Raw genomic sequence first — 60,948 nt, forward strand, 5'->3', positions numbered from 1 at the left:
AGGATTCCACAGGTAGTGAAGTCTTTTGTTCACCATGTCTTTGAGAATGGGGGAAGTGGCAGAGTGGCAAAGAGCTGGGTTGACCCTGTAAAGAGGTGATTAGGGTAAACTCTTTCCGTGGAGGAAATCATAGGTGTAAACAATAGCTGTGTAATACCTTCTGTTCTCTTGACTGTATTTAAACTCAGGGCTGTGCAGGGAAGGACAGAGAGAGACTGCTGTCAGTGCAGTGATGGCCTCTCTTTCACTCAAGCTTGGTTTTTATTAAAATATGTTAGCTACTCCTCATTGTATCTCTGCAGGCTTTGTTAATTAAATGTCCAGAACTTCTTTAAACACCTCGCACGTGTTTGGAGTAAGCTCCACACCACGTGCTTGATAGTTATACATAATATCACACAGATGGTACTCAAATTATTTGCTGTGGACATCCACATATGGCTGAGATATTTCATCGGCACTCCTCCATACTGCACTGGAACTCTGCTGGAGTCAAAGGTGTAATAAAGGATGTTAGTGATCTGCTACTCTCCTCCAGAAAACCATAATGATACGTCCAACACTGAGAAGCAGTGCACTGCAGTCGCACACAGACTGTGGTTGATGAGTATGGGGACCATGATTTCTGAATTCATCCTCTTCTTCAGCAGGTCCTCCAAATACTTCTTTAGCTACTTGTGGAGTGGCTTGGGTAATGAGGTGTATGTGCACTTTACTAGGGTTGTGTCACTCCACGTAAACTTTCCTCCGCCTCAACTCTCTGTGATTTTAGTGTAGCTTTATTGTTTGACTGAGTTTGTTTCTTTGTATTGTTACGACCCCACGTAGAGGTCTAGGTGGGTGTGTGGGGACTGGTAACAAATGGGTCAGGAACTGAATGAAAGGAAACCATACAGACTGTTCAGTATATCAAATTCAAAATTCAAATTCAAATTCAAATTTTATTTGTCACGTACACAGTCATACACAGTACGATATGTAGTGAAATGCTTGGACAACTGCTCGTGACCTAAAGAAAACAAAAAAGAAAAGGCTATGAATAAGATAGGAAATAAATATGAAAAATTAAAAAGGGTAAATTTAACTAGGAAGGAATAAAATATAAATTAAGGTTAAAAATGAAATAACTGTACAACACAAATTAGAATGAAGGGTAAATTTAACTGGGAAGAATAAGATAAAATATATAAATTAAAGTTGAAATAAAATAACTGTACAACAAAATACACAATACACAATATATTACAGCTTCATTACAAATAATCTTTACTGAAAGAGCCGGCAACACCACCAACATTTTTCCAATAACACTAGAAAAAGAAAAATGTCGCAACAACCAAACAACAAACTCCACACTACAAAGAGGCACTTCTGGGGACCCACAAGTCCGCTCTGTCACTAGCAGCAGCAAGCTTCACTGCTGCTGCTGTTGAGGCCCACAAGCCCACACCACTCACATGCTACTCTTCCTACTGATCCTACAACTCCACACCACAGACAGGACAATCACATAATAGGACCTCTTTCGCCACCTTCACACACAACTTGGGGACACCAGAGAAAACCACCCTCACACATCCAGTTCATCCCCAGCTTATATGACCTCACGGAGGTGATTGCTGACTGGGCCCAGGTGGTAAACGAGGCCAGTGAACAGCAGCTGTGTCCTGGGGAGAGGGAAGACTGAGAGAGAGACAGAGGGGTGGAGCAAGAGAGGAGGAGGTGGTACAAGGGCAGTTTCAGGAGGCCCTGCTAGGGCCTGTTAAGTCATAAATGGGCTTTATATTGTAAGGTAAAGACCCTTTACCTTAAAAGTAAAATGAGGGAATTTCTAATCATATTTTTCTCACATTTAATTTTCAGTAATGATCTGAATTAAAGATGTTTTTTCTACAATTTTACTAATTTTACCAGATTTTTAATCATAAAACAAGTACAGTGGAGTATACAGTACCACGAGCTACATTTGAGGTGAGATCCGTGCATTTATTGATGTGATGGACATTATTTCTTGTATTTTATTTGCCTGCTATTGTGGTTGAACTTGTCTGCAGCCACAGCAAAGACAGGAGGACACCAACCATGAAACATGAAATCATTTATCAGCTTAATTCTACAGGAAACAATAAAGTTAATCAAACTTTTACATGTAATGGCTTTAAACACTCGTGTTTTATTCTATATCCCTTCAAGCCAATATAAGAGTGCCATTTATATAACTTTGGTTCTGCTTCGTGTTATGTATGACTTATGTGTTAATGGTCCAGGTAAAAATGTAATGTCGAATACAGACATTTAACAAGTTGAAAAAACATGATTACAGCAACGTTCTGTTATCAAAATACCTTCATCACAGTTCAGTGTTTCACATGTCAGTTCTGCATTTCTCTGCATTTTTCTCACCAAGCATGCTGTGATCTTATCTCACAGCAAATGAAGAATGATGAATGTGTTAAACAGAGGTACTATTTTTTCAGTGACTTCTCTCTCAGAAAGGCTTCTCTTATGTTTATCCTCTTCAGTTCAGCTACCTCATACTTCAGTCCACCTTCAGTCTAGAGTCTGTGGTTCCCCTGGAGTCTGTCACTGGTTTGCTCTTTATGTTAAAACATTTGAGGTGTTTTTGAAAGTTAAAAAGGTCCTCTGATAATTTTACACATCACCACAAATGTCCCATCCCCATTTAAAGGGTTAAATGCTATGTCAGGGTTTTATGGCAGATTTTGTGCATGTACCTTTTTGTACAATAGGTGTTGACTCATTTTTGAGTCAAACTTCTATTAAAGGTCAGATTGTGGAATCTATTCAGTAAATATCTGGGAACAGTTGTTGATACAAAGTTTAATTTCACTTTAATTAAATTTTAGGCTGTGTGCAAAAAGGGCCACCGGTGATTCCCATGTTTGTTTCCACAGTGATTAAACCATGATGATTCTCTTTTATTGCATTTTAATGAATCTGTTTCATGTTTTTCTTTATCATTATGGTTTGGATATCTGTAAAGAACAGAAGTTTAGTCAAATTGTTAAGTGGTCTAACTGGCTGATTGGCGAACCAAGCACCCCTCGAAACGAGTCGGTTACAGCAGTTGGTCGATGTTTCTTGAGGATTTATAACCTTTACAAAGTAAATTTCTGGTCCCACAACATAAAACAACACTGAATTAGCTTTGCTGTAGCAGCAACTTACTTTAATACAGTCATTGGTTGCACATGCAGAAATAAAATGATGAAATTGCAGCACTTTTAGTTGTCAGAAAGAGGAAGGAAACAGCAGGTTAAACTAAGAAGTTTGTGTCTCAAACACAGTGAGATTGCAAAGCAGGTTTTCTGCACTCCAATCACATTTTAGGCATTTACAGTAACTGTGCACACTAACTATAGTGGACAGCACCATCAGATACACATCAGAAATCATTTCTTGTATATATCATTTACCTGCTGATGTGTTTGAACTTGTCTGCAGCCACAGCAAAGAGAGGAGGACACCAACCATGAGACTGAAAGGAGCACAAGCTGCAATCATCTGTCTTCTCACTTTGTCAGGTATTTTATATTTACATTTTCATATTTTATAGATAACTGACTCTTGATCAACTATAAGAAAATACACAGAAATATAGAACATTTGTAGTTGATGGTTTTCTAAACATTTTAAACTCCAGCTCTGTTTATGCAAAAGTTGAAGAGAAAATAGTTTCTGTTAAACTTCTTTAACAGTCAATTTCTTTTTCAAGTGTATTTTTTTCTGTTTGACAAGTCTTTCTTCAAGTACATCATAAATAACTGTTCAGATGCAGACATAGGCTGAGCACTATTGTGTCATGGTCCGTGGTCAGTAAACCAGTGTACTGAGTGTTGTGCTTTTAATTTCTTAGGATGGTTGTGTTTCAGGTTTCAGCTCTTCTGTTCTCCTTGGTTTGAGATTTCTACTGCTTAGCTTTTGGACCCTGTACCCCCATGTTCTGTGTTGGTTTACTTCTGTTCAGTGTCTATTCTGGGTCGGTGTGTCTGTTGTGTACTTCCTGTTTTACTTTAACAGTCTCTCGTCAGTGTACATCATATTGTGTTTGGTCTTTCCCCGTCTCATCAATATTATTAGTGTCAGCTGTGTCCCCTGTGCTGTTCCTTGTTAGCTTTCTGTGTATTTATGTCTCACTCAGTTCCGTATCATGTCATCCCTGGTTTTGTGGAATTTTCCATGTGTTTCCTGAGTGGTCAGCTAACTAGCTTTTCCCAGTTTAGGTTTGTATTGTTTATTTCCCCAGTCTGTAAATAAAGCCATTTTTTGAGTTACGCTCCACTTCCGAGTCTGCATCTGGGTCTTTTCCTGCCTGCACACAGTTGCTACCTGAGATGATGTAAGAAACTTTCCCATCAGCTGGAAAGTTCCACACATCAGTTTCTGCTTTTCTCATTTATTTCTGTCACATCTCTTTTCTCACAGAAACTTTTCTCTTCAGTTCAGCCTCCTCGTGGCTCACAGGTGAAATTCCTTCGCTGCACCTTCAGAGTGTGTGTCCTCCTGCCTCAGCTCACATACAGATTAACTGCAGAGAGCGTGGACACACCTTTAAAAGCAGAAGAATTCATTGTTTTGTTTCTGATGTGTTTCAGCTGTTCAGGGTGAGGATGGTTGGTCAGTGACTTACACCTCTACACAGATTTGTGCCTTAAAAGGATCAACAGTGGACATACGCTGCACCTACACGTACCCATCCAGACTGAATGGGTACGTGACTGTAGTTGAAAAAGCTGTGTGGTTTACTAAAATGAAAGGTGATGAATTTGTGGATGTGAGGACAGAGGCAGAGTTTGCAGGTCGTGTTCAGTATCACTGTGATAACAAAGACTGCACTCTGAGAATCACAGACCTGAGAGAGAGCGACTCAGCTGAGTACAAGTTCAGATTTGTGACAAATCAACGAGGAGGGAAATATACTGGATCACCTGGAGTCACTCTGTCTGTCACAGGTCAGCTTTTTATATTTAAATGTTTTCAAAATAAAAAGTTTTGCTTAAACTTTGGGACACTACAAGCTATGAATGTTGTGTATATTTTATATTTTGCTGTGTATAATGTTTAGTTCTCCAGGCACAAGTGATAAAAACTTGGCCAACCTTGTATCCTACTTGGAAGAAGGTGACGTGTCAGAGCAGCTGTCGTCTACCTGATCCTCTTTCCTATGTCTGGTACCAGAACGAAGTGAATATTGACAGAAAGGAGTCTTCTATTGAAAAATACTTTGATGATACAGACAGCATTTCCTGTGCTGTAAAAGGATACGAGAAGCTTCCCTCTCCTTCAGTGTGTGAGTTTACTTCAGTCTTACACTGACAAAACATCATTAATTTCTGTTTCTAATAAAAAAGATGTAAGATAAGATAAGATAAGATAAGATAAGATAGAACTTTATTAATCCCTCGGGTGGGTTCCTCTGGGAAATTCGGTTTCCAAAAAGCACAGCACCGACAGAAGTTACAGTTACAGAATATTATATATATATACACACACACACACACACACACACACACACACACACACACACACACACACACACACACACACACACACACACACACACACACACATATATAAATACAGAGACAAATATAAATAAAATATACGAAGGGGATAAATAGAATAAATAGGAATAAAAATAAAAATACAAGTGAATTGCACATTTCAAGTATTGAGTCTATTGCACCATTGACTATTAACAAAAGTATTGCACAAGTTATTGTACAGTGAGGTGAAGAGGCACTACAGCTTAGTTGTTCCCCCCGCCTTTGTCCTTCTGTCTCCCCTCCCTCTCCCCTCCAGAGAGGAGTTAAACAGTCTGATGGCGTGTGGGACAAAGGAGTTTTTAAGTCTGTTAGTTCTTGTCTTGGGGAGAAGCAACCTGTCACTGAACAGACTCTTCTGGTTGTTAATGGCCATGTGCAGAGGATGCCCAGCATTGTTCATAATGTCCAGCAGCTTTTTTAGTGTCCTTTTCTCTGCCACTGTCACCAGAGTGTCCAGCTTCATGCCGACCACAGAGCTAGCCTTCCTGATTAGTTTTTCCAGCCTGGATGAGTCCTTCTTTGCTGTGCTGCATCTTCATGTTTATTTTAAATCTCAGTGAAGCCAATAAATCAACAATAAGTCCCAACAGCCTCCTGCTCTGTGGTGCTGCAGTCAAATCTTCCTCTAACAAATCTGTTTCATATATTTTAGGTGTTGGTGATCAAACCTGTAACAGAGTGACTTACACCAGCAGAAGCATCTGTGCCCTCAAAGGTTCATCAGTGGACATTTCTTGCATCTACAGTCATACACATCCTGCTGTGTCCAAATTCTGGTTCAGTCCTGAACGTAGTCATCAGTGGCAGCATCGCTCACACCCCGAGGACCTCAGAACAGACTCCCACTATGCAGGTCGTGTTGAGGTCATTGAAACAGGGAGAGGAAGCTCCACTCTGAGAATCAGAGACCTGACAGAGAGGGATTCAGCCGAGTATCACTTTAAATTCAAAACACAAAGCTTTGAATGGAAGAGTAGTTTACCTGGAACAACTCTGAGTGTCACAGGTACTGAAGAACACACACTGTTAGCAGGTTTTTGTTTTTGTGATCTCAGATATCAAAGGTAGACTTACATATCCACACATAAAGCCTCTCTCTACATGATGTCACTGCCGTGCTGTCATATTCAGCTCTGCAGGTGAAGGTGAGCAGAATAATATCAGTCCAGCAGACTCAGACTGAGGCAGAGCTGAAGTGTCAAAGCAGCTGCAGTCCAGCTGGTCGTCTTTCTTACGTCTGGTTCAAGAACGGACAGAAAAAGACGACACAGCAAACTTCTGCTTATACAGACTACTTTAATCCTGGAGACAACATCTCCTGTGCTTTCTCTGGATACGAGGATTACCGCTCTCCATCAGTGTGTGAGTTTTATTCACTGTGTCACCAACAACATATCACAGCTCCAAGCCAGCTACAGTTTATCATGCTGTAATGTTACATGAGTTTAAACGCCAACTTTAATAAAGAAATCTTTTATCTGCAGATCCTTTAAAGCTTCCCTCTGTGTCAGTGAGTCCCTCTGGTGAGATAGTGGAGGGCAGTTCAGTCACTCTGACCTGTCGCACACATGCTAATCCAGCAGCTAAGAACACTTTGTACAAAGGCAACCAAATCTTGCCTCTAACACCAGAAGGTATTTATAATTTCACCTCCATCAGCTCTGAGGACAGAGGCATCTACGACTGCAAGACTGAGGATCAGCTCTCTGTGTCTTTATTCATAGATGTCCAGTGTAAGTAAACAGCAGCAGATTGATCTGTCTTGATAACAGTTTCCTGTAATGTTTTCATTCTTGGTGGAAATTTTCTCACACTGAATGTAAATATTTTTTCTCGGTTTCCTCCAGATGCTCCAAAGAATCCCTCTGTGTCAGTCAGTCCCTCTGGTGAGTTAGTGGAGGGCAGTTCAGTGACTCTGACCTGTAGCAGTGATGCTAACCCAGCAGCTAACTACACCTGGTACAAGGAGGATGATGACTCAGCAAAAGCATCTGGACAGAACTTCATCATCACTGACTTCAGACCTGAACACAGTGGGAGTTATTACTGTGAAGCCCAGAACACACGAGGACGTCGCAGCTCCACCTCCCATCATCTCACTGTTGTGACAGGTAAGTTACTGATGCACCTGATGTTGAAACTGATAATATTATGGTTTGGTTTTCACCTCACAATAAAAACTACTGTGAGGGGACTGTTGTAATTTTTCACAAATAAAATTTAGCTGAAAAAATAAAAAACATCCTGGAATCCTCGATTATCCAGTTTTGGTTTTAGTTCACAGCATTAAGTCCTGATATTCTAACATTTTTAGAGAAAATTGTATTATTTAATGATCAATCACTGATTAACCCATCAAGTTCAATGTTTTTGTTTCACTTACTTCCAGGCTCATGGGAACTTCCTATAATCCTCTCAGTCTCTGTTCCTGCTCTGGTCATCATACTCCTCTTTCTCCTGCTCTGGATTAGGTGGGATGTTTTAATAACTGATTTGGATTTTAAAGGTGTTTTTTGTTCAAGTCAATCTTAAGACAATAGTCAGAAATATTCAACTTTGATATGTTAGTCTCATAACCTAGTTTTTCTCAGGTTTGTGTGATTTCATGGCATCTTTAACAAAAACATGTGATGTAATCCTTCAGCGTTGTCGGGGTTTTGCAAAATGTAATCACAATTGTTGCAACCTTTTGGGAATGAACAAAACATTGAAATGACTTCATCTGACAGATATTAATTCTGTAGATGTACAGGTTCACACTGAGAGCACAGAAAAGACCAAAAACTAAGAGATCATTTTATTAGTCAACTCCAGAAACTTAAAGTCCTCTGAGACTTTGTTGACAATGTCATTGACAAGTTTAAAAGTTATGGTACATGGTGTGAAGCTGATCAGTTAGTACAGATTATAAGAACATCGCTAAACAAGCAAGCAAGCAATAAGTGCTGGAAAAACATACAGCAAAGGGTTTGTGTAGCATTAAAACTTATGACTAACCATCTCAGTCCATGGATTTCACTCGTTTTGAAAATTGCAGAATAATTGTGAGCCAAAACCTTTTATACTGGCAACAATTTTAAAAGAGAGCTGCATAGAGATATGGCCTTATATCTAATTTTGACTTCCTTTGAATGTTTATCCAGACTTTTCTGCACTTTTCTGATATATTTACATTACAACTTATGCTCATAACATCACTTTCCTGCAGGTTAGGTTGGCTGAAGACTGCTTCTGTTAGCTGTGATAATTTATCTTGTTCATAGTTTGGGAATTTATTCCACTGGACATTTGTATCATTAAAACATGAATCCATCCTGTTTGCTGAAATGTGTATGTTATTGTCTTATCAGAAGATCATTGAAACACCAATCAGAGGCTGCAGAGAGGCCAGACAACGGAGCACAGGTGAGTGATGAGACTTCAGATATTCCAGTGAAAACATCCTAAAACATAATGTTCAGACTTCAGAGTCACCAATTAGCTCAACCCATCACACAGACTGATTACATCCATTGTATCAATGTTCACCCATATTATTCATCTCGTCCTTCCACATTCATGCTTTTCTGCATTAACTTGTTAGCAAAATCAAGACACCTTGAGGTAGTAACAGATATTTAACTGTAAGAGGGGAGGAAGGAAGAAAGTGTTATGATATTAACGGTTTTAGTTTATTAGTTCCGTATGCAAAAAGTCAAAAAGCCCTAAAAAATGTTCATCCATGTGTTTGACAGACGGATGAAATTCAATATGCTGCTGTACAATTTAGTACAAACCGGCCAGACTTTGCTAACTCCAACTCCAGCTCAGCTCAGCGTGACAGATACCAGGAAGAGAGTGTTACATACTCCACCATGAATGTCAGAAGTGCTAGAAGGTGAGCACAGGATAACTGCACCTCAAGTTTATTGTTTTAATACTTTGCATACAATAGTAGTATCATTTTATTGTTTACTTCACAGATCAAAACACCAAGCTGCTGTGGAGGATGCCTCTGCACTGTACAGCACCGTTAACAAACATCCCAGAGTATGAACACAGCCTGGAGCTGCTGTGTGTTTCATCAGGCTCCTCTGTTTCTGGGGGTAATAAGTGACTTGCCATGAATATAAATCATCAACACAAACCTCCAAAAGGACCATAAAGTACAACCAGCATCTCTTAAATCTAATGTGAACAAACTTCTCATTTTATGTTTGTGTATTTTTATTTCTTCGTCATCACAGCTCATAACCGAGTACTTTGCTGTATGTATGATCAATTTTGAAATGTCTCTTTCTGTTGCTTTATCTCACCAGTAGTTAGTAGGAACAAAGATGTTATTTCCCACACTAACTGTATCACAGTTTAGGTTAACTGTTGTTTAAATATCTTGTTTAAAGTTCAAAGAGACAGATTAGTGATCTCTGGTGCCACCTTCTGACAAAAAAAAGTAAAGTTGTGGCTGTCTCAGTTTTTCCAGATAATAAAGAAATGGTAATTTATTTAATTGGTACTTTATTGCCCAACCTGTCCTCTATTTATAAAATTTCTGTTTACAGTAATGTTGGCAAAAAATAGCTTTTGTTATGAACCCATTGTAAAGGCTTTATTTTTTATGGTCAGGAATTTTTTCTATTATTTAATATTTTATATATTATTTAATAACTACTTAGTTGTAGTATGAATAGTAATGAAGTGGTATTTATCAATAGGGAAAAAAAGAGGGCATGTCATGATGTGCATGAATAGTTGTTGCAGTTCATGTGGAAGCCAGAGGGGGGAGGTGTTATGCGAATAATAAAAGTTATGGCAGAAACCTGAGAACACGAGGTCACGTCTGCTCCATAAAGCCATATTGTAACATCAGTAAAGAGTGACTTGCACTTTTGGCCCATGTGTAATAAACCAAATGCTGGGGTTGTTGATTTTGCACTTTAGGGAAACACTCAAGCAAATGACCAACGACTCTCAGAATTGCTGCTTCCAACAGGTTTTACTGTCAGCAAGGACTGAACCATGCAAATTCGTTGCCTCCTGAGTTACACAATCAGAGTTGGAATATCCCAGTGCATGTGTATTCACAATGGACACTACATGGTCTTGTTTTTATTAGCCCTAAATGCAGCAGTGACCTGCTTTCAATAAGTTACAGGGTCGGTTTCCTTTTCATCAAGTCTTCTTACAAGTACGTCAGAATTATCTCCTCTCATGCAGACATACGTTGAGCAATGGTTTAACACAATTTTCCACAAACCATAAAGGGAAGCTGGATTTAAACTGAACATAGTCGTGTTGGATGCAAGTTAAGGAAATACAAGTATTAAGTGTGACTGTGGAGGACATCTCCATCAATGTTCACAATTACCAAAGTGAATGACTACAGGCATTTCTCTCAGTCACCTGATTGTTTGGTGCAGAGATGTCAAACCAACCAAAAGTAAGCACAAAGCCCTTCACACCAGCTTCTTTTTCTCTCCTCTTTGGATAGCTTCCCCAGAAGCATAGGCTCCTTGATGGAAATATTTTTGGCATTAGCAGCTGCTCTTTCAGAGGATGGAGGATGTGGTGGAGCTGTAGCTGTAGCATGAAGAAACCATGACACAATTTGTTGGTCTACCTGCAGAACAAGATCTACAGTCTCACCCAGAGTCTTGGGCGCCTCACGTAGTGCCATTTCATCTTGGATGTAATCGGCCAACCTCTCCATAAAAAATGACCGGGGCGCCGTATCTCCCCAGGTCAATTTTGTAGCAGGATCACAGAACTCTGAGATAAAGTGGCACATGGACTGATTACCCTGAATTACAACTATAATGAAGTAACTTTGACTCCACCTATACTTCCTGAAAAGGGGGATCAAAGCTTTTCTTTAACTCCTCCACAAACAAGGCTTAATTATTGCAGGCATGAAACCTGCCATCGTAAAGGGCTGTTGTCCACTCCTGGGCACGGCCAGACAAAATTAAGTCAACCCTGCTGGTAAACAGAAGCTGTTACTGAAAGCAACCACACAGACACTAGTGTACTTTTTACTTGCTAGGGGAGCGTTGGAGAGCAGTGTTGTCACTCGCCTGTCCAAGCAACTCGAACTCCTCTGCGTCCACCTCACTCTTTTATTGACAACAGAGGTTACACATAATTCAGTTAACCATGTGACAGTTTTATACGCCTGTCTGTGTGTTTGTGTTTCCAGCTATACATACATAGACATACGACCTTTCAATGAACTTAAACTGTGTGTATGAGGTATGCAGAAAAGCAGAAGTAAGCATCAGGAATTTGCAATGGGTCATGTCTCAAATGCACATTTAAAGGTATGAAGTCTTGCACTTGAACAGTCTGGTTTCTAAATCTATAATGGAAATTATAACGTCAAGGCTGCTTCTAACCTAAGAAAGTTCAATTGCAGAAATCAGTAAATGCATTTTTATTTTTTATAAGTCATATATATAAAGCATTCATATTAAATATTGTACTCTGAATTACAACTATAATTTATCTGCAGACAATACTGCTTGCCATAGCCATTACTGGGCTCTCCCGGGCGCCAGTGTGTATAGCGGAAATGGCTCCCATCATTCCACAACCAAACATTTTCCTAGAAGACAGGAGTTGATAGCATTATTTCAGGCAGGCCAAAAGATTTTGCCTAACCAAAGTCTTGTGAAACAGGAAAAAAAATGTAACGATTGAATAAAAGTATAAGTATAAAAGTAGGGCAGCACGGTGGCACGGTGGTTAGCACTGTTGCCTCACAGCAAGAAGGTTCTGAGTTCAATCCCACCATCAGGCCAGGGTCTTTCTGTGTGGAGTTTGCATGTTCTCCCCGTGTTTGCGTGGGTTCTCTCCGGGTACTCCGGCTTCCTCCCACCGTCCAAAGACATGCAGCTTGTGGGGATAGGTTAATTGGATAATCCAAATTGCCACTAGGTGTGAATGTGCGAGTGAATGTGAGTGTGAATGGTTGTCTGTCCCTGTGTGTTAGCCCTGCGACAGACTGGCGACCTGTCCAGGGTGTACCCCGCCTTTCGCCCTATGACAGCTGGGATAGGCTCCAGCGCCCCCCGCGACCCTGAAAAGGATAAGCGGAAGCGAATGGATGGATGAATAAAAGTACCCCAGATGCATCAGTTCCTCCAATCCAAGTAGTTTTGAAGCCATGAGGCTTCTGAATCAGAAGGTACTCGCTGCTGCTGTGCACAGATGCAAGGTGGCCCCCCATGGACAAGCTGTTTCTCTTCACTTGCAAGAGACAGAGAGAGCAAATGTGTTTTAAGATATTTTTCTCAAGTACTGAAGGCAATACAATTAGAAGGAACTTACATCACCGTGAGCCCAACTCATGGCTCTTGGAATATAGACAAAGCAGCGACGATAGAACCAAGTCCAACCACGAGGATAACTAGAGGACATGTTGACCTGGTAACTACTTCCTGGGGAAAATAGTTTTATACGTGACTCCAGCTGATATTTATTCTACATTATTTTAGATAATGACAAATACAATGAAAGAAGAAAACAGGGCACTTTTACTCCTTCACAGTTATAAAGTGTAATTATATGTATGCAAGTGTAATTTTTTTCATAATTATTAATCATATAATTCTAGTTATTACAGTAATACCTAATCTGTTTATACCCCTATTTTGAATAAAGTTTAGAAAGTCCTTTTACAAACATTCAAAATCAAAATCATATTAACTTATGGTCGATAGAAAGTTTCCAAAGAGTCCAGCGACAGAACACCTTATAAAACTTTCTTGTAAAAGTTACGGTGTTAAAGAGAAACTCTGTTGAAGGAGAATAAAACGCATACAAAAATGTATTGCCACCCCTTGATGTCATCATTGTGACTGAAAATATTGTTGCTTTTATATATAAATTGGCAAATGAAAGTTCATCATGTTCAACTAATTCCCTGCTCTACATGGTGTTCTTCACCTTTTGGAGCCATCATCTAAACATAACCTTGACTTCCTCTGCTGCAATCTTTCACTGCAGTCTTTCAGGGTTCAAAACTTCCCTGGATGTCAGCCACGGCATGTACCTGGGCAGGAAGCTGAGGTTGTAGTGTAATTTGTACAGCATCACCTGTGATATGGCCAGAGGATATGGAAGCAAACCAAGTGGGCCCTCTGCTGCACATTGGAACAAAGTTGTTGCTCTGCTGAGTGGAGGAGGTCTCTGGTCCCGCAGTACACTGAAGGTCAAAGGGTTTGATTATCATACCTCAAGTGCATGTCTAACGAAATATCATAATAACGTTATCTACCAGAAGCATCTTGGCACAGTGATTTGCACTACTGCCTTATGTACCTGTGGGATAAAAAACGATCAAGAGCAAATCATAGGTTCTGATATGCTTTTCTTGGCAAACTGTATGGCGAAGAAAATAGATCTCCTTAGGAAAATAATTTTTTTTTCTACATAGCTCTGTCAGTTTTGGCCGGCGGTCATAGGTTCTTTCCAATAATATGACACGAGACTGGAATAAAATATATCCATGGACTGGCACTTTATTAAAGGAGGCACACTAACAACAATTTTTAAAACAAAATGTATTCCTTTTATACTCTACCTATTCAGGTGAGCATCCGGACTAGCCCAAGTATAGGGGTTAACTAATCAAAATGAAAACATAACCCTCCACAGAAACAAACATACAATAACATTAAAGCACATAACAAACATGTACATATTTCCAACACGTACTATAAACAAACCAATAACATAAGCTTCAACCATTTCTATCTAAATTAAAACCCTCTTTAACCACACTCCCTAACTTGGCACACTGGTCTGCTCCAGGAGCTCTTAAGCAGGTGATTGAGCTGCTTTCACTCTTTTGCTCCAAATCCTGCAAGAAGCAACCAGGACAGGTGAGTACTTTTACAAATTCTCATTTTACACATATTTAGGTTACTGACAAATGATTAACTGTAAGCAGCTCTAACTTGGGCTCTTTTCTGACACAGGGAGGATGGCCAGTCCCCCTGTCTCTTCACTAGTGATGGTGAGATGAAGCCTCGTGATGAACTGAAGCTTTCCATCCAACTGATCGACTAATGGTTCTGAGCATTGTGATGATTCGTTTGCTCTACTGCGCCATCAAGTGGACAATTCCAAGGAAACAGGCTCTGTGATTTTAATGATGTGACGTGTAAACCTCTAAACTGAATAAATAAATTGTTTTCATGGTTATTTATCCCGAATATTGTCTCAGTATGTCTGATTCAAAATAGAAAGTGGAAACTATCAAGACAGAGTTTTGGTATGATTGTGTTACTGTGTAATCATGCTTATGTACATCTGGATAATGACACAAACTAGTGTGTGGCGCTTCACTTTTTAATAAACTAAAAGACAGAAATCAGATTATAGCATCTGTAGTGTTTATTTATATTATGTTACTTATCATTTGTGATATTTATTACTGTGTGCATGGCTACTTTAATAGGAGAGATGAAATGAAAAAATCTCTTCCTTGCTGGTTCCATCGAAGAAGAAATGCTCAAGTAACTATGTAGCACGTACATAATCCAATTCCACAACACAATGTGATGGGAAATCAGCTGTGTTTTGCTGTCCATTTTATTTCGAATCTGGTGCGAACCGGTGAGCCAGGTCCTGAATCAGTCACGTGGTACGGACTGCCCGCGAGGCCTCGAACGTCACTGCATACGTAATCAAAGCAAGCCTCGATACGCGCTTCACAAAAACTCCCCCGAGATTACCCGACACACAGGATACATCACTACTCTTCACTTTTACAAGCTGTCAATTTAATCCTACGTCAAGTGAACCTAATAAAGAATTCATAAGAACTAATGTGTGTTTTCTTTATACTATTTTAAATTCTCAATCCATCTATTAATTACTAACAGTGCCAACAAGGTAATGGTTTCCATTACAAGCTCCCTATCAATAGCCACAAAACTTTATTTACATTGACAATAAGTCACTGTGCTGTGTGGGAGGCTTGACTTTTGACTCTTACAAATTTGCCAAACTAACAAATATTACAACTAAGCATATTTTTTCTTTATGTAGGACCCTGCTAATGTTTAAGTAAAAGACATATTTTTAGCCACTGTACATCACCGCAGTGCATTGTAAATCAAACAATCAATATGTGACTGAAGTGCAGACTTTCAACTTTAACTAAAGGGGTTATCCATAAATTTTGCATGACCTACTTAACAATCAGGACCATTTTTATACACAGTTCACCATTTCCAATGGGACAGTTGACTGATAAGCATGGCCAGATGAGGCCTACTCCCTTATTCTTTCATGACAAATGAACTAGACATAATATCTGAAGTTGATTCAACTGTTACTTGTTACTTCAGTTTTATTGTTATTTCAATTAGAATAATATCATAAATACGAGAAATAAATTTCTCAGGCAATTTTAAGTCTTTGTCTTATAAATGAATTAATAAAACTATCAAGTAAAAAGGGGAACTGTTGTGTACATAAAAGCGATGATGAAATAAATTTTTCTTCCAAAACGGAAGTTACAAAACACCATATTGTCTAGACAGAAATTGTAGAACACCAGTTCCAAAGAAGTTTCAATGCGGAATAAAATATGAGTAAATAAATAAATAAGAAAATGAAATAACTCATTGATGTTTCAAACTGACAAGCCTAGATTTTATCCATAACTGAGCACAGAAAACATACAAACATGGGGCCAAAGCTGATTTAAAATGACAGGCAAAATTGCAAAATTACTGTTTTGTAGTCAGACAAATTCAAATTATTTTTGGAAAACAATGAAAGATGTCTAGGACATTATGTTTCAGTCCATCCAACGCCACTAGATTGCTCCGGGTCAAAGAGATCAGTGATGCCTTGAGTTGTACAGTACATCATGGTACCCCTTTTGTAACAGGTTCAACACGGACAGCCAAACAAACATTTGCACTCACATCCATTCCTATGGCCAATTTAAATTTATCCTAACACGGATGTCTTTGAACTGTGGAAAGAAGCCATGGTACCCAGAATGAGCATAGATAAAGAAAGAACATGCCAAATCCACACAGAAATGCCCCAGTTATATGTTGGATTCTTCCTGCTGTGAGGCAACAATGCTCACCACCAACACAATACTGTACTGTGCAGTTATAAACGCCATGCAATTCTGTTCTTAAAAATTAATTTAGATCAAAGTATTGATAAAAAATGTCTATTTCTTACTCAAAAATTCAGCCAATTAAATCATGACTTCCTTTTTTCAAAATGACTTGTGTCACTACTAAACCAGTCATTCTCTGATAACCCTCAAATGAATTACTTAGGAACCAAAATATGCAATTTCCTGTTTTTTTAAGCAGTTTCATCCAGTTTAATGAAATGGTTCCTGCTTCTCATTATCAGCGACATCAAAAATTGTTATTTCAAATTACACATTTATTTTTAACATCAGGGGTTTTTAGTTTTGTTCTTTCCCTATCCAATTGGACAGGTATGACCGTATGTTGATGTTGCATGGGATGGCCAAAATAAGTATCTGGACTAATGCAATGAAAAAAAAGAGAGAACAAAACATGCAACTCTTGAGAGAAAATATAGATGTCATGTTTTCCCTACGGAGAAAGGACATTTGGGAGATGGAGTCCAATGTCTCTGAAATCCAGGGGGGTTGCCTCTACTTCTTGAAGAACAAGTAAGACAGACTTTTACAAATGTATTGTATTTATTTAGTGATCTGGATTGACCCCAGCATTTTCTATAACAGAAACTGCTTCCCAAGGCCTTCCTGGAGGTCTTTCAAGCGGCTAACCCCTTTTATTCTGGGCTTTCTCCACAGGTCCCAGCCATTATAGACACCACAGCCAGCTCACCGGGGGCTGCACAGGCACCGGGGCAGAAGTGCCAAAAACAGAAGGTGCAGGGTCAAGTACCAAGGTCCCCATCACTAAATGTTATCTGTAGATGGGCCATCTTTGATTAACCCTTTGTTTTGCCTTATCACAACAGGTCATAACACGGTAAAAAGTTGCACATTAATCCTAATTATTAAATCTTAAAACAAGGAGTATGTATAAATACTCCAGTGTAGGTTTTTAGTGTGTGTGTGTGTGTGTGTGTGTGTGTGTGTGTGTGTGTGTGTGTGTGTGTGTGTGTGTGTGTGTGTGCATACATGATTATTTAATTCTTAAGGTGATTTTCCTTGTAATGTATTGTCTGTGAAGGTTCTCAGTCATCCAGGTCATCGTAATCTAAGGAGCTTGCAAAGAAAAGCGTCTGGACTTCTTTGAGTTGCTTGAAGACGTTTCACCTCTCATCCGAGAAGCTTCTTCAGTTCTAAGGTCAAATGGTGGAGAGTCCTAGATTTAAACCCAGTGGGAGTTTCCCCCCAAAGAGGGACAAAGGACCCACTGATGATCCTCTACCTAATCACATGAGCCAAGGTGTGAAAACAGGTGTGGGTCACAATCAGCCAGAGTTTCGGGTGAGCTCATTGTGAAACCTGGCCCCACCCTATCATGTGATTTCCTGGGGTCAGATGGCCCAGGATGTGAGTGGGCGTTAAGGCGTCTGGGAAGGGATCTCAAAACTGGATTATAGATGGCAGAGAGTTGGTGTTGTAAACAAACGCCTCTGTTCAAAGATGGTCGCTCACAGTGGACATAGATGGCTTCTTTCACTCCTCTTTCAAACCATCTGTCCTCTCTGTCCAAAATGTGAACATTGGCATCCTCGAAAGAGTGTCCTTTATCCTTAAGATGCAGATGGACTGCTGAGTCTTGTCCCGTGGAGGTGGCTCTTCTGTGTTGTGCCATGCGCTTGTGAAGTGGCTGTTTGGTCTCTCTGATGTAGAGGTCTGGGTTACCCTATCCTAACCCCCTAACCCTAACCCTAAGGTTAACTAAACTTGAAATATGCCCATTTCTATCAAGACCTAACCATTCTAATATAAACAGAGCTAGTGCTTCTATCTGAATACCTCCCCGATCGGAATATGGCTTCGGGGGGTGGGGTGGCTAACAGCTATTAGCAGCTAGCATCGCATCGAGCATCGACAGTAAAACATCTTTAGCTCAAAGCATTCAACACTTATAACACACTGTAAAGAACAACAAGAGAAGTAAAACAACACACCAGATTCTCAAAGCTCCCGATTGTTTTTCGTTCAAAGGTTTCTGAGCTGAATCAGCTAGTGAAATACATTATCTAACTTAACAGGTACCTAACAAAAGCATATGACTCACCGGGATTTTCCAACACAAATAACTTGACAGACATTATTCCCTTTGTGGTCAGAGTTCGGGGCCTAATAAAACAGTAACTTTTTAGCATTTATACGTAACACAATCTGGTCTCATTAACGGGGTTGCAGCATTGCATACCAAGATATTTTTTCCATGCGCTCCGACACACACTTGACCACCATCAGAGGGAAGATCTCACAGGAAGAGACAGGTAATGCTTCCTGCGCACTGGACGCAAGGTTGTCAGAACACAAGACTGCATTACAGCACTTGTGACAATAACAGGCTAAAGCCTTAGATAACAAAAAGGGATTTTGCAGCCCTGTATTTCACATGGGTTACACCAGGAAACTCACCGTGTCTGCGGGGATATATACAGTTAACGTGGCGGGGCTTGGGTGTGTCGCATTGCCAAGACAGGGCGCCGGTCTCGCTGGTTGCCAGAGGGAGCGTTGAGTGCTGCACCACAGGCCTAGCTCTGTTAACAACTTGTGTGTTTCCGTGTCTGAGAGGCAAACATTTTTCTGTCCTGCCACGGGAGCATGTTGTAAACGGTAATCATCCAATTCTGAGATGTCTAAACAGTTTGAAAAATATAAGATGGTTAATGTTATTGTGTACAATTAACTGTTAATCGGGAGAGCAAGAATGAAAAAACTTAACAATATCATTGAGAGAAAGGGGGATAGAACCCAGCTGGCTTAATTCAGAGTCTAAAAAAGATAAAGAAAAACAAAGAGCTTTCAAAAAGTAAGCACAAGTTTAACTGAGTACTCTGCTATGGTTTAACACATTTTCGCACACACACAGGCCCATAAACAGATGGCATTTTTGGCCATAAAAAAGTTAACTTATTTTTTGGCTTAAAATGAGAAAAATGCTCTTGATGATAAATAACTCTATATTTTTCATGATCATATTTTTCAGTTATTGAAAAATCTTTTTTGAAAAAGTTTTTCTTAGATATAGTGCAGTCTCTCATCGACCTGTACTGCTTGCCTGAAAGCATTAAACTGAAAAGCTGATGAGCTGGGTGGAAGAAGTGTCTTAATAACTGTAGATATATCTAATCAACAGTTATTTGTGATCCTAAATTTTGATTAAACTTTGATATTTAATGCCCTTTAACACAACAGCAAAGCAACGAAGCTCATGGCTGCAGCAAGAAAACTGAACCTGACCGGAAGCCTGTGCAGAAACTTTAACGAGTTTGTATGAGAAGATCCGTGAGGCTGAGTTCAATGTTTTAAAAGCAAATTTCAAAAAAAAGAATTACACACGACAAGAAGAAAGTTAAACAGTAAAAGATGAAGAAAAGAGGACAAAATGAACAGTAAATGCCTTTTACTTGGAGGGAAATTGCATAATTCGCATGATTAATTTTCAAGGTTGACTTTAATGTCTTTTCTTTTTCTAAGATTTCCAAAATGCATCTGTGGAGGTGTCAATAATCCTTTAGAGGTTACAGAACCATGATTTTACAGCACATAATTGTCTGCCTTCTCTGATACCCAGAGGTGAGTTCATAGTTTTATTAACGTGTTGTCTTTGCACATCAGATTGCACACGCTGCCTCTTAACTACGTGCTAAACAGTTGTGGCTTTATGAGATCAGTAACTTCCTCCTAGAGAAGCAAACAACCAACCCACAAAGCACTTCACACAACAACCCCCATCAAGCATTTCTTTGTGTAGTATTTTGTATACTTTGTTCTACTGAACGCTCCTTTGATGTCGCCATTAGATGCATATTAATTTTTTTAGTGCGTAATTGTTAAGTGCTGTATGTTTTATTAAACAACCTTTTGTGTTTCCCCTGCTTAAACTATTACTAAGAAAAAAAAGTAAAAATGACATTTTGAAGAAATCGTTTGGTTTTTGTTGCCTGAACAGATCATGATTGTTGTCACATATTGTATTTTTGTCTTTAGAATGGAGACACTGTCTTGTTGTTCTCATGGAAACATCACAAAGTAGTTCAGATCAAGTTATCCTTTAGTGCCATGAAGTAGAGGAATTTTTCATTCACAGATAGCGACTAAGGTAAACATGTCTCTCTTTTTAAAATAGTGTTTTTTGTCATTAGATAAACATGAAATTGTCTATACTGATATCTGTGAAACCATCGCAAACATGTCCCTAAACTTCTTTTTTTCAATTATGAAGAATCAAAATAAGTCAATTCCAAATTTTCAGAAACATACTTTAAAAAGTGGGATAAACTGAACCATTAAAGAAACAAAAGTGAATTCTCTCCTCTGTGAATTGTATACATTGTTTTATGTAATCACAAAGAACACAAAATGACAAGGTAACATTGTATTTTTTTACTAGGATTACTGAACATGCTGAAAAAGAGGTGATGCTCAAGAATCCAGATGTGTAAACACCACAAGGAACAGCTTTGATAAAAAAAAACAACACACACACACACACACACACACAAATCCAGAGTGGCGAGAACTTCAGATCAAGTAAGATCAGGAAGTGGAGCTTCTGAAATATCTGGAGGAAGCAGGAGAGCAGCTGAAGAAGCTACACATTTCAATGACAGGAAAACAGGCTTTGAGAAAGAGTTTATATGAATACAGTGACTGTCATTGTCAATATCCCTGAACAAAGCACCTGTGCTTAAACAGTCTTCAGTGTGGCTTTAGTCTCTCAGTCTGGACTTCTGCATGCATTTATGAATGGCAATAACTCAAACAAGCCCTGAGTTCATCTGTGCAAATTAGTTGTTACATTTCTTACTTTGTTAGAGGGCTTCTAGCATCTGTAGTGTCCATGACTGTTCCACAACTTTAAATGTGTATTTATTATTGAACCAATGATGAAAAAGGCCCTTTGACCTCCATGGAGTACGTATTAAAGGAATCTTTACCCAACTTAAACCACATAAATTGTAGTTGTGAATGTTCACTATAATAGATGGGAAAGTTTCAGATAATGGGATCATGTAAACTTTGTAAGCCGAACGCTTCATAATGCTCTAGACATTCACATTTATTCGGTTATATCTTCAATATTTTCATCTGAGACACGCAGTTCTGACCATGAGCACAAAAGGTCCCCTTACAATTCAAATCTTCTTTCTATGAGGGAAACCAATCAGATGAAAGATGGCTTATAGGGAGAGAAGCCAAGAAAAGACAGAAGATGAACTGAAGTGTCAAACTGAGGCTAAAATCAAAGTATTTTGAACTCTGAACCATCCAAAGCTGCTTAGGAATCCAAGAATAAAATATATTGTGTTGGAAACAAGGAGAATATGCTCCATTTCCCATTTCAGTGCATTACTGTAACTTTGTAACTACTTCTCTGGTTTGAGGTGCACCATTTCAGTAAAAAGCGGCCACAGTAATGTGGACGCAGTACCGGTCTGTTGTGGTGAAGAGAAAGCTGAGTGTAAAAGCGAAGCCCTCATTTTACCAATCGATCTACGTCCCTACCCTCAGCTATGGTCACGAGCTGTGGGTAGTGACCGAAAGAACGAGATCGCAAATACAAGCGGCAGAAATGGGCTTCCTCCGAAGGGTGGCTGGCATCTCCCTTAGGGATAGGGTGAGAAGTTCGGCCATTCGGTAGGGACTCAGAGTAGAGCCGCTGCTCCTCCACATCAAAAAGAGCCAGTTGAGGTAGTTCGGGCATCTGACAAGGATGCCCCCTGGGTGAGATTTTCAAAGCATGTCACACCCGGAGGAAGCCCCGGGGCAGAAATATATATATATATATATATATATATATATATATATATATATATATATATATATATATATGTATATATATATATTTACAAGTGGTCTTAACAAAAATGCTTTTGAAATGTCACATAGAGATCTTTTGTTTTTTGACATTGGCCTCAAATACAACATATCAAAGATTGAATAATAACTGCTATGAAATTTTATTTCAACTTAAGTTTTAAAGAGAATTTTCAAAAGTTGAAGCTTTTTAAGAATTTTATGAGGGTTGTTGTTTAAGCCCTTCGTTGATTGTGATTTCTACAGGGCTAATTTGATATTGTAATTTTGTCTGTAAATTAAAACATAATATAATACACATCTTTCATCAACGATTTGTATATTCTCTCTAGTGAAAAATGGTTGATGAGTATGATAATGTGAAGAGCACATGGTAAAATCGAGATGGACAGAATATCCACATGAAGCTGGCCTCCTTTTTTTCTGAAACCATTAACTCTATCTCTAACTTTCATCTAATATGGTGGAAAGTATATGATGAAAAGCTATCGCATTGGAAAGTTGTAAAGACAAAATAGGCTCAGACGGGAAAATTAATTTGTCGCGGGCCTGGGTCTGAGGGACCCAGGGTTTTTGAATAAGTATGGACATGTGTATTTTTGTTGCTGCTGTCCTTTGTTTTCCATGTGTTTGTGTGTAGGTGGGTTTGTGTGGGTGTGACAGAGCACCTGTGGAGGAGGATCACACACACCTGGAGCTGATCATGCCTCGTCAGGGAGCTTAACAGTGTGGCTGAGCGCTCCTTGATGCTGGATTGTTGCGAGAGACTCCCCTAAAAGATCCCTCACCAACAGTTGTTGGTGGCAGCGAGTGACAGCAGCAGCACAGCAGCTGGCCCTGGCTTCCAAACCTTGTGTTATTTGTGTGTGGTTCCTGAGATTTACTGAGCGTTGTATATAGTGTGTAAATTAGTCTTCACTTGTAAATAGTACATTGTAAATAGACACTGAAACAGAAGGGGTGAGCTGCCTTATTATTTTCTTGTACCGTTTTCTCCTGTTTGTTTCAGTTAGTGAGTTAGGTGTAGCATGTGTCTTTTGTTTGGTTTTTGTTTCACAGGGTTTTAGATAGCACCTCCTTTCCTAACTTAGCTTGTTTTGTTTGTTATTTTGGCCTTTGTTCACCCTGGACTTAAGCTTTTCAGTGTAGAGACAAATAAACCACCGTTCCCTTCAAAGATTAGTTTAGGGTTTTGGGGACCAGGGCAGGGTCACGTCCTTTCTAACCCTTATGTTATGTTCCTGTACCCCTAGACTGGGGCGTAACATTGTGTGCAGTATGAATCTGTGTTATTATACAGTACCTACCTCAATTAGATGTAACTTACTGTGATGCCAACAAAGAAAGTTCATATGGTTTAGATTCTGTCTTCATGATTCTCTGAGTGATTAATGTGATTAATGGAGCCACTTGTGTTGCTTCTTGTGCGACAATATGGACAGTATCCTTTGGACAAATTCATGGATTTTGCTGTTGCTGGTATTTAATAAACTCTCTACTTGAACTTTGAAAAAGAAATCTACAGTAATAAGGCAGAGGGAAATATCAGAATGCCTGCATGTCCTTTCTAAAATGCATTCATGCATAAACAAGCTGACATTAATAAAACTTAATTAATGTTTCAGAAATTTATTTAGAATGAAACTAACACTTATGTTGTTGTATTCTAGAACGAAGGCAAGGAACCCAAAAAGAGCAGAGGAAGAAGAAGAACATGCAAGGCCTGACTGGCTGCTGGATTCTTCTTGCTGTGAAACAGTGCCAACTACTGCACAAAGCATTGATAATGAACACAAAGCTTTTAATCATAACTGGTTTTTAACACATGCCTTCTATTACTACAACCAGTCACCCTCTGAAATCCCCCTGATGTATTTCTTAACCTAAATGTGGAATATCCTGTTTTTAAAGCACTTTTGTTCAATTTAGGAAATGTTAACAGTTTTCTGTTAACATTTGTCTAAAGAAACCTCTGTTTTATAAATACAGGACAAGTTGGGCAATGAACTTCCAATTAAAGAAATTACAATTTGTTTATCATCTGGAAAAACTGAGACAGAGCAACAACTTTACATTTTTATTTTTGGAGTACAAAACATTTTGGTCAGAAGGTGGCACCAGAAATCACTAATCTCTCTCTTTGAACTTTAAACAAGATATTTAAACAACAGTTAATTCAATTTCAATTCAATTCAATTTTAACAACATTGGGAAGGAAAAACTCGCTTTTTACAGGAAGAAACCTCCGGCAGAACCAGACTCAGGGAGGGGAGGGGCCATCTGCTGCGACCGGTTGGGGTGAGAGAAGGAAGAGAGACAGAGAGACAGTTATTTTTTTAATACAAGTATAACAGAATAGCTTTAGTGTTTTGTTTTTTAAAACTTGAGTATGAACTTATACAAAGTGCACCAAGATATTAAAAACAGTTTTATTTATTTAAAATTACACTATATCGGAAACGTATCGGTATCGGCAGATATCCAAATTTATGATATTGGTATTGGACATAAAAAAGTGGTATTGTGTCATCTCTTGTTGAGAAAGAGGGTGGTTTCCGGTTTTGCAACTATGTAAATATATGAAACAGTATATAACCAATAATCTTAGAGCTGTTATCACCTCCATGCTGAAGCTACTGACTGAAAAGGTGAAAAGAGAGCAGACCTTTCTGTAGAAGGAGACCCATAAATTATCGTCTCTCTTTTCTTATTGAACCATCACTTATTTTAACATTTCTGTTTTTTTACACAGATGAAAATGAAGCTATTCAGTGTGTCTACACTTCTTTGTGTAATGACTGCTCTGACCACTGCTGCTGGTGAGTACTGCAGGACAAGTTGCAATATGCAAGTGTGTGTAAGTATTTCAATAATCAGTCAACAATTGCTGTTTTAATTTGTTCAGCTCTGCCAGATAAAGAGGTCAGCAGTGGTGCAAAGGGATTCATCCCAAGAGGTTAGTGGACATTTTCCTGACTAAAAGTAATCACATCTCTAAAGAAAAGAAAAGCACCTTTCTCATGGAAGATGTGCACCTCAGTTTATAGTACAAAGGACACACTATAAGAAGAGAAAAGAATACATTTTATTTCTAAAAAATAGCTGAATATAAAAGAGCGTGTAGCACTAGAGAATATGGGAAAGTTAGATAGAGAGAGAGTGAGAGAAAATGAAACGCAGAGCAGTTTCTGCATTTCACAAGCACAGTCAAAGTTTTGTGGGTTTTTTTTTATTTAATTCACATTTTCTTGATACTGTACTTAGTTTGGTTTAAACTCACATTTTAACTCTCTGTTTGAATTTACCTTCTTCCTTGATTGTGTTTGTCAACTTTGCAAATCCTTTTTAAAGGTACTGTATAAATAATCTATCATTTTAATACCTAGAAAGGCATTATTAATAATCACTAGTGGTGTGCGGATCGATACTGAATTATCGATTCTTCCGATACAAGTCGTTTATGTTCTAGAATTGATTCTCATATTAAAATATCGATATTCTAGCACTTTGCGATAAATTTGTAGTTTATCATTAACAGGAACAGAGTGGAAAGAAACCATATCATTCGGATTGTCTAAATTGGAAGGAACTACTTCCTCTTACGCCTTTCATAGTCAAATGCAAAATACAACTGTATAAATGTCTTGCAGCACCTCGTGCGCACTCACAACAATGGCTGAGCGTAAATGGAGTCATGTGTGGACGTATTTTACCTCCACAAACAGCCAAGACGTGGTTTGCAATATATGTGGCGAGACAGTGAGATGTTGTGGCAGCACCACTAACCTCGTATAGGACATCAGTTATCTGATGTCCTATAATCATTATGAAGCTCTATTATTATATTATTATTACAATTACATAATACAATTATATATTGTATTATGAAATACAATGAAACATTACGTTTTTGTACAGAGTACCAGTATCGGATCAGTATCATTGATACCACCCTGAATTTTACTCGGTATCAGATCGGAAAGGGAATCAGTGGTATCGCACATCACTAATAATCACTATAAAGTTTACAGAGGCATGCATAGAATTACACTTATATAAATGTAAAGGAGTCAAAATATTCTGTTCATTGTCGATCATTTAACTAATGTTTATTTTTTAAGATATTTCTTGTATGATCGTTTTCATTTATAGTAGATGTCAGGATTAAGATATTACAAAATAAGATATCAACTGGAGACACAACATGTACAACTTTTTACTGACCCCCAGCAAAGCGTGACCTAATCAAGACATCCGGTGGTTGCCCTCATGGCTGGACTGAGTTTAGAGATCGCTGCTTTGTTTACGTTCCAACATCCATGACTTGGCCTAGAGCTGAGGTGGGTTAACTTATTTGTATTGTCTTCAACACTTGATTAAAATACATAAAATACATACATGAATAAAACTCCACTCTCCATTGAAGAGAAACTGCTTGTCCATGGACGCAAACCTCGTATCTGTGCACAGCAGCAGCGAATACCATATGATTCAGAAGATGACTGCTCCTCATGGCTACCAAACAACCTGGGTTGGAGGAACCAATGCACCAGGGGTACTTTTTTTTATTTTTTTTTACACAGTATTTCTCTTTTTGTATTAATGATAGAAGATGTTACATTTTGTCAAAAAAAATATGTGAATAGAGGATCTAGGGTGGAGATGGGTTACACTGATACAGGGACTGTGACAACGCTTGACCTTTTGAACTAATGCTGTGTTTAATTTCAGGAGCATATTTGGTTTTGGAGTGATGGGAGGCCTTTCCAGTACACAAACTGGTGCCCAGGAGAGCCCATTAGTGGTTCCCGTCCATTTTGCCTACAGATTAATTATAGTGGTAATTCAGAACATGGTTGCTTAATTTGTGAATAATTTAAGTGCTTTAAATAAAATACTACATAAATCAAAACTTACAATCTTGCTTTGGATTGCATCTTTAACACTTTGTGTGACATTTTACTGATTTCTGCTTTTGAACCTCGCAGATGGCAAATGCTGGGATGATGTGTGGTGTGATAATCTCCGTCCTTCTGTCTGTGCCAAGAAGAGATCAGGACTCCTGGACTGACACACATGAAATCTGAATCAAAACAGCAGACTGAAATACAATGTTTCTGTTTTGCTCCTATATCTTTATGTGCAGCATTCTATTTTCCTCTCTGTTTAACACTTAAACAACAAAATCACAAGTCAACAGAAGTGTGATTGTGTCATCAGTAGACTGATTTTACCATGTTTCTTTGTATTGTCTTCCAAGAAAACTATTCTGTTTTAATTCTTTGTTTTTAAGTTTCCTTCTTGCTACATTAAAGCTTTTGGGCAAGCATCTACCTGTGTCTGTTGTGTAGCTACATATAAATTCAATAGTCATAACATGCATTAATTTGGGGTACTTATTGAGTGGGTAATATTTACCTGCACTTACTGTTTTTTATTGTCTAGCTCAGTAATGCTGATTTGGAAATTATATGTCTTTGTTAGTCTTTCTGTAACAGTTAAACTTGGTATGATAAAAAAAAAGAAATGTGGTACTTAAGTTGCAATACATTTGCTAGAAACAATTTTGAAAATAGTAAGTTATAACAAAATCTGTATTTTCATGTAGTTACTGTCACGGCTAGTGAAGTGAGCTGTGTGGAGGAAATATATGGGGACCCAAGAGCAGGCTGAGATGTGAAGAAGGTTTATTGCAAAATAAAGCACAAGGTGAAAATGGCAAAATGGAACTAAAGATAATCTATACTGGGGAAAACTAAACAGTAGTGATGGCCCGCTTGAAGCTGACGCTCCGGTGCGGGTGTCAAAAAAATCAACACACTTCTTCAGAAGCACTGTGTCGAAGCTTGATTCGTCTGGCCAGAGTCATGCGATCAGTGACGTCCGAAGCTTCATTTAGAGTCTAACTGCTGATTCAATGGTTTATAAGGAAATGAATCATTCACGGGATTTGTGGTGTTTTGATGGTGACAGATAGCGAACCACTGATCATTCCACTGAGAGATTTGGAGCCAGCGAGGAATAGAAGAGGTTCTGTTGTGTGGGAGAATTTTGAGTTGATTTTGGTCGATCGGGTGGGTTTTACAACTTTGTGTTCTGGCTGTTTGCTTTTGTTTGCCTTTTTCAAAAAAGAAAGTGTAATAAAGCATCAAAAATTCAAAGCTCATAAATAATGATTCTTAAATGTAGGCTACAATGCAATAACAGTTTTGGTTTTAACGAGCATTTTAGAAGTTATGGTTGGTATGTCTGCATCTAACATGCAACCCATACCTCAAAATGCAGTCATGAATAGCCTGTGTGTAAAACCACAGTGACTAACATCTGATAAAGAGGAAATGCTATTATATTCAAGTCATCTTTGTACTGGACATAAACATAAACCTGATGTGAACTTTTAAAGAGACAGCAACGAAACATGCAAATAAGAGGAATTTGACAGTCCTTTGACCAACATTTTCAATATACTGAACTTTGCAATATTTATGAATCCCTTTTCTTTTAGGGAATAATTACGCATACACACTAGCGATTGTTCCCTAGGATGATTACATCCCCTTGGGCAGGGATAGCTCAGTAGGTAGAGTGGTGGCCCCATGACCGGAAGGTCGGGGGTTCGACTCCACTGAACGGCTACTCTGAGGTACCCCTCAGCAAGGTACCGTCTCTACACACTGCTCCCCGGGCGCTGCATTGGTGGCTGCCCACTGCTTCACTGGGTGAATGGGTTAAATGCAGAGGAACTATTTCCCTATGGGGACTAACATGCACACTTTACTTTGTATCTGACTTGTCTGTGTATGCAGTGACTGATTAACCAAAATGTGCGCACAGAACATTAGTTGTGCCCATAGTTGCATGTGAATAAACCACAAAAAGACATTAGTGTTCTTTTTTCTTTTTTTTTTCTTTTTGTCCCGTTTGGATCTATAGCCATCAGAATTGTTGTCTTAAGGCCAAGAAAGATGCCAAGCGGATTTATTTTACCAAGTGGATCATCATGGCCTTGCCATATTGGTCCATTTGATTGACCTTTATTATAATTATGAATTTATTTTATTTTCAGTTGTTACAAACGGGACAGACATGACTGTGGGATAGGACAGGGGGAAAGAATGAAAGAGAGGGAGAGAAAGAAAACCAAAGGGGAGAAGAGACGGTGAGAAGGGGGGGAAGAGAGAAAAAAAAACAAACAAACAAAAAAAACAAAACACCTGGATCACCTGTATGGAGAAAAAAAAACAGAAGAGAAAGCAAACAACAAAGAGCAACATAATAAGAAAAAAAAAGCACCATCACAATAAACTAGCTAGCAGTAGATATCAGTAGATATTAAATAATAAACGATATTGTGCAGCACGCAAGATAGACAGCGCACAATGTGCTTTGAGGCAGCAGCCAAGAAAGCTGTAGTCCGCGTCTGTGAATACCCATGTGTACACCTGTGTGGATCAGCATGCTTGCATTCCAAAGGTTTCTCCATGTAACGATCTGCTAGGGAGTGTCTGCTTTACATGAAGCTCTGTGAAACCTGAGCGATACCGTCATCAGTTTACCACAAAATAAATTCTTAAAGAAATCCTAAAAATAGCTCTGCAAATTTGATCCTTTTGCTGCTTAAGGTGGTTTAAGTCAGTTAGGGACATTTCGTTTCATCTTCAGATATGAAAAAGCAAAGGGGTGGGGGGGTGGGGGTGCTCACAGGGGATACTCAGAGTGCTAACAGGGTTTTGTCATAATGTCTCACTAACAGAAGAGTGGTGGAATACAGCTAAGATAAATTAGATCATAGTACATAAACCCCAGCACTGCAATTATTATATTTCTGCAGTGCAGACTATTCCGCAATACATGACTGTGCAGTCTATAAGCTCACCACTTCCTGTAACCAGCTGGGCCTATCAACGGTGGTCAGGATGCGATGGCAGCTTAGCCCAGGAAGATGATCAAACAGACTCTCTCAGAGAGGTCAAAGCTGTATCCAGTTAGACCCATGGGAGGGCAGGCAGAGGGGATTATCTGAGGACACATTGATCAACCCTTCTAATGTATGACTATTCTTAGAGAATGTGCCATGAGTAATGTTTAAACACAGGCTTCCTGTCCTGTTTGCACGTAAATAAATCAACTGGTAAATGAATAAACTGGTAAATGAATAAACTGGCTTAAAAAAGAGAAAAAGAAAGAAAAAAGCTGTATTAACCCTTTAAGACCTACCATAGAACCAAGTCCGCCAGAGCTTATATTATATTTTTACATGCTGTGGAGCCATTTTTGGGAGCTTTTCAAGTTGCTATACGTCAATACAACCATTATAGCCCAAATTTTAATAATATGCATGCATTAAGTGCATAGTAATTACATAAATTGCAAAAAAGTGCAATAAACTACAAAGAAATTGAAAATCATTTTTCTTTTTTAACATATATTTCTAGTTAGAGAAATTTAAGAGGCTTATCCCTCAAAACTGTAAATACAAAAAAGTTGCACAAAATAGTTTCCTACCACAGGAAATTTATTTTAAGTGTCTTCATAGTTTTATTTATGAAATACACCAATTTCTATACACTGCAGGAAAAACGAAAATAAATATTATAATGCAAATTTGCAAAAAAGCAGCATATGCATCAAAATAAACTATTTCCAGCAGTGCAATTTGAGTCCTAAGCATCCCAGAAACGACAAAGAAAGTCATAAAGTCAAACATAACTTTTAAAAACACCAGTATAGGCTCATGAGGCCTTGATGGTAAAAAACTACATTTCCGCGAAAATGACGTCACTTCCGGTTTCGGGCAGGTCATGGCGGAGATGCGATAGTTCACGCTGATGGACGTGAACTATGAAAATTATTGCGCTAGCTTACGTGGTTGCAGTGCTACCGGGATTTAAAAATAGTTACGCAAAACAGAGCGTGCCCACTCTGACCGGTTTTAAAGGGTTAAAGCCGGTCGGTGCTTGTTAGCAACAGTATCTCTTTCAAACTGTGCTTTTAGCATCTCCCATGCTTCTTTGGGGGTCTTACAGTTTGTTATCAAGTACTATTGGGGTGTACTTACATTCAGTACCAGCACTGAAAAAGCCTTTTCTTTCTTCCGTTCAAATTCAGCTCGTGCTTGGGCATTAGCATCCACAGCTAACTGCTCCGTCTCCCCTATCATACCCCACAGTCCTTTTGCCTTCAACAGGTGCTCCAGTTGAAATTTCCACGTTGCCCAATTCTCCAGTCCGCTCAGCTTGTCAATAAACAGTCTATCTTCCATTGTGAATCCCACAATTCTGTTTATGACTCCCAAAAGAAAACATGTTAGCAGCTTCCCTTGGCGACCTCTGGGCCCATAACCTGATGTTTTTAACGAACACCTTTTATTGCATGTAATGCACAAAGACACCAACAGAGGGCAGTAATATCCCTTCAACATACATTGTAAAATTACTATTACAACAGTTACTAAATGATATAACAATAATATACAGCTGTTATAAGTTATGTGTGTGATATTTATATTTGTGCTTTGTCTTTATTGTCTTTCCTCAGGAGAACAATCTCAAATAGATAAAGACCTGGTTAGCATGGTGATTGAGGACTCACGACGCTGATGAGCCTCAACTGTCGCTCCAACAACAGTATGCGACACAGGAGCATGCAAAACAGTTTTAAGGCAGCCACCTAAGAACTTCTGGTGGCAGTTTGTTTGTTAATTAGTTAGTTTGTTTGCTTGCTTGTTTTAATCAATTTTAAATCATGCCTTTTATTTGTTTTTGTTTCTAATGTCTCTGTAAAGCACTTTGAATCACCTTGTTGTTGAATTGTGCTATACAAATAAACTTGCCTTGCCTTGCCTCCCAGCCATTTAGCATTGTGGAGGACAAAAGATTTAAAAGATTTGTTAAATCATTAAATCCCAGTTATGTTCTCCCCACTAAAAAGGTCATAAAAGCAGTGAAAATTTAGTTTTTACAGAATAAAATGTGGACAGGACTGAGGCTCAAAGCCTCAGTGTGTAGCTGTCCACACCCCAACCACACCTCACCTCACAGTAAATGATTGTTTCCATTTTAAGCATTTCCAAATAATCATTTTACATACTGCCAGTATAAATATACACAGTATCATGCCATCACTACAATATAGATGTTTTACACACTCCTTTTGTTGTTGACATTTACAGGCTGTGTGCAAAAGGCCACACTCTTCAAATTCATGCCAACTAATATTTTTACGTCCAGTAGGTGTCCTGCTAGAGCAAATGAAGCTTCAAGACGCTTTGCACTGGGGTGAAGCAATTGGATGAAAAGTTTCAGTGCTTCATGAAGCTTCATCTGCCCGTCACTACTAAACAGCAAACCTGAACACAAAGGAAGGTGGGCGATGGCACATGAAGGCTGACAGCAGGGAGAACACACAGTTGATACACAGACAGACCAGCAATCAGCACAAAAGTAGACACGACTTAAATACATGCAGAAGAACACAGGGAGATTACACACAGGTGGGGAACACAGCGGGACCTGATAAGCCTGACAAGACGGGGGGAAGCAAAACTGAATACAATGAAATAAGACATGGACCTTCAAAGTAAAATAGGAAACAAGAAACAATTCAGACACAGACTTGACACTGAACTAAACCTACACTAAACACGAGGGCACAAGACACAAAACCTAAAAACAAAACCCTAAACCACAACAAACTGAAACATAGAATTATAATATTCAGATAACTAAAGAATCAGAACATAAACCATAATACAGATAAATACAAAAATACAAGAAACTGAAAATGCTGGGTCAAAATGACCTAGAACCATGACAGTTACATTAAAAAATGTTATGTCAGGGGAACTAATTCCTTTAGTATTGCTCAGTCAGAAAAATCAAGTTATCTTAATATCATGTACTCATAATGAACAACTTGCCCTAACTTAGTCTGAACCAAATCTGATGAGACAAGACAGCGAGGGCTTAAAACTGACACTCACACTCACACATGATTGTTAAAGTAAAACAGGAAATTCAAGACAGACATGGAAACGCAGACATGACATTGAGACATGACTGACTGGAAAAAACACACAGAACACGGGAAAGGCAAGGTAAGAAGAACCAAGGGCTCTCCAGAGCCGCCAGTGGAAGCAGCAGGTGGTGAAGCAGCAGGTGGTGAAGCTGCAGGCGATGGCTGGACCGGCTCTCCACAGCCTCCAACAACATTCCCATGAGGACTATGATATTTGCCACAGTGTGGCTTGCGAGTTGTTCACATCCAAGTATCAGAGTGGATATTTCTTGTGAGGGGGAATGTGGGCAGGAATTTTCAGCAAGGACATTGACAGCTAAAGCCAAATAAGGGAGCCTTCTATCTAAATCATTACTCGCACTGTGTACTTTGCAATCTGTATGCTCTCTAAAAAAATGTCCTCTGGGAAAAGCTTTACTGTCAGTGAGGTTTTGGCACAACTCTTTGACAGTCAAAGTGACACAGAGGAGAATGTGTCAGAGACAGAGGATTGTGTTGAGAAGGACCCTGATTTTGATTCATTCTCATGTGATAAGAATAACAGTGGTGGCCCTGCTGTTGCCTCTCAAGCACCAGCAGACACAGTTCCTTTCAGAATGGAAAGATATCACGGTCCCTTGCGCAACTCCAACAACAGGGTAGACTTAGTGCTGCTAATTTTGTCAAAATGGTTCCTGGCCCCACCAGATACACAGTCAAGCCAATATTTGTGTACTAAAACCAACTATGGTCAGCTGACAGCTTATCATTTCTTTAATTTTTCCACACAATAACTTTTTCTTTTAGCATTCTGCAGTGTCGAGGGACCCTGAGCTAGTGCATGAGGGTGAGAAATACTTTAAAGTTTTTTTTAAAGTTTTCAATTGTGGAACAAAAGATATGCAAATGCAAATTTAGTAATTTTTTAGGTATTATTAAATAGCACAAGCTACAATAGTAGGAATATACTTGTTTGTTATTGAGCAGAACAATGTCCAGGATGTTTACTGATATACTTTTTTGCATTTGAAAATCACAGTTGGACTGAGTTTAACTGCATTACAAGAAGTGCTGTTAATTTTTCTGAGCTATACTTATAGTGTTTATAGTGTTCAAGTGTTCTACTACAAATCTCAAGTTCAAGGATGATAAAACATAAGCAAAATTGAAACTAGTAAGCTACCACAAAATATATTTTTTTAAATTTGAAATCTTTTTCAGTGGTTAAACAATTAGTATTGCTCACTCGGAAAAAAAAAAGTCATCTCTGGTCCTTTGTACTCACAATGATTAAGTTGTCCTAACTTAGTCATCTTAAGTAAGTGTTAGTTTTTTTTCTAGGCAACACGTTTGCATATGTTTGGTTTTTTTTTTAGCTCAGAGAACTAGTTAGATTTTACAGTACAGATATATGTGAAATTTAAGAGTACACTCATCAGTATTAAGCATTTAAATGCACAGACCAGTTTGATTCAATGCTTAAGATTTTAATGATGAAGAAGATGAGAAACAACAATTCATTCTGGGAAACAATGTTTTGCTAAAAGCATTCTTTCATGTACACATGCAATTTGCTCCTGTTAAAAGAGCTCCTCCAGTTTATGTCACGTGTCGCTTCATTCCTTATGCAGCATTACAGTAAAAGAAAAGAAGTAAATCAAATCAGAACCAGATTCTTATTGTGATATATTAGAGTATTTGCTTTGTCGTCAGGTGGGCCACACCTTCATGACAGCCCAGGAATCATCAGATGGCCTTGACACAAATAAATGGGAATCGGCTGTCACATGTCCCATCATTCCAACACTTGCTTCCTGTAAGTAGATAAAATCAGAATGAACTGAAATCATAATCACATGGAGAAATGATTACTAATCTAAATATTTTGTTCTGTATAACAGTAGCACCTGATGCATACATGTGTTTACTGCTGCATCAAAACACTATGTAAATATTCAATATGATAAAAAATTGAACTGCTGTCTTTGTTAAAAATAAATGACACTACTTGTTTTACATTTCTGTCACACATTACTGTTTGTCACATTAAATGCATAAAAATTATTTGGGGAATTGTGGGTATTGTTTCTTTTTTTCTTTAACATTTACAGTGCTCATACATCGTACTTTTAGGGATTTCACAGAAGGTTTACCTGAAAAATTCACCAGCAAGCAATGCTCGTTTCCCCTATAGTTGTTAGGTTCTCCCCGACACCACTGCGTAAATGTGAAAGAGGTTCCATCGATCCAAAACCAGTAACCCTCCTAGAAAACAGAAAAAGCAGACAAGAATACACTTAAAATTAAGCTACAGTTCCAAGTTCTAAATGTGCAGTTATAGACAATACTATCAAGAATGAATTTAAAAGTCTTGAAAAATCAGATCCCATCTGATCTTAAAGACCTCCTTATCTACTGCAGATGTGTGCTAATCCCTGAGCCTGGTTCTGCCTCAGGTTTCTTTCTGTTAAAAAATGTTTTTCTTCCCCTCTGTCACCAAGTGTTTGCTAATGGGGAAGGGTCATCTGAATAATGATAAGTGAAATTATACCTGTTGACCATCTGAGCCACCAATCCATGTTAGTCCACTTTCATGAGTGGCACTAGATATGACGCGTCGAATGAACTGATACTCGTCGTAGCTGTGTACAGATGCCAGGTTTGCATTTATGTTTCGGCAGATTCTCTACAATGGAAATCAACAGAGTTCATAGAAATGACAACGTAAACAGAAAGATTTAAGATTTCACAAAGAATAAATGATAAATTTAGACCACTGCCTTTACCTGCGCCTGAGCCCAAGTCATTTGATCGTGATTGTAGAGAAAGCATCGATTCCCATACTGAGTCCAGCCACCTGGACAAGATGCTGCTCTCTTCTCAAGATAATGTCCTCCTGAAGGCAATCAAAGATTATTGAGTTACTTTACTGTATAAGAAAAAAATGTTAAAATATAAATTCATGAAAAATATTTTTAAGTGTTAAAGATTAACTTTTTTTTTTTTTTAGCTATAAATGTACTTGTCCATCATACATGAAAAATACTTTATGTAAAACTGACAGAGGAAAGCTGATGTACTCTTTCTTCTGTTCAGAATGATAAAAATGTGATTAGTTTGGGTGACCTGCTGGAATTAATGCCTCTGTCCCATTACTGGCCACTTTACCCCGACGTGCTAAACAAATTACATCAGCAAATGTTGATTTTGGTCATTCATTTTCAGTTTAATATATTCATGCATAAGATGTATAGATGATGCACAGCATACTGGAATACTCACTAGCAGCAGTGCCCAGAGCCACCATTGCGCACAGAAGTGTAGACACAGTCAGCAGCTTCATGGTGATGTTTAGTATCTCTACACAAATCAGAAAATTTAAAGTGGCTGTTAGTTTATTAAAGAAAAGATAGACAGTAATTTGACAGTTTCCAGCAAGCCTTTGATATAATACCTTATCTTCCTTCTTATCAGCGTCAGCTTGTAACTTCAACCTTCAAGTGTGGAGGTGCTAATCAAACCTGACACCAGCACTTATATACTGTTTCTGTATCTTTACTCAAAACCAGGAACAAACACACTAAAAATACACTGTTATTTATTTTAGCTCCATGCTTTCTTGTATTTCACTTTATAACAACCTTTCTACCTCCACCCAGATAAAATTTCACTGCTGTTTAATTTGGCACATTGACTCAACAAAGAGATACATCACCTGATCTTTGTGTCACAGTTTTGTTTCGTTTTTGCATGGTGAATGTATTTGTCCTTTACTCATCATTATCCACACATACTGTTGGCAAAACATGCCAACAGTATGTTTCTTTTTTCTTCCCAGTTCTGACTGGAACACACCTGAAACTGAGGAGCAACCTGAAGAGCAATTCGGCGAACAGCCAATTGGAAAATGAGACAGAAAAGGACAGTTAGGAATGACTTCCATATAAAATAAAAGTCATTAGATTGTCTATTAGTACACCAATGAACAATGATTTTCATCTAGGAAGGAGAAGTGTATAAAAGAGTGACAGACTTCCCCAATTCAGGTTTCTGCATAGACTCTGAATGCTGTTAGTCCTCTTGCAAGATAAAATGAAGCTTTACGTCTCTCCTCGGTCTATGTTTGTCATTTGATATTTCTCCTACAGTACCTTGGGAACTCTAGGTGTTCTGAATACTCTGACAGCTCTGGATGCATAGTCAGGGGTTGAACTCAGCTGCTTCCTCTGGTGACTGGAGGATTCCCTTACCCTGGGAGAGTGTGGGTGCAGAGGTTAGATGGACAGTAGTCATTCTCACCTGAGGAACAGGTACGGATGCAACAATAGACTGCGTCCTGACCACCCTGACCATTGGAGCAAGGATGAGTGTAGGGTTAGGCACAGGCTCTGGTGTAACCCCACATGGGGTAGGACAGCTAACTGACTGAGTTCAAAACTGAAACAATAAAAGGCTGAGAAAAGGCAGACTCAGGAGTTGAGACAAAAGTTCCTTGGGAAAGTGACTAATAAAAATAATCAGTCTTTGGGCAGCTTATAGTCTCTGAATGAATCTAATGTTTGTATGCCATAAAAGTGTTGGAGGCAATTCAGAAAAGGATACGGAATCACTCGCTCAGGAAAACAAGACTTTAACTATGTCCTTATTGCGACATTAATAAGGACAATAAAGCCAGCTTGCTGACAAACATGTAGGCTGTCTAACAGTTGATTTGTTTTTTGTCTTTTTGTTTTGTCCACACAGGTGAGACATGGAAAGTACAGCCTTCAGCGTACATGATTCAAGGTGAAAGGCAAAGACGTGGACCAGGCAACCAGGAGAAGTGGTGTGCCCCAGAACCACATGAGTACCGTGGAAGAGTGGCTCGTATTCTGGGCTAAGCCACCACTGCTATTTCAAATGTCCTTCATAATGGAAAGTGCTACTCTTTGCTACATATAAAAATTCTGGTCTGATGGGTCCATTTCTTGATCTTGGCTGCCTAGCTGGCCCTCTTACCTTGGCCTCAGAAACATTTCAAGTCAGAGAGTACGCCTGTCACGTATACGCCTTTTACTAACACTCAACAATAACCTTAAGTAACTCTATATATCTGAAGCTCTCAAATGTACCCAAGGTTTGTAGTGCTCATTTCATGTGTGTACTCAGCCTGTGTCCACAGTGTGTGCTGTGTGTGTCTGTGCCTGTGTGAGGTTGTCTGTGTATTGCACAGAGGGTGAAAGGAATTTATCCCAATAACGTGTTTAATGAAGCTCTTTATTTCTCTCATCACTCTCACCTCATTCCCAACTTGTGAAGGAAGATGTTTGAATTTCTCAGAGTTCGTTCTGTTCGAGATTTATTTCCTTCCTAAATAGTGCTTCTGTTTGCAGCTCAGAGATAATGTGAAAATCACTAAAGGCCTAAACCAACTAGCTTTGCCAATGGGACATTATTTTCAACAGAATTAAACCGAGTATAAGAGAAAAAATATTTGTATTTACTTCTACAATTAGAAGTAAAGCTCACATTGCAAAACAAAGTTGTATAGAAAGCTTTCTTTTAATTATACAGACTTTCCATGTAGAAAATTATTGCCTAATAGCAAAACTCATATGTACAGATAATACACCGGAATTTGAAACTGCAGTGCTCTCACGGCCCCAGTGTTGCACTAAAACAACATAAAAACAACATAAAATATAAAAAGATAGTAGCATTAGCTCCTCTTCTCTAAGCATTTCCACCCAGCTGTTCAACAAGAGCGGGAGAAAATATTATATGAGGCCCTGCTGTTTGCGTGTTTGTTTACAAAGAAATGAACAGTCTCTAATGTTTACTGTAATTATTCTGGCTGTCAACAGAATTTGACTTTTCATGCTGTCACCAGCTCCTCCCATTAGGCTATGAATAAGATAGGAAATAAATATGAAAAATTAAAAAGGGTAAATTTAACTAGGAAGGAATAAAATATAAATTAAGGTTAAAAATGAAATAACTGTACAACACAAATTAGAATGAAGGGTAAATTTAACTGGGAAAGAATAAGATAAAATATATAAATTAAAGTTGAAAATAAAATAACTGTACAACAAAATACACAGTATAGAACTATATAAGAATGTATGAAGAAATATAAATATATATATATATATATATATATATATATATATATACACATAATAACAGCAGCTGTACAAGTATTAACTGGAAATGAAGAATATAATGTCCAGTGTTGTGCAATCGACATTAGGTCTTGTGCAGTGCAAATATGCTTAAAGTGATTTAAGTGATGAAGTGAAAACAAAGTCCAGAATGTCCAGTGTGTGTGTAAGAACCATATGTGTGGGTCAGTACTGTGTGGTGGTGTGATTGTGATTGAGAGACCGTATCGCCTGCGGGAAGAAGCTCCTCCTCAGTCTCTCTGTGTTGGTCTTCAGGGAGCGGAATCGCTTTCCTGACCTCAGCAGAGAGAACAGTCTGTTGTTGGGATGGCTGAGGTCCTTCACCATCTTCCTGGCCTTGGTCCAGCACCGCCTGCTGTAGATTGAATGCAGGTCAGGGAGCTCGGAGCGGATGGTGCGCTCAGCTGATCGCACAACCCTCTGTAGAGCTCGTCTGTCCTGCATGGTGCTGTTCCCGAACCAGGTTAAGATGTTTCCCGTCAGGATGCTCTCTATGGTGCACGAGTAAAAGTGCCTGAGCACCTTGGAGGGCAGTTGGAAGTCTCTCAAGCGTCTGAGGTGGTAGAGACGCTGTCGGGCCTTTTTCACCACGGTGTTGATGTGACAGGACCATGACAGGTCCTGCGTGATGTGAACTCCGAGGTATTTGAAGCTGTCCACTCTCTCCACTGGGCACTCGTTGATGACAGGGGTCTGGTAGTTCCTCTCCTGCTTAGTGCTGAAGTCCACTATCAGCTCCTTTGTCTTACTGACGTTTAGAAGGAGGTTGTTCCTCTGGCACCAGTTCTCCAGATTCCTAATCTCCTTCAGGCAGGCCGTCTCGTTGTTATCAGAGATCAGGCCCACCACGACGGTGTCGTCAGCAAACTTGATGATGGTGGTGGAGCTGGTAGTGGCCATACAATTCCTTGTAATTAGAATGATATGATCTCATAGGGTGGCTGTGGTTCAGAAGGTAAATGGCCTGTATTTGTATAGCGCTTTACTTAGTCCCTAAGGACCCCAAAGCACTTTACACTACATTCAGTCGTCCACACATTCACACACTGTTGATGGCAGCTACATTGTTGCCACAGCCACCCTGGAGCGCACTGACAGAGACGAGGCTGCCAGACACTCGTACCACCCTCTGACCACCACCAGTAAACAACGGGTGAAGTATCTTGCCCAAGGACACAACGACCAAGACTGTCGAAGCCAGGGCTCGAACTGGCAACCTTCTGATTATAAGATGAACTGCCAACTCTTGAGCTACGAAGGTAGCACATCTATTAATCAGAAGGTAGGGGTTTGATCCCTGTGCACTCCAGTCTGCATGCCAAATATCCTTGGGCAAGATACTAACCCCAAGTTGTTCTCCAGTGTTTCCACTGCAGTGTGAATGTGTGTGAATGTGGGATAGAAAGCACTTAAGTATAGAAAAAAAGCTTCTGTGATTAATGAGGCATGTTGTATAAAGTGGTGTGAGTGATCAGGTAGAGCAAAAACAAGCTATATAAGAAATACTCAATGTCCACCAAGTTACTACTTCCAGAATTAATTCTTTTTTTTTTTTTTTTTTGATTTCTTTTCTTTTTATTTCAGGCAGAAACTCAAGTTCACCTTGTAAGTACAACTTGTTTTACTCTGATTATGTATTTTATAAAGTTTATGTATTTTATAAAGAATACCAGTGATTTTTCTTCTTTGGAAATAACAGATCCACACATACAAACAATGGACCCACAAAACAAAGTTCAAATCTCCAGTTAAACGAACACATAGAAGGTGTTTTTTAAATAGTTTATGTGAAAAAACATTTTTCTCTTTTTGTTTTATAATCCAAAGGGTTGTTCAGTCATTCAATTCAAACAGTTTTCATGTTACTATATTTTAACTGTTCTGTCTATAAATAATTTACTTGCACCATTTTGGTTATTCATTTATTTAAGCTCAATAACGTAACCACCTCCTTCATCACATTGGTTTCTTTCATTATATTTTTTTTACAACTGAAGACATGGCTTATATATATTTTTTTTTAAATTCTGAATTAATTCTGAAGTTCAGAAGCGATATTTGAATTCTGCACTTATATTCTAATCTCTGCACTTATTTATCCATCTAAACATCCAAGCTTTCAAAAATCTGTGATAACCTTTGTTGTTTTAATAATATATGTTGATTAGCTCTCCATTGTGTAGCCCCTTAAAAATACAGCTTATTTCAAACTGTCAAACCTTCCTCTTAGATGCATGATTATATTCATTGATGATAATGTAGAAAAGCTGAACATATGTGGAAAAATACAAACCTTATTAACCTTGCTCAACTGACTAAATGCTGTAAGAACATCTTGCTTTACTGGCTTGATTGGCAATAACAAAAACTATAAGCACATCCTTGACAGGTCAATATTGCATCAGATGAAGGACTGCTTTGCCATTGAGTGAGTGACAAAGCAGTCCTTCGGTGTAACCCTACCTCAGAAAAAAGTCTCCACAAATATTTGCGTACTCATACTCATGCTTGATTTATTAGTCACTGTCTAGTGAAGGTGTCTGATGATCAGTGCGTCAACGGTTTAAATTTCTTTATATAAATGGTAAGATTTTGGGTTCCAGAGCCCAAGTTGTGCATTAAGGTGACCCTGACTATATCTCGCTGGTACTCCTCAGATAATATATGATGTTTAGATAATTTATGATGTTTGTGCTTAAATGGTTTTATTTCATATTTAAAAAAATCCCTACAGTTACAAGCAAACTAGAGTGGAGTAGAAAGCATTCTTTTTATTCAGGCTTACTAAAAGCAGAAGAAAACCCAAATCTCTGGTGTAATGCACACACTACCTCATTCCTTAAGCTGCAGAACAAAAGAGAGAATAAAAATGCAGAAAAATTAGCCAATCACGTTCATCTGTAATTCAGACATATGGATTACAAACTAACTGAATTACAGGTGCAATAATGTTTTTTGCATATGAAACTGTAGGAGTTGTACTTACATCTTATGCCGTCAGCTTGCCCTAGGTCACGGTTTCCTTCCACATATAGCTTTGCAAAAACTGCATAAAAAGCACTTGCAGCAACAAAAACATAATATTCCACGCTTTGCCGATCCGATCAGCTGTTCATAACACTTCCTATGTCCATCAGCGTAAACTATCGCATGCCCGCATGAGCTGCCCGAAACCGGAAGTGACGTCATTTTCGCGGAAATGTAGTTTTTTACCATCAAGGCCTCATGAGCCAGAGCGTTCTCACTCCCGAGGCGTAACATGTCGACGTTTTGTCACGTCCCGCGGCGTTCCTGAGGAACGCGAAAGGAGACCTTCGGCGTTCTTATGGTACGCGGCGGGTTATGGCTGGAATCCAGTGCAATGACGCTCCCGCGGTAGTAGACGTTCCAGCCCTGTATTCCAGCCCTAAACCTAACCTTATCCCTAGCCCTGACCATAACCTTATTCCTGACCTTAACCAGGACTTTAATGATGTTAAATAGCGTGTTTCTAAGCGATTTGAAGAAAAAGAGCGAACATGTGTAGGTTCAGTCCAGACGGTTCTCATATTTCCTCTTTTTCCGAGGTCGTCATTTAGGAACGTGGTGGGTAGCCGAAAACGTAATATGGTGACGATTTGTCACCTAGCGTAAAATGTTACGCTTTGGGAGTGAGAACGGGTTGCATGAGCCTATACTGGTGTTTTTAAAAGTTATGTTTGACTTTATGATTTTCTGTGTCTTTTCTGGGATGCTTAGGACTCATATTGCACTGCTGGAAATAGTTTATTTTGATGCATATGCTGCTTTTTTGCAAATTTGCAGTATAATATTTATTTTCGTTTTTTCCTGCAGTATATAAAAATTGGTGTATTTCAAAAATAAAACTATGAAGACACTCAAAATAAATTTCTTGTGGTGGGAAACTATTTTGTGCAACTTTTTTGTATTTACAGGTTTTTTTTTTCCAACAATATCTTCTTTTTTTTTTTACATTTTAATGACTTACAAACAGTCCAACATTCTAAATACTACATGAACATACACTCCTCTCAGACAGCAAAAAGAAAACAAAAAAGTCATCAGATTTATCACTCCGTTAAAGGCCTAAATTTTTCATTATCCCAAATCAAATGTCATTGCCCTCAGTCCTCGTCCTCCTCAGATAATACAAATCCTTCTACAAAATTCACAAATGGTCTCCACACCTTCTCAAAAACATCCAATTTCTCTTTCAGTATACATGTTATCCGCTCCAATGGCAAAGCCACCATCATTTGTTTTATCCACTGAGTGATACTCGGTTCCCTTGTTCTTTTCCATTTTAGTGCGATTAATCTTTTTGCTTGTAACAAACCCATATCAATAAACATTCTGTCACTTTTTGTGTACCTCATGTTTTCTGGGTACAATCCCAGAATAAGGAAGCCAGGATCCAAAACAATCTCTTTGGATAATATTTGTTTCATAGTTTGTGTTACTGCAACCCAAAAAGAGCCTATCTTCCTGCAATCCCAAATACAATGCCAAAAGTTACCTTTATCTTCATTACATTTATTACAAGCGTCTGGAATATTAGAGTTGTACTTATTTAATTTTTCGGGAGTAACATATGTTCGCATTAACCATTTGTATTGCAACAACCTTAGTCTAGAATTGATAGTTTGTTTATGAGCTTTTGCACAAACCAATGCCCATTGTTCCACGGATATGTCTTTCTTTAAATCATTTTTCCAGGCGTTCAACCTTCCCAAAGAATTGTCAGATGTTTTGGACCTAATCAATTTATATACTTCTGATATTGCCCCTTTTTTTGAACTGCTTTTGCTAATTATGTCTTCCAATTCTGATTTTGGTGGTTTGGTGCAGGTATTCTTTTGATTCGCTCGAATGTAACTTCTAATTTGGAGATATTTGAAAAATTGTTTTCTATCTATATTATATTTATGTCTAAGCATATCAAAGGACATCATATCTTGAGAATATGTTGCATACAAATCTTGGATTTTTTGGAGTCCTTTAATTGACCATTGTCTAAAAACTTCATCCTCTCTTCCAGGTCTGAAGTCCTGGTTTCCCCACATTGGTGTAAACTGTGACAATACAACAGGTTCCCTCATATATCTTTTTACATCATACAACACTTTGACCATGTTCTTTACCATCGGATTTTTTGCCTTTTTAATCAAGTTTATTGCTGTGTCTGAGAAAAAATATAAAGGCAAAGGTGGATTCAAATTAATACTTTCCATCTCTGACCATTGCGGGGCGTTATTTAAGTCAAAATAGTATCTTATAGACCTGATTTGACATGCCCAGTAATACCACTCAATATTTGGACACATGACACCACCCTCGTTGTATGGTAGATGCAACAATGATAATCTTATCCTTGGTCTCCCATTTTTCCATAGAAAACCGAGAACAAGCTTTTTGATCCTGCTAAACCAATCAACAGGAGGCGGCAGGGGGATGTTCTGATACGCATAAAGCACCTTTGGCAGTATACTCATTTTGTATACAATAATCCGACCAATTAAAGAAATTGGTAGAGACATGCATCTGTCCACTATCTCTGTTATTTCTTTAGAAAGTCTTTCATAGTTATTTTCCACGATCTCACTTAATTTGGGCGAAATCATTATTCCTAAGTACATAAAGTCCTTTACTGTCTTAAAATGAGATGTTACTATGGGTGGGTTTTTCCTTTCTTCTTCATTTAGTAATAAAATTGATGATTTAGATTTGTTAATGACATACCCTGATATTTGACCAAACTCCCCTATCAATCTAAGCAGAGCAGGTATAGATTCTGTTATTTTAGAGAGATATACTATTACATCGTCTGCGTACAACGAAATCCTATGTTCTACTTCATTTACCATAATTCCTGTCAATGATAAACTCGAACGTACGGCTATAGCAAAGGGTTCCATAGCTAATATAAACAACAGTGGGCTTATCGGCGAGCCTTGTGGACATCCCCGTTTCACCCTTATTGGTTTAGAGATATTTTTGTTTGTCAAGATTTCAGCAGTTGGATTTGAGTGTAATAATTGTATCCATCTTCGAAACACATCTCCATAACCAAATCTAGTCAGAACATCAAAAAGATAAGGCCACTCGACCCTATCGAATGCTTTTTCAGCATCCAGTGAGAGAAAGGCCCTCTCTGAAGAATTGTTTAGTCCGTCTATAATGTTAAAGACTCTTCTCACATTATGTAGACCTTGGCGCCCCAATATAAAACCGTTTTGATCTCTATGAATTACTGAGGGGAGAGTATCTTGCAGACGTGTTGCTAATATTTTACCCAACACCTTAAAATCAGAATTAAGTAAGCTTATCGGCCTCAAATTTTCACATTTATTACTCGGTTTTCCTGGTTTAGGTAACAAAATGATTAGTGATCCTGTTACTGATTTAGGAAGACTTCCTTTGCTTAATGATTCCTGATACATTTCCAATAGTGGTTTCATTAATTTACTTTTAAATTTTTTATAAAAATCAATTGGGAATCCATCTGGTCCAGCTTTTTTACCTGATCTCATATTGTTAATTGCCCTGCTTATTTCCTCTTCGGCGATTTCTGCATCTAATTGTTGTTTTACGTCATCAGTGATAGTAGGAATATTTATTTTTTCCAGAAACGCATTTCTGGAGTTTTGATCTGATCTATCCTGGGATTCATAAAGTTTTTCATAATAGTTTCTAAATTCCTTGTTTATTTCAATCGGATCCATTATCATTTCCCCTTTGCTGTTTATAATCGACGTTATATTTTTCTGCACTTCCAATTGTTTAATTTGCCATGCCAATATTTTTCCAGGTTTCTCTCCTTGTTCATAAAAAGACTGATTTAATCTCAAAATGTTCGAAGCTGCTCTATCTGCCGATTCTTTATTATATTGTGCTTTTAGAATTAGCAAGTCTTTCTCTATTAATGGGTCTCTACTTTTAAACACTAGTTCCTCTAATTTTTTAATTTCCTTTTCCATTTGCTGTCTTGTTTTGCATTTTTCTTTAGATTTCGATGAAGTATATGCTATCATAACTCCCCTTAAACATGCCTTAAATTCCTCCCACCTAATGCTAGCTGATGTTTGTGAGCTATTTATAGTAAAATATTCATCTATTTCTTTTCCTACAAAAGTGAGGAATCCTTCATCATTCAGCCATTTCTGGTGTAAGCACCATCTATGTTCAATTATTAAGTTGTTATGTGTATATATGATATTGCAGGGAGCATGATCCGGTATTAATATACTGTCATATGAACATGTCTTGATGTTTGATAGGAGGCTCGCTGATACTAAGAAATAGTCTATTCTGGAATATGTATTAAACGTTTTTGAATGGCAAGAAAAAAGTATATCATCAGGTTTTAACTGTCTCCAGATGTCTATCAAATGCAGTTCCTTCATGAAGTTAAGAATTGTCTTACGGCTTTTGTTATGGGCCTGATCAGTCCCAGTCTGTCTATCCTTACTGGGATCCAGAACACAGTTCCAATCTCCTCCTATGATGCATTTTCCGTGGAGTGATGAGATTGTGAGAAAAAGATTAGTAAAAAATGTATCATCATCTGTATTTGGTCCATATACATTAATTAAGTTAATGGTTTCTTGTACAAGTAATCCCTGGATGATCAAATATCTACCAAGTTTGTCTTTGATTACATTTTTGACCTGAAAAGGTACTGATTTATGTATTAATGTGATTACTCCCCGAGCATTGGATCTAAATGGTGCTGCATACAACGAACCCTGCCACCTCCTGCCAACCTTAATATGCTCCTCCTCCAGCGAGTGCGTCTCCTGAAGAAAAATTATTTTTGCTTCCAGATCTTTCATTTTGTTCATTACTTGCTTAATCTTTTTATTACTTTTTAGGCCTCTACAATTCCAAGAGGTACATTTAACTTCCAATTTCCGAGCCAACATACCTCACATGCATTGCTAAATACTTAAACTTGTCTGAGAGTGCATACAAAACAGAACACAAAACACAAGCTTTAAATGAACAAACCGTATAAAAGAAAAAACACAAAAAACCCCACCCACCCAGTTCCTGGGTAACCCATGCAAATGTTCTACTTCCAACGTTAACCATATACAGATCCCAGTTTTAAGATCTGCTAACGTAAAATGACTATGGCTTTATGCCTGTGTCATGGACCTGGGCCATGTGGGCCCAGTATTCTTAGTTCCTTGTATTTTTGTATTTCGTTCCTTATTTAGGCCATGTTTCCTGAGTTGCCCTGTTGTGTTGTTCCCTAAGTGTTTTCCCTTCGTGACTCTTACCCCCTGTGTGCCCCTCTGTGTATTTATGAGCCCTCGTCTCTCTTTGTGCTTTATTCTATGTTTTCCCCAGCCCGTTATGTCTGCGTTCTCCCTGTGCTCTCTCTCCTCCTGTTTGAACCTCTGTGTACTTCCTGTTTTACTTTGCCCATCTCCCATCAGTGTTGCGTTCACTCCTGCCGTGTCTTGTTATGATTATCAGTGTCACCTGTGTTCCCCGTGTGCATCCACTTCCCCTGATCATCCCTCATGTGTATTTAGTCTCTGTTTCATACAGTCTGTGTCGCGTCGTCTGTGTTACCACCCCCTGTGTTCCGTATCTCCAGCCATAGCTTTTCCTTAGTTTATGTCCAGTTTAGGTTTTCTGTTTGAACTATTACCCTTATACCGCCCTCGCTCTGGTTTGTTCTGTTATCAGCCATAATAAAAGGCTCGCTTTTGTTTAATCCACTCCTGCATCTTCGCTTGTGTTCGCGTCTGGGTCCAACACACACATTCCCACACGGTCTATTTCCACGGACCGTGACAGCCTGGCTCTTCCTTGCTCCCTGTATCTTTAATGAATCCTTTAGCTTTGCTAATATTGCACTGCTCCTTAATACTTAATAATTAACTGCTTTTTTGTTTTCTTTAAACAAAAAAACTTGTTCCATGTATGTTACTATCAGTTTAGCTGGTGGTACGATGCCACTTCTCAGTCCCATCTTCCAGAGTTGTTGTCGTACCCCTCCAAACTTCTTCTGTTGTTTGTGCACCTCTGTGGCGACGTCCTCATAGAATCTCACCCTTTTGTTCTTGTACAAAATATCCTTTTTCGATCTTGCTGCTCTGAGCACCATATCTTTCTGTTTGTAGTTAAGAAAGCACATTATTAATGTTCTTGGAGGTTCCTCAGGCTTTCTTGTTGGGCCAATGCGATGTGCTCTCTCGATAACCAGAGGGCTCCTTGATGTGTTCAACTCCAATACGTCCGTTATCCAGTTTTCCAGGAATCCACAGGTGTCCGCGCCCTCATCTCCCTCTGGAACTCCAACCAACCTGAGGTTATTGCGTCGGGATCTGGTTTCCAAATCCACTACTTTATCCATCAGTGCTTTATTTTCTTTTTCTAATCTTGAAATGGTGGTCCCCATCACCACATGTTCATCTTCTACATTTGAAATGCGTTTCTCCGTTTGCTCTACTCTCCCCACACAGTCGTTTGCAAGCTTGTTTTCAATACCTGCAAACTTCTCTCGTATGGCACGCTGCAACCGCTCCTCCATGTTGCCACTATCCGCGGGGCCGTGTTCGCTCATGGTGGCTGGCTTGTTAGCTGCGCAGGTCTCAGACGCGCTAGCTTCACCGCCAAACACCGATATCTTGGTTTGCGTGGTTGACTTAGTCTTCTCCTTGGTAGTTTTACCGGGTCCAGGCATCGTGGGTCTATAATGTATTTCGTTTTCGTGTTTCGGAGCGTTTTTCCTTAATTTTAAGGATTTAACAAAGTTTCTTGCAGGAGCAGTTCAGAGCTCGACCGATCGCTACGGTGATGTCATCGGAAGCCGTATTTACAGTTTTGAGGGATAAGCCTCTTAAATTTCTCTAACTAGAAATATATGTTAAAAAAGCAAAAACGATTTTCAATTCTTTTGTAGTTTATTGCACTTTTTTGCAATTTATGTAATTACTATGCACTTAATGAATACATATTATTAAAATCTGGGCTATAATTGTTGTATTGATGTATAGCAACTTGAAATGCTCCCAAAAATGGCTCCACACCATGTAAAAATATATTATAAGCTCTGGCGGACTTGGTTCTATGGTAGGTCTTAAAGGGTTAATGCTTGGACAATCACGCTTGATATGTCCTTCCTTCCCACATTTGTAACTTCTCCATGAGTCGGAGCTGTTTGCTCCCACTGTTTTTGATCCACTCTGTTCATTTCTGTGCATCTGAGATGACATCGCTGATACACTACTGGACACCATGGCTTCTTTCCACAGTTCAAAGACATCCGTGTTAGGATAAATCTAAATTGGCCATAGGGATGGATGTGAGTGCAAATGTTTGTTTGGCTGTCCGTGTTGAACCTGTTACAAAAGGGGTACACAGTGGTGTTGTCAGTAAGCACTCGCTTTTGTTCCTCATTTATCAAGGCTTGTTGAACAAACTGTAGTGTCAGACTGTCCATCTTTGTCTCCAAAGCAGTAACAACAGTTGCATAGCTGGGTGGCAAACTACCTAGAAGGGTGACAATTTGATCTTCCTCTTCAATTGCAGAACCTATTGCCCCTAGCTGATCAGTAAGTTCCTTCATCCTCTTTAAATGATCATTGAGATGTTCTCCTTCCTTCATTTCACACCGGAAGTATTTCTTCTTCAGAAATAGCTTGTTAGCAACAGTATCTCTTTCAAACTGTGCTTTTAGCATCTCCCATGCTTCTTTGGGGGTCTTACAGTTTGTTATCAAGTACTATTGGGGTGTACTTACATTCAGTACCAGCACTGAAAAAGCCTTTTCTTTCTTCCGTTCAAATTCAGCTCGTGCTTGGGCATTAGCATCCACAACTAACTGCTCTGTCTCCCCTATCATACCCCACAGTCCTTTTGCCTTCAACAGGTGCTCCAGTTGAAATTTCCACGTTGCCCAATTCTCCGGTCCGCTCAGCTTGTCAATAAACAGTCTATCGTCCATTGTGAATCCCACAATTCTGTTTATGACTCCCAAAAGAAAACATGTTAGCAGCTTCCCTTGGCGACCTCTGGGCCCATAACCTGATGTTTTTAACGAACACCTTTTTTTGCATGTAATGCACAAAGACACCAACAGAGGGCAGTAATATCCCTTCAACATACATTGTAAAATTACTATTACAACAGTTACTAAATGATATAACAATATTATACAGCTGTAATAAGTTACGTGTGTGATATTTATATTTGTGCTTTGTCTTTATTGTCTTTCCTCAGGAGAACAATCTCAAATAGATAAAGACCTGGTTAGCATGGTGATTGAGGACTCCCAGCCATTTAGCATTGTGGAGGACAAAAGATTTAAAAGATTTGTTAAATCATTAAATCCTAGTTATGTTCTCCCCACTAAAAAGGTCATAAAAGCAGTGAAAATTTAGTTTTTACAGAATAAAATGTGAACAGGCAGGACTGAGGCTCAAAGCCTCAGTGTGTAGCTGTCCACATATCAACGTTACAAAAGCACAACCACTGTCCACACCCCAACCACACCTCACCTCACAGTAAATGATTGTTTCCATTTTAAGCATTTCCAAATAATCATTTTACATACTGCCAGTATAAATATACACAGTATCATGCCATCACTACAATATAGATGTTTTACACACTGCTTTTGTTGTTGACATTTGCAGGCTGTGTGCAAAAGGCCACACTCTTCAAATTCATGCCAACTAATATTTTTACGTCCAGTAGATGTCCTACTAGAGCAAATGAAGCTTCAAGACGCTTTGCGCTGGGATGAACCAATTGGATGAAAAGTTTCAGTGCTTCATGAAGCTTCATCTGCCCGTCACTACTAAACAGCAAACCTGAACACAAAGGAAGGTGGGCGATGGCACATGAAGGCTGACAGCAGGGAGAACACACGGTTGATACACAGACAGACCAGCAATCAGCACAAAAGTAGGCACGACTTAAATACACGCAGAAGAACACAGGGAGATTACACACAGGTGGGGAACACAGCTGGACCTGATAAGCCTGACAAGACGGGGGGAAGCAAAACTGAATACAATGAAATAAGACATGGACCTTCAAAGTAAAATAGGAAACAAGAAACAATTCAGACACAGACTTGACACTGAACTAAACCTACACTAAACACGAGGGCACAAGACACAAAACCTAAAAACAAAACCCTAAACCACAACAAACTGAAACATAGAATTATAATATTCAGATAACTAAAGAATCAGAACATAAACCATAATACAGATAAATACAAAAATACAAGAAACTGAAAATGCTGGGTCAAAATGACCTAGAACCATGACAGTTACATTAAAAAATGTTATGTCAGGGGAACTAATTCCTTTAGTATTGCTCAGTCAGAAAAATCAAGTTATCTTAATATCATGTACTCATAATGAACAACTTGCCCTAACTTAGTCTGAACCAAATCTGATGAGACAAGACAGCGAGGGCTTAAAACCGAATACACTCACACATGACTGTTAAAGTAAAACAGGAAATTCAAGACAGACATGGAAACGCAGACATGACACTGAGACATGACTGACTGGAAAAAACACACAGAACACGGGAAAGGCAAGGTAAGAAGAACCAAGGGCTCTCCAGAGCCGCCAGCGGAAGCAGTGAAGCTGCAGGCGATGGCTGGACCGGCTCTCCACAGCCTCCAACAACATTCCCATGAGGACTATGATATTTGCCACAGTGTGGCTTGCGAGTTGTTCACATCCAAGTATCAGAGTGGATATTTCTTGTGAGGGGGAATGTGGGCAGGAATTTTCAGCAAGGACATTGACAGCTAAAGCCAAATAAGGGAGCCTTCTATCTAAATCATTACTCGCACTGTGTACTTTGCAATCTGTATGCTCTCTAAAAAAATGTCCTCTGGGAAAAGCTTTACTGTCAGTGAGGTTTTGGCACAACTCTTTGACAGTCAAAGTGACACAGAGGAGAATGTGTCAGAGACAGAGGATTGTGTTGAGAAGGACCCTGATTTTGATTCATTCTCATGTGATAAGAATAACAGTGGTGGCCCTGCTGTTGCCTCTCAAGCACCAGCAGACACAGTTCCTTTCAGAATGGAAAGATATCACGGTCCCTTGCGCAACTCCAACAACAGGGTAGACTTAGTGCTGCTAATTTTGTCAAAATGGTTCCTGGCCCCACCAGATACACAGTCAAGCCAATATTTGTGTACTAAAACCAACTATGGTCAGCTGACAGCTTATCATTTCTTTAATTTTTCCACACAATAACTTTTTCTTTTAGCATTCTGCAGTGTCGAGGGACCCTGAGCTAGTGCATGAGGGTGAGAAATACTTTAAAGGTTTTTTTTAAAGTTTTAAATTGTGTAACAAAAGATATGCAAATGCCAATTTAATATTTTTTTAGGTATTATTAAATAGCACAAGCTACAATAGTAGGAATATACTTGTTTGTTATTCAGCAGAACAGTGTCCAGGATGTTTACTGATATACTTTTTTGCATTTGAAAATCACAGTTGGACTGAGTTTAACTGCATTACAAGAAGTGCTGTTAATTTTTCTGAGCTATACTTATAGTGTTTATAGTGTTCAAGTGTTCTACTACAAATCTCAAGTTCAAGGATGATAAAACATAAGCAAAATTGAAACTAGTAAGCTACCACAAAATATATTTTTTTAAATTTGAAATCTTTTTCAGTGGTTAAACAATTAGTATTGCTCACTCGGGAAAAAAAAAAGTCATCTCTGGTCCTTTGTACTCACAATGATTAAGTTGTCCTAACTTAGTCATCTTAAGTAAGTGTTAGTTTTTTTTCTAGGCAACACGTTTGCATATGTTTGGGTTTTTTTTGAGCTCAGAGAACTAGTTAGATTTTACAGTACAGATATATGTGAAATTTAAGAGTACACTCATCAGTATTAAGCATTTAAATGCACAGACCAGTTTGATTCAATGCTTAAGATTTTAATGATGAAGAAGATGAGAAATAACAATTCATTCTGGGAAACAAAGTTTTGCTAAAAGCATTCTTTCATGTACACATGCAATTTGCTCCTGATAAAAGAGCTCCTCCAGTTTATGTCACGTGTCGCTTCATTCCTTATGCAGCATTACAGTAAAAGAAAAGAAGTAAATCAAATCAGAACCAGATTCTTATTGTGATATATTAGAGTATTTGCTTTGTCGTCAGGTGGGCCACACCTTCATCACAGCCCAGGAATCATCAGATGGCCTTGGCACAAATAAATGGGAATTGGCTGTCACATGTCCCATCATTCCAACACTTGCTTCCTGTAAGTAGATAAAATCAGAATGAACTGAAATCATAATCACAAGGAGAAATGATTACTAATCTAAATATTTTGTTCTGTATAACAGTAGCACCTGATGCATACATGTGTTTACTGCTGCATCAAAACACTATGTAAATATTCAATATGATAAAAAATTGAACTGCTGTCTTTGTTAAAAATAAATGACACTACTTGTTTTACATTTCTGTCACACATTACTGTTTGTCACATTAAATGCATAAAAATTATTTGGGGAATTGTGGGTATTGTTTCTTTTTTTCTTTAACATTTACAGTGCTCATACATCGTACTTTTAGGGATTTCACAGAAGGTTTACCTGAAAAATTCACCAGCAAGCAATGCTCGTTTCCCCTATAGTTGTTAGGTTCTCCCCGACACCACTGCGTAAATGTGAAAGAGGTTCCATCGATCCAAAACCAGTAACCCTCCTAGAAAACAGAAAAAACAGACCAGAATACACTTAAAATTAAGCTACAGTTCCAAGTTCTAAATGTGCAGTTATAGACAATACTATCAAGAATGAATTTAAAAGTCTTGAAAAATCAGATCCCATCTGATCTTAAAGACCTCCTTATCTACTGCAGATGTGTGCTAATCCCTGAGCCTGGTTCTGCCTCAGGTTTCTTTCTGTTAAAAGATGTTTTTCTTCCCCTCTGTCACCAAGTGTTTGCTAATGGGGAAGGGTCATCTGAATAATGATAAGTGAAATTATACCTGTTGACCATCTGAGCCACCAATCCATGTTAGTCCACTTTCATGAGTGGCACTAGATATGACGCCTCGAATGAACTGATACTCGTCGTAGCTGTGTACAGATGCCAGGTTTGCATTCAAGTTTAGGCAGATTCTCTACAATGGAAATCAACAGAGTTCATAGAAATGACAACGTAAACAGAAAGATTTAAGATTTCACAAAGAATAAATGATAAATTTAGACCACTGCCTTTACCTGCGCCTGAGCCCAAGTCATTTGATTGTGATTGTAGAGAAAGCATCGATTCCCATACTGAGTCCAGCCACCTGGACAAGATGCTGCTCTCTTCTCAACATGATGTCGTCCTGAAGGCAATCAAAGATTATTGAGTTACTTTACTGTATAAGAAAAAAAATGTTAAAATATAAATTCATGAAAAATATGTTTAAGTGTTAAAGATTAACTTTTTTTTTTTTTTAGCTATAAATGTACTTGTCCATCATACATGAAAAAACAATTTATAAAAACTGGCAGAGGAAAGCTGATGTACTCTTTCTTCTGTTCAGAATGATAAAAATGTGATTAGTTTGGGTGACCTGCTGGAATTAATGCCTCTGTCCCATTACTGGCCACTTTACCCCGACGTGCTAAACAAATTACATCAGCAAATGTTGATTTTGGTCATTCATTTTCAGTTTAATATATTCATGCATAAGATGTATAGATGATGCACAGCATACTGGAATACTCACTAGCAGCAGTGCCCAGAGCCACCATTGCGCACAGAAGTGTACACACAGTCAGCAGCTTCATGGTGATGTTTAGTATCTCTACACAAATCAGAAAATTTAAAGTGGCTGTTAGTTTATTAAAGAAAAGATAGACAGTAATTTGACAGTTTCCAACAAGCCTTTGATATAATACCTTATCTTCCTTCTTATCAGCATCAGCTTGTAACTTCAGCCTTCAAGTGTGGTGGTGCTGATCAAACCTGACACCAGCACTTATATACTGTTTCTGGATCTTAACTCCAAACCAGGAACAAACACACTAAAAATACACTGTTATTTATTTTAGCTCCATGCTTTCTCGCATTTCACTTTATAACAACCTTTCTACCTCCACCCAGATAAAATTCCACTGCTGTTTAATTATGCACATTGACTCAACAATAAGATACATCACCTGATCTTTGAGTCAGAGTGTTTTTTTTTTGTCCTTTACTCATCATTATCCACACATACTGTTGGCAAAACATGCCAACAGTATGTTTCTTTTTTCTTCTGCCAATTGGAAAATGAGACAGAAAAGGACAGTTAGGAATGACTTCCATGTAAAATAAAAGTCATTAGATTGTCTATTAGTACACCAATGAACAATGATTTTCATCTAGGAAGGAGAAATATATAAAAGAGTGACAGACTTCCCCAATTCAGGTTTCTGCATAGACTCTGAATGCTGTTAGTCCTCTTGCAAGATAAAATGAAGCTTTACGTATCTGCTGAGTCTGTGTTTGTCATTTGATATTTCTCCTACAGTACCTTGGGAACTCTAGGTGTTCTGAATACTCTGACAGCTCTGGATGCATAGTCAGGGGTTGAACTCAGCTGCTTCCTCTGGTGACTGGAGGATTCCCTTACCCTGGGAGAGTGTGGGTGCAGAGGTTAGATGGACAGTAGTCAGGTACGGATGCAACAATAGACTGGGTCCTGACCACCCTGACCATTGGAGCAAGGATCTGGTGTAGCCCCACATGGGGTAGGACAGCTAACTGACTGAGTTCAAAACTGAAACAATAAAAGGCTGAGAAAAGGCAGACTCAGGAGTTGAAACAAAAGTTCCTTGGGAAAGTGACTAATAAAAATAATCAGTCTTTGGGCAGCTTATAGTCTCTGAATCTAATGTTTGTATGCCATAAAAGTGTTGGAGGCAATTCAGAAAAGGATACGGAATCACTCCCTCAGTAAAACAAGACTTTAGCTATGTCCTTATTGCGACATTAATAAGGACAATAAAGCCAGCTTGCTGACAAACATGTAGGCTGTCTAACAGTTGATTTGTTTTTGTTTTTTTGATTTGTCCACACAGGTGAGACATGGAAAGTACAGCCTTCAGCGTACATGATTCAAGGTGAAAGGCAAAGACGTGGACCAGGCAACCAGGAGAAGTGGTGTGCCCCAGAACCACATGAGTACCGTGGAAGAGTGGCTCGCATTCTGGCCTAAGCCACTACTGCTATTACAAATGTCCTTCATAATGGAAAGTGCTACTCTTTGCTACATATAAAAATTCTGGTCTGATGGGTCCATTTCTTGATCTTGGCTGCCTACCTGGCCCTCTTACCTTGGCCTCAGAAACATTTCAAGTCAAAGAGTACGCCTGTCACGTATACGCCTTTTACTAACACTCAACAATAACCTTAAGTAACTCTATATATCTGAAGCTCCCAAATGTACCCAAGGCTTGTAGTGCTCATTTCATGTGTGTACTCAGCCTGTGTCCACAGTGTGCGCTGTGTGTGTCTGTGCCTATGTGAGGTTGTCTGAGTATTGCACAGAGGTTGAAAGGAATTTATCCCAATAACGTGTTTAATGAAGCTCTTTATTTCTCTCATCACTCTCACCTCATTCCCAACTTGTGAAGGAAGATGTTTGAATTTCTCAGAGTTCGTTCTGATCGAGATTTATTTCCTTCCTAAATAGTGCTTCTGTTTGCAGCTCAGAGATAATGTGAAAATCAATAAAGGCCTAAACCAACTAGCTTTGCCAATGGGACATTCTTTTCAACAGAATTAAACCGAGTATAAGAGAAAAAATATTTGTATTTACTTCTACAATTAGAAGTAAAGCTCACATTGCAAAACAAAGTTGTATAGAAAGCTTTCTTTTAATTATACAGACTTTCCATGTAGAAAATTATTGCCTAATAGCAAAACTCATATGTACAGATAATACACCGGAATTTGAAACTGCAGTGCTCTCACGGCCCCAGTGTTGCACTAAAACAACATAAAAACAACATAAAATATAAAAAGATAGTAGCATTAGCTCCTCTTCTCTAAGCATTTCCACCCAGCTGTTCAACAAGAGCGGGAGAAAATATTATATGAGGCCCTGCTGTTTGCGTGTTTGTTTACAAAGAAATGAACAGTCTCTAATGTTTACTGTAATTATTCTGGCTGTCAACAGAATTTGACTTTTCATGCTGTCACCAGCTCCTCCCATTCCCTATGTTCAGTCATATTCATTGCCCATTATCCCAACTACTGAGGCAATAAAAAATAAATTCAAATTCAAATTTTATTTGTCACGTACACAGTCATACACAGTACGATATGCAGTGAAATGCTTGACAACTGCTCGTGACCTAAAGAAAAAAAAGGAAAAGGCTATGAATAAGATAGGAAATAAATATGAAAAATTAAAAAGGGTAAATTTAACTAGGAAGGAATAAAATATAAATTAAGGTTAAAAATGAAATAACTGTACAACACAAATTAGAATGAAGGGTAAATTTAACTGGGAAAGAATAAGATAAAATATATAAATTAAAGTTGAAAATAAAATAACTGTACAACAAAATACACAGTATAGAACTATATAAGAATGTATAATAAATAAATATATATATATATATATAGCAGCTGGATAGCGTAGTGGTTAAACTACACGCCTTTGGAACAGAGGATCGCAAGTTCGATTCCTGCCTGGGGCGTCTGTATCCAGTAAGGGTCCTAAGGCTAGACCCCCTATGCTAAGCAAGCCTACCGCAGACATGAGCGAGACAGATAAATATGAAGGCATGCCGGCTCGGACGTCGCCCGGATCAACAAGGTCCGCGTCAGGTGTTGAGGAACCAGGGCACCCTGACGAAAAGTGGGCTACTGGAACAAGAAGGCATCGGTGGGCAAGGGACGAAAACAGGGCGTTGTTGGAATGCTACTACGCAAGTAACCCCGGCGGAAGGGGCTACATGAATAGGATGAGGGACCTATGGATTCTTCGATACCCAACATCCACAATGACGGCGAAACAACTAGTAGCTCAGTGTTCCAACATTCGAAAGAAGGGACTGCTCTCACAGCTAGAGATTGACGAGGTACAACACAAATGCTACGGCAAGGAGGAGTCAGGACGCCAGGTCAGGGGGGAGATATCATCACCCCCACCCGAGATTGGGTACATAGCCCCAAGTGCGATAGGAGAAGGATCGTTGAGTGCGAGAGGAACTGACCTGAAAAATAGGATCATGGCCAAGCTTGAAACCTGGATCCCCCGTAGCCGGTTACCAAGATTACGTGAAGTACCCTCAGAAGGTCTGCTAGATGATGTTAATGCAGCACTACGGGCAATACCTACAACTAACAAGCTGATCTACAATACGGCAGCAGTGATCAGTGAGATGCTTGGCTACAAGTTGAACAGCCACAAGGGGCAGTACCCTCCATGGAGAAGGAGGCTAGAGGGCAAGATCAAAGTAGCAACAGAGTTGCAGAAAGGTGCGACAAATAAGGTGCCTAAGAAATACAGCAAGCTGTCCATACCTGAGGCCTTGGAAACTGCCAAGCAAAGACTCACAGCCTTGGCCAGCCGCTTGAGGAGGTACACCAGAGAGATAGAAGGCAGGAGAATAAACCAGCTGTTCTCCACAGAACCAGCAAAGGTGTACTCTCAGTGGCAAGGGAACAATAAGAGAACAGCACCACCAAGGCTGGAGACGGAGCAATACTGGAAGAGCATATGGGAGAAGGACGCAACCCATAACGGCAATGCTCAGTGGCTAGTGGATCTGAGGGCAGACCACAGCGACCTCCCTGAACAGGGTCCAGTAACCATCACAGTGGCAGATATCCAAGAAAGGGTCTCCAGTATGAAGAGTTGGACAGCACCAGGGCCCGACATGGTTCACGCCTACTGGCTGAAGAAGCTGACTGCACTCCACGAGCGTCTGGCAGCACAAATGAACCAGCTGCTAGTTAACGAGAGACACCCGGAATGGCTAACTGAAGGCCGGACGGTCCTGATCCCCAAGAAGGGACCGGTCCCCTCCAACTACCGACCAATAACCTGCCTCAGTACTACATGGAAGCTCCTGTCAGGCATCATATCGGCTAAGATGAACAGGCACATGGGTCAATACATGAGCGGGACACAGAAAGGAATTGGCAAGAATACCAGAGGTGCAAAACACCAGCTACTGGTAGACAGAACAATCAGCCGAGACTGCAAGACCAGACTGACCAACCTGTGCACTGCCTGGATTGATTACAAGAAGGCCTATGACTCAATGCCCCACAGCTGGATACTGGAATGCCTAGAATTGTACAAGATCAATGGGACCCTAAGAGCCTTCATCAGGAACTCAATGGGGATGTGGCGTACAACACTAGAGGCCAACTCCAAGCCCATAGCACAAGTTACCATCAAGTGCGGGATCTACCAAGGAGATGCTCTGTCCCCACTGCTGTTCTGCATAGGCCTGAACCCCCTCAGTGAGATCATTAACAAGACTGGCTACGGATACCGACTATGGAACGGAGCAGTTGTCAGCCACCTCCTGTACATGGATGACATCAAGCTGTATGCCAAGAGTGAACGAGACATCGATTCACTGATCCACACTACCAGGCTATACAGCAATGACATTGGAATGTCGTTCGGACTGGAGAAGTGTAGTCGGATGGTAACAAAGAGAGGGAAGGTAGTCAGAACTGAGGGGATTGAACTACCAGAAGGCAACATTGCAGACATAGAGGACAGTTACAAGTACCTGGGGATCCCGCAGGCAAATGGGAACCATGAAGAGGCCGCTAGAAAGGCTGCAACCACCAAGTACCTGCAGAGGGTCAGGCAAGTCCTGAGGAGTCAGCTGAATGGTAAGAACAAGATCCGGGCCATCAACACATACGCCCTGCCCGTGATCAGGTACCCTGCTGGGGTAATAGGCTGGCCAAAGGAGGAGATAGAAGCCACTGACATAAAGACAAGAAAGCTCCTGACCATGCATGGAGGGTTTCACCCCAAGTCCAGCACCCTGAGGCTGTATGCTAAGCGGAAGGAAGGGGGCCGGGGACTGGTGAGTGTCAGCACCACAGTCCAGGATGAGACAAGGAACATCCAAGAATACATTGGGAAGATGGCCCCAACTGACCGAGTGCTCAGTGAATACCTCAGGCAGCAGAAACCCAAGAAAGAGGAGGGAGACGAGGAACCATCATGGAAGGACAGGCCCCTGCACGGTATGTACCACCGGCAGATAGAGGAGGTGGCT

At 39.1% G+C, this 60,948-nt stretch overlaps 4 protein-coding genes across 4 annotated transcripts; 2 read left to right on the forward strand and 2 right to left on the reverse strand.

Annotated features, from left to right (window-relative positions):
* Window positions 1–4,612: 4,612 nt before the first annotated feature.
* LOC146673780 (sialoadhesin-like) lies at window positions 4,613–14,615 on the forward strand (the record flags this gene model as incomplete). The annotated part of the gene is made up of 10 exons (XM_085384707.1): window positions 4,613–4,973; window positions 5,087–5,311; window positions 6,220–6,573; window positions 6,699–6,929; window positions 7,052–7,300; window positions 7,415–7,678; window positions 7,957–8,038; window positions 8,918–8,972; window positions 9,302–9,444; window positions 14,525–14,615. Coding segments are annotated over 10 exons (2,055 nt in total), but the record flags the coding sequence as incomplete, so codon positions are not given.
* Window positions 14,616–25,257: 10,642 nt separating this feature from the next.
* On the forward strand, window positions 25,258–27,693 carry LOC146673781 (ladderlectin-like). The gene is made up of 6 exons (XM_085391748.1): window positions 25,258–25,355; window positions 25,442–25,492; window positions 26,767–26,876; window positions 26,963–27,091; window positions 27,268–27,376; window positions 27,525–27,693. The coding sequence occupies exons 1-6, from the start codon at window positions 25,289–25,291 to the stop codon at window positions 27,605–27,607; spliced, it is 549 nt and encodes a 182-aa protein (XP_085247874.1). The 5' UTR covers window positions 25,258–25,288; the 3' UTR covers window positions 27,608–27,693.
* A 7,315-nt stretch (window positions 27,694–35,008) lies between these two features.
* Window positions 35,009–37,045, reverse strand: LOC146673782 (ladderlectin-like). The gene is made up of 6 exons (XM_085391723.1): window positions 36,986–37,045; window positions 36,814–36,891; window positions 36,318–36,427; window positions 36,083–36,217; window positions 35,685–35,796; window positions 35,009–35,345 (listed from the first exon to the last, which is right to left on the reverse strand). Exons 2-6 carry the CDS (start codon window positions 36,872–36,874, stop codon window positions 35,278–35,280), a joined length of 486 nt encoding a protein of 161 aa, XP_085247849.1. The 5' UTR covers window positions 36,875–36,891; window positions 36,986–37,045; the 3' UTR covers window positions 35,009–35,277.
* Window positions 37,046–53,624: 16,579 nt separating this feature from the next.
* Window positions 53,625–55,660, reverse strand: LOC146673783 (ladderlectin-like). The gene is made up of 6 exons (XM_085402333.1): window positions 55,603–55,660; window positions 55,431–55,508; window positions 54,934–55,043; window positions 54,699–54,833; window positions 54,301–54,412; window positions 53,625–53,961 (listed from the first exon to the last, which is right to left on the reverse strand). The coding sequence occupies exons 2-6, from the start codon at window positions 55,489–55,491 to the stop codon at window positions 53,894–53,896; spliced, it is 486 nt and encodes a 161-aa protein (XP_085258459.1). The 5' UTR covers window positions 55,492–55,508; window positions 55,603–55,660; the 3' UTR covers window positions 53,625–53,893.
* Between the last annotated feature and the right edge of the window lie 5,288 nt (window positions 55,661–60,948).

The sequence above is a fragment of the Rhamphochromis longiceps genome, linkage group LG3, assembly GCF_057381845.1.
Source record: "Rhamphochromis longiceps isolate RC_006_pf linkage group LG3, R_longiceps_female_GT1.1, whole genome shotgun sequence".
NCBI classification, from domain to species: Eukaryota; Metazoa; Chordata; class Actinopteri; order Cichliformes; family Cichlidae; genus Rhamphochromis; species Rhamphochromis longiceps.

Excerpts from the sequence above, each read along its gene's own strand:
- LOC146673781 (XM_085391748.1), top strand. The coding sequence starts at position 25,289 with ATGAAAATGAAGCTATTCAGTGTGTCTACACTTCTTTGTGTAATGACT. Across the intron at positions 25,356-25,441 it reads TGCTCTGACCACTGCTGCTG|CTCTGCCAGATAAAGAGGTC; the intron begins GTGAGTACTGCA and ends TAATTTGTTCAG. Across the intron at positions 27,377-27,524 it reads CCTACAGATTAATTATAGTG|ATGGCAAATGCTGGGATGAT; the intron begins GTAATTCAGAAC and ends TGAACCTCGCAG.
- LOC146673782 (XM_085391723.1), bottom strand. The coding sequence starts at position 36,874 with ATGAAGCTGCTGACTGTGTCTACACTTCTGTGCGCAATGGTGGCTCTG. Across the intron at positions 35,797-36,082 it reads GTGGCTCAGATGGTCAACAG|GAGGGTTACTGGTTTTGGAT; the intron begins GTATAATTTCAC and ends TCTGTTTTCTAG. Across the intron at positions 35,346-35,684 it reads CTTGCTGGTGAATTTTTCAG|GAAGCAAGTGTTGGAATGAT; the intron begins GTAAACCTTCTG and ends ATCTACTTACAG.
- LOC146673783 (XM_085402333.1), bottom strand. The coding sequence starts at position 55,491 with ATGAAGCTGCTGACTGTGTGTACACTTCTGTGCGCAATGGTGGCTCTG. Across the intron at positions 54,834-54,933 it reads TGACTTGGGCTCAGGCGCAG|AGAATCTGCCTAAACTTGAA; the intron begins GTAAAGGCAGTG and ends TTTCCATTGTAG. Across the intron at positions 53,962-54,300 it reads CTTGCTGGTGAATTTTTCAG|GAAGCAAGTGTTGGAATGAT; the intron begins GTAAACCTTCTG and ends ATCTACTTACAG.